Raw genomic sequence first — 69,371 nt, 5'->3', positions numbered from 1 at the left:
ATATAGTACGTGAACGCCAGTGAGCTTACTTCGGTGCTATCGAGGGCATTTTTAGTCGAAATGTGTTTCGTATACACGTGTAACATTTGAGCACACGCGGAACATTTAACTAGCAGTCCAATGGTGGTTTATTGGGAATGAGAGCAGCCGCCATCCTCAATATGGCAGTTAAAACGCACTGCAGCGTTAGCTTTTAAACGTCCAATACTGAAAGGAAATCTTGGAACATCTATTCCTTACTCTTTGCCTCTTGGTGGCCACCAAGCACAGAAAATATGGCTATGTTGTTAGGGAACAAATATTTTGAGACACACTCGTGATTTATTCCTTAGTGTCGCAACTTATTCATTTGACAGTAACTTCGCACTTCACTTTCACTTCAGTTATTTGGGCCATAAGGGCTTGCTCCAAAGCGTTACATAAGCACTGATTTGCTTTAAGAAACTTTGTGAAGCGGGAGCGTAGTACGAATGAACAACGCACAACCTTAAAAGAAGTTTATATTGTAATCACATGGCCAGTACCAGGGCTCTGGCACTTGCTCGACGAGCGCGGGAACAGACGAAGAAGGGCAGAATAGAACTGCCAGCTGGCCCATAGAACGGATGCCGTGGATAAGTCATCTGCCGTACACACCGGCTGCAGATTGCTTTCCGCGGTGCATGTCGTGCTCAGTCACAAGATCCGACACAGGACCACGACTGTCCGAGGTCCATACCACTTTCCATCTGTGGCACTCGGAGAAGCAACCCCCAGTTCAGCATCACACGGGCACGCAGATAGCACGGCTTCACTCGTACTTGACGCGCTCTCATATCAGAAACTTGACCTGTCCGCGGACCCTAGGAAGAAGACGCTTCCTGGCCCGTCGAAGCAACATCCTCAAGTGCCAGTTCAACCACTTGCGGAGACATTCACCTTCTGTCGAGCAAAGTCCCGTTCATTAAACCAAGGCCAATGACCTCATTATCATGCGAAACCTGCCATGCAGCTCAAGTGTCCTTCCAATTGCATGGTTGCTGGCCAGGGTGGTTCTGCTGCACGCGTCCCTTGGTCATGACCCGCCGGCTCTAGCTCTCCGAGGAAGCCGATTGGGACAACGCCTACAAGGCTGCAGAAACACGAGTTGGGTCGCACACCAACACGGAGGCTCGTCCCGTTGTCGCAGAACGTCAACGCGACCACGTTCGCTTGTCACCTCTTCCACGCCGCCTGCACTGCGGACATCGCGTGGGAATTTGTCACTGTCACTCTGGAGGGCTACCCGGACGGTTTTGGTATTGTCGCTGGTCCGCCTGATGCTTGTATCGTCGTGGCTGATGAAGCGATGTAGTAAATTATTGGAAAGCGGTTGACAGCACTGATGTCCAGTGGCAACAGCGAAGCCGTCTGCTGAGTGGTCGGGTTCGTCTCCACAGAGATGCATCCGACTTATGTGTGGTCACGGCCGGTCTGGAGAGACGCGCTGGAGTTCCTTTAAGAAAGAACATTCGCCGGCGCGCCTCTCCAGTCCGGTCATGGTGTGGTCAATGATGGCCTTGTTTCCTCGTGGCCTTACCCCTGTCACACGGGCACCCGTCAACTCCGTTTAACTCCCTCGTCTTTTCCTCGAGGGAGATGGGGTTCATGTCACACGGTCGCCATTTCGCTGAGGAAGTTAAATGGAGCTTTTGGTGGAGGGAGTTCGGTTATGCCCATTTCGGCTCGATGGAGTACTCTCGTTCCCAGCCAGCTCCCGCTACGCTGAAAACCGCACTAGAAAAATCGTCCTAATGAGCTCAATTATAATTTTAAAAACTATGCTATTTTTTGCGTAGCATTTCACGCCCCGTAGTGTAAGCTTTAGTTGTATTTTTTCGGACATCAGCGCTTGTACTCTCCACACCAACGCCTCGCCAAGCCGCCGCTGTGAAGCGTCGCGCGATATTTGTTTCTGCACGTGTGAGGCGCACGCACAAGCACTGTGACAGCAATGGTGATTCCGAGCACTTCATCAACACACAAAAAAACGTTTTTGTTGCTTTAAAGGCGACTGCACAGGCAAAAAATTTGAGGTTTCGACGAGCGCAGCAGCGCTGTTTCTGCCCCATGCGGCAACCATCGAAAGCTTGCACCGAGCCGTGTAGCACGGCAGCAACTCCATTCTCGTAATGCTCCATCAGGGAGTTAAATGCCGAACGGAGTGAAATGGAGATCGGTGGTGGCCGTGTAACAGATACGCAGCTTTACACGAAAAGTAGCAGCAATATGGGGGTTAGAGGGTGCGGTGGTGCGAGCGGTCACTGCGCTAGCAGAGAGAGAACATTTCTCCGTTTCATGATATGGCTGAGAAAACTGTGGTGACGCTTCCGCTCCCACTTCGATGCTCCGTGTTCCGGCTGACGTGCGCTCTTTAACGCTACACCGTGTTTCTTCCTTCGAGTGTGCCTCAATCGGCACGTCTTTTTTTTTTTTTTTGTCATCCTAGACGGATTGTGCGCGAAATGCGCACAATCCGTCTATATATGCGAGATGAGAACTATATGCGAAATGAAAGACAAACAGCTGATATTAAAACTGAGACGTGTGTTGTTATTAAGTACTCATTACACTCAATTTTCTGTTTCTCGATCAAGTGGCACTGCATGCAGATGTACTTATGCAGGTTTACTATGTGTGTGTTCAGGCTGCCTGCTTTAATTTTTTGTGTTCGAAATTGTGAATCAATGTTGCTTGAATTACATTACGACAAACTTAACGTTAAGTGCGAAACATAACCTCACTTGTGTTTATCCATGCTCCGTGAAAAACAAGTTACTCGTTAGCCCATTGAAAAGAAAACTCATGGCATTGTTTACACTGTCAATGTTTATTGTTTAACGTGTATAAAAGTATACTTCACAGTGCAAGTATGTAATTAATTATTTTTACATTCTTTTTTTCTTGTTTGTTTTTTATTCTATAATGCCTATCTTCATTGCTTGCTTGACAGGATGTGAACCAGTTTTGTTTTATCGGAGTTGCTTTCGTTTTCTTGGGCTATGTCTACGCGAGTGCGTGACGAAAACCTCAAGAACGAAATTAACTCCGATCAAACAACAGTTCTTGACATCGTGCGAAAACAAGCAATGAGGGCAGGCGATGCCTCACGAAGACAGACCCTTTTGTCGAAGAGTTGGCTCTACTTTCTCCTTCCTAATTGTGCCAATCGTGATATATTAGTGAAACAGTGAACACGTGCTATTTATCCACAACCGCCTACCTCTTTTCCCTGAAAAGGCTACCCAGCAGGCCCGTGAGTGGGAAGGCGCCTCCGCTGCCGAAGAGCGCCAGCAACGCCGGCAGCACGGTCAGCCCGTACAGTATGCCGCCGAGTCCCAGAGTAGCCGGTAGGGCTGTCGCCATGAGCGCCGCCCTGTTGGCCGGCTGTTGCGTCATGGGGCCACCGCCCAGAAGGGTGCGGTTGCCGTACGACGATGCTGCGGTGCCTCCTTCTTCCGCCGTCATGGCTTCCGCACGCGACGACGGCGGCAACGAGGCGAGCAGCACGGCGCATGCCACGGCCACCGGAGCTGCAACGGACCTTGCCGACGGACCGGGACGCATCGCTGACTCCTCGCGTCCTGCAGACGAGACGCAAACAAAGCGCGCCAGATGTCATAACTGGGCGACGAGGGAGACCTGTCTGGGAACACGACACCCGGTCACCTTTCGATGTGCGTGGCGTCTGATTGTTCATTGTCAGCGTCGCGAGTCTTTGGGGGTCAACAGGCACGTCGATTAGTTCACGAGATGGGGGTTGCAAATCCACTCCCTCCCTTTCGTCCCCATCATAGATATACCGTATCTTCTCTGCATTACTCCAGTTGAACTATCTGATCAGACGAACAAACGTTATTGACAAGGCAACTTCAGCACCGCACTGAACATTGCACATTGTTGAAAATTCTTTATTTGCAGGAAGACTACAAGATTTCCGTGCGGGAAGCAAAGACTAAGGGCAAAAATGCTAACGAAGTCTTGACTTTGTGATGGCTAATACAGCCTGCATCAGTTGACATAACATATTATAGATTTCATTGGGCACGATGTATTTGCTTGGTTTCACATCTTGTCACATTCATATTTCTTCATACATTATACATTCGGAATGATCTCTACATTTAACACACATTGACTAATTAAATTAGTTACGAGTACTATAATTAGAATTTATAGACCCTAGGACACATGTTTACATAGGAAGGTTAAAGAGAGTTGTCCCGAAAATGTTGGCGTTACAAGCAAAATTTACGAATAGAATATAAATATACCACAAAAAGGTGACCCTTCTAATAGGGCTCGGTTCGTCGCTGCGCATTTTGCAAAGGCAGAGCGCTTTGAGGTTATTTCATTTCTTTATAGGCAACCACAGCCACCCAAGAACCGATGGTAATCTTCGACGTGCAAGGGGACAGAAAATCTGTAATTATCTTAGTGGACGTGCACCAGAATTTTGATGGAAGCGTCAGAGAATAAGATTTCACCAAGCAACGGTCTGTCATCGCTGAACGTGGCACTCCCAAAATACACCATTGTGATAACTCATAACAACTTGTATTACGTGCGCACGAAGCGAATGTACTCGAGCAGTTTGACTGGTCCTTAGTGGAGGCTAAAATGTCGTACAGTTCACGTTTGCTGTGGATGCAGCAATCTTAGCCAGATGCTGCGTGCCGTTACCTCCTGCACCCTTCGTGAACTGACACTTTCAAAAGAATAATTTCAACTCATTGCAAACGCTCACTATGGCTTGGCACAATTTAAGCTGTCCTTAGATAAAGACTCAGTACGTCAATATGTCGACATCGCCATACGGAAAAGATATATTTACTTCGTTCCGCCAGTAGTTTACCATGTCTTAAGCGATCGGAGCATAAAGCAATTCCAAGCGGAACCAAACTAGCGATGGAACTGAATAGGATAGCGCTATCGATAAACAGATCCGAAAAAAATACTGGGGATGCTTAGTACTTTCTGAGAACGCGAAGGCGAAAGCGCACTTGGACCTTCTGTTGATCTGGCGTTAAACTTTCTGCTGATGGCATCAAACTGATGGCGTTAAACTTTCTGCTGATGTGCTGTTGAAGTTTATGTTCAACTTAGTGCTGCAGCCCTGTCGAACTTTGTGGCGGCATTCCTGTCATGCTTTATACTTAAATTTGGTTAAACTTTCTGTTAGGCTTCCAAGAACTTCCTATTCACGATCCTATATGCATTCTGCTGACATTTAAAAATTGTTAAATTGATGTTTGTAGAACTTTCAAGTACCGTTGTCAGGATCGTATGGAACCGATGGTGTACCACGATCGCGTACATTAAGGTGTGTGAAGGTAGGTAAGCTCTCTAACTACTTTCTCCTTATTAAGTTGCAATGAAATCAGTACACGCCAACTGCACTGTCTAATTGCATCTTTTATTCACACCCTATGAGATCCAACTCTCCTACTGCACACATCAATCATTACTGCCTAAGGGTCCGAGTATATACCCTTTCGCTTTCACATTCTTAGAGGGTTCCAAGCTTCTCCTGAATTATTCCTTTCTTAGTTACGCGAACACCGAAAAGACGAAGTGAACGAAGTACACGCGCAGCTGGCATGCTCACTGCTTTTTATGGACCATATGTTTCGCACTTCACTCTACCTTGCAACGTAGACGTCGAAGGCTTTCCCCTTAAAATCCAAATGGCTTCATACGCACCTTTATTAATAATTCCCTCCACATTTGCGAGAATACGCTTGATAAACCCGAAAAACCACAGAGATAAGTGACGGGCCGTTACACCCGTTCTTGACATCATGGATCCTTACACGGCCAACTTGGTCCGACTCAAATGTTTATCGGACAAGAGTAACTGTATGCCGCACTCTGAAAAAGCAAGAGGCTGTATTTCAAAACTTTCAAGTATATTTACTGAGCCGCAACGGCCAGAATGCAAAATATACTTTGCTATCCGTGACGTCACCATGCAGTGCCGGTTCTGAGGGTCCAGCGCGCAATTTAAAAAATTGGCGAAGCTTGCACTAAGTCGCGAAAGGCTTGAAACGGCCAAACTGAACGATTATTAAGTCTAATGTGGTTGCTTCCAGGTTTCTGCTAGGCCTTAGCTAGGTTACTCGAGTCACGACACGGATGTCCAAACTCCAGAATCGAGCGTTCGCACCTCTCGTAGAACGACCTTTTCTTTATCTTTGCTTTTTTCTCTCTTTCTTTCTCTTCATTTCTCTCACGACCCTTTCTTCACCTCTGCCGCTGCTTTTTTTCTCTCTGTTTCTTTCTCTTTATTTTTGTCTTGATCTTCCTTTCTTTTTTCTATCTCTCTTTCTCTCTTTCTGTGTTTCCCTTTTGGTTCCTTTCTCTTTGTTTCTATATCTTTCTTTGTCTCTTTATCTTTTTATGTCTTTTTTCCCATTATTGTTCTCAATTTTTCTCTCTCTTTCTTTCTATAGCTTCTCTCTCTCTCTCTTAGTGAACCAGTGGTGAGTAGCGAGATTTGCCCAATTTCTGTGGCGCATATAGCCGTCATGATAACCATTTCTTGAGCTAACTGCTGCCTTCTTCATTTTTAGTGCACCAGTGGTGAGTAGTGGGATTTGACCAATTTATGTGGCGCATACCCGTTCATGATGATGATAGTTTTTCGATAGGCCGCACAAATTACGGCTAGCTTAAACAGCTTCGCTGTTAAAAATGGTATTTGGCAAATCAGCTCCGTGAAAGTCCGCAAGATGGAGTAAGCGCTGTGAAAAGCAACGTAGCCTCCGACCCGTTTGTAGTACGAAGCTAAGTGGAAATCTGCATGGGTTTCTCAGAAAAAAAAAATCTTGTTATACAGATAAGGAAAAAATTTTGGCGAAAGTTTCCTTTTTACGGATAGGGATACATTTTTAGTCAGCTAAGAAGTTCTTCTTTCCTGGGAAACCCATGTGGATTTCCTCGTAGTCGCGTGCTACAGGCGAGCGGATAACTATTTATTTTCTCTAAAAAGAGTGATTTTACCCTCGTTATGTTTTCTGGATATGTTAACCATGAAATTAACTAAAGTACAGAGCCCTTCAAAACTAACTAACCAGTTTAAACCAATCTGGCATTCCTTTTAGGGGTCGCGTTAAGAGCCCGCGAGATAGAAGCAGCCATAAGAAATAGTAGTCCAGGCTTCTGCGAATTGGCACATAGCTAAACTTGATTGATTGATTGATTGATTGATTGATTGATTGATTGATTGATTGATTGATTGATTGATTGATTGATTGATTGATTGATTGATTGATTGATTGATTGATTGATTGATTGATTGATTGATTGATTGATTGGTCGCCGCCGGACTGTGGTGGAGCATGTTCCATATCTTTAGAACACAAAGGCATGCTACGGTCCCACCTTGGCAGTATTGAAATTGCAGTAATGGAACTTAATTTTTTAGCCAGGCAAGGTGAAGCAAGCTTTGCGACATGTTGGAGAGACGCGTCATTACAGCAGCGACAAGTTGTCGCCGCGACGCTTCAGCTGCTAATCCCCAAAAAGAAGGATCGCGCCAACTTTTGCTAATGTAATTTCAAAGTAATTTCATTTGATTTCAGAAGTAATGATAATTGCGTGTCATTGTGTCGGCCAGCTGTAATTTGTAATGCAGTTTAATTTCATTTAAGATTTTTTAGAAGTAATTAGTAATATAAATAGTAATTAGTAATATAATTAGTAAGATAATAATATAATTATACTGCATTTGGGGGGTAACTGTCCCGTCTCTGCTGCGGTCACACGAAAGCGAAAGGTCTATAATGGCAATTTCAGAGCGGTTTGGGTCTTCCTAAGCCCAGCGTGAGTAACCATGTCGGTAGCAAATACACTGAGAATTTTTTATGTTTTAAACATGTTTTTGTAATCGCGTGTCGACAATAATTCTGCATAAGTGTACGTACGATAGGCCAGTGGCTATCCTGACAATGTGAGATCACTAGTTTCGTGCGCAACGTACATTCAACTCTACAAAGTTTATCGCAGCCGAACATTCCCACGCAATTTAGTCTAAAGTTAAACCACGTAAGCCAAAATCACGGCACGGCACGTACTTAGACACGCAACTTGAACCCAGTATTTTATTCAGAAAGCGCATTTATGCGCAGCATGAGGCATGAGGCGAGATGATTCAGACATATAGAGGGTCATCGTCGGTTACCGTGCACTCATATGAGTGAGCATGCACAAAGGAATATATACTGTTAACGATTTCCTGGCACAACCTTATGATACCCCCGCTGCAGCGCATTTATTTTGAACCGCTGAATTCCAGGTGACCCTTCCGGCCACGGGAAAACGTCATTAGGGGGAGTGCTCCCATCAGATGCGAGATCTCGTTCATGATTATCGCTGCCACTCCACTTTTGTTTTCAGCGGCTAGAATGTCACGTGAAGCTGCCGAGGCCGCATCGAAGTGGCGTAAGTTGGTGTCTCGGCTCCACTAATGCATTGTTTCGATTTTCGAGTTAAAATAACGATACAGAATGCGAAGGAACGCTTTGAGAAAGAAACAGTAACGTTGGAAGCTTCATGACCTATAGAAGACAGCCGTTTTGACATTCTTATCCCTTGCTTTAAAGGGGCCATGAACCACCCCTCGCGCTTGGTGAGAAAACACATCCTGCGGATGGTAGACGATGCTGTGAATACATCAGCCAAATGCTGCAGTCCTGCGCGGCAAGAGAGTTTCCAAGCGGAGTGCGAAGTTGCCATTTTCTCGGGCGCCCCATTTTCCTACAGAGACCTGTGCTCACTCTCTTCGGAGCTGCAGGCGCCTCCTTTTGACGTCGAACAGCAGACAGCGTGCTATTGGCCGATAGCTGACATAACTCAATAGCGGCGTTTGGCTTAGATGCGCTTCTTACCCGGCGCCGCGCTCCATCGTCTGCTAACATTACACAGGGAGCCACACTCGCGCACAGGAATCGAAAAGGGAGAGAGTGATCGCGTTTCATCACTGGCGCTCAAGGTCACGGCACGGGCTGACGCGACTTCTTTTCCCCGTGCCATCCTTCCCTATGTAGCTTCCAGCGCTCTCATCACGCAAACGTTGCACAAACGTTGCCTTGTGCAACTACGAAGTAAGCGAGGAGCCCACCCAACCGGTGTAGCTGTACCCCACTTTCCTACAACCATCGTCAAACTTAACCCGAACCATTTCGACGCATCTTAACTGCTTAGCTTCAAGTGCGATTCGTAAGAGGCCAACATCGGATATCGAATATCGTAGGTAGAGCGCAACAACAGTATTAAGGAACAACACAGACAGGAAAGTGTTCCTTCCCACTGTTGTTGCGCTGTACCTATGATATTCAGCATGAACCAACTCGCCCAAATCAAGCTCTTCTTGCAACATCGGATGCATTGGAAAGGAGGGAGGCGAAATGGGCTATTTCATTGAAGGCCCCTCTACAGGAAATATCTCAGCAACTTCCTCGGGAAACAAAAGGATGCATAAAGCTTATTCGGGTTAAGTACGGCTGTGACTTAACGTTTCCGTCCCTACAATGGGCGTCGGCAAGGGGGTCCAAAAGGGCACTTGCCTCCTCCCCCCCCTTCGAGTCACAACAAAACTTGCCCCCTACCCAAGCTACACAAGTGCTCTCCCCCCCCCCTCCTGCACAATAATGCAACATGGGTTCACGCCTACCCCTCCCCAGGCAAAATCCTGCCGACCCTCATGGTCCTTGCCATCGCATATGCCATCAGTCTTTACAATGGAACACGCGCATGCATCTTATCGGTCAGCGCGAGGAAACTCCTCTATATTTGTTGCGAGACTCAGCACCCAGCATGCCATACCGCCATCACATAATTTCGCACTGCCCCAGCTATGAGCATTCCATCATAGACATCCATGTATGAAATAACCGTACGTGTAAAACCTTTGTGAAAAGTATACGGCCCACAGCCCACGAGATTAGTGTGCTGAGTCTGTTTCTATGGCATGTTCGTATGCCATAGAAACCTATGGCATGTTGAAGCTTACAACACCCTCTTATGGCATGCTCCTATGGCATGTTGAAACTTACAACGCCCTCGATATCCGAACCTACTCTCGTACTCTTTCAGAGGCCTCCACGGAGTGTCGAGAGCATCACAAGAAACGAAGCACAAAACCCACCCAGTGAAGCCGCGGGCTATTCCCTGTACACATTTAAAACAGACCTGTAGATACCTTTGCCTTGCTCAGCCTTCACGTACAACTTGCGTCCTCCGCTATCGTCCTCGCGTTCTCTAATTCCGAGCACCGACTGAATCCAGAACCACAACCGAAACCGGCGGCTTCTCGAGACCGAGCGACACAGCTCCTCCAGGAACTCCTTCGCCCACACACGTCCTAGAGGTCGGTGTCTTCTTCAGAAGCGACCGTGAAACCTTCCCGCCGGGCCAAGTCCTCGTCCTTTATATAAGTTCGCCGGCGTGTAGTCGCCAGACTAGATTGTGCATGTCCCTCGTTGGCGGCGTCTTGGGACGCGCTCGGTCAGCGGCGCCTGTCCGTTCCGGGCCGCCTGGCCCCGGTGACATCCCTCACGGCGCGCGCTCCGCCAGCTGCGACCGCCACGTGCACGCGGCCGCGTCGCGCGCACATATCCATGGCACGCAGGCGTTCTCGTGCACTCGCGTCACGCGTTCGTATGTTTGTGTATACGAGTGACACGAAACCCGATAGCGCGCGCGCCGCGACGGATGCTTCGAGCGCACGAATTCGTGCGTGGCTGTGAATATATATATGCAAGAATACTAGCTTTACATGTACAGTACGAGACATGCAAAGAGGGCTTTCAGGGCTGCAATAAGAATCACGATGTCAGCGTCGGCATTGAGGTCGGAAGAACTCCACCCCTTACTAAAATCTGCCTTCCTAATCGATGGCCATAATTATATGTGGTATATATGTACATACCGTACACGTTATTTGTTCCTCGCGTACATGCCGCTGTTGTATTTGTAAATATTTTACTACTAATAAGTTCAGTGATCTTATTAGGGTGTTATCTGTACTCAGCACAATGAAAAGTTTATTTATTTATTTATTTATTTATTTATTTATTTATTTATTTATTTATTTATTTATTTATTTATTTATTTATTTATTTATAACGCAGTTAATCGTGGTCTCTGTAGTTGTCCCTTCTATATGATGCTCATAGGTAATGTCGGTCAAATAGAAAAAAGAAAAAAAGAAACACACAGCTATAAGCTTATACAGTACATCCACAGCTGTGGAGCAGCACGATGTGAGTGCACAGCGATAGCTTTCCTGCTTCAAGGAGCGAGATGAGATTCCAGTTACTCAATAACGCGTTTTATGTGAAGATTAATCTTGATCATTGCTTCAGCCAAAAATTCCTTGGTCGTATGACTTGGGTCATGTGAACGGATCCATATGCAATCGGAGCTGCTTAAGCAGTCATTAACAAGGGGTCTTGGAGCCTCTGGCACGATTCTTTATAATTACGTAGGTTTACGATGATGCACTTATTTCGATCCCTGAAAGCTAATTCACGAACCAGGAGGCTTAACTTATAACCATGTCCAGATCGATGGGGAATTTCCTGGTGTATCCATGTTTAAACTACGCCTGTAGCGTGGAGTTTATGTGACTGTATGCCGAGGAGTTCACTGTGTATGTCCAAACTGTGTATGTGTATGTCCATGTGTATGTGTATGTCCACTGTGTATGTTGAACATCTCCAAATGTTCATGGAACACGAGGTCTTCACTCTCAGTGCGTACGCGCTTCAGTCTTGTGCATGTCTTCGCCTGTTGTGCGATATCACTAACACTCTTCGCGAAGATTTCATTTCGAGGAATTTCTGTCTGCGCAGCTACGCTATCACGTTTTCTGCGAAACCGCGTTCGTTCAAGACGAGCCAAGTGACACAGATCCTGGCATTCCAATGGTGGCGCATATGCTTTTCATTATAAAGGTTAGCATTGCTGGTGGCCTCGTCGACTTTCTTATTATTAGCTATCCGCCAAAAAAAAAAAAAAGACAGCAGTTCAAATGAAAGATGGAGGCTTGAAGTGAAGAGAAATCCAGATTACAAGAGCTGAAATTTGGGCAAGTTTGTAGGCGTTCATATTTGAACAAGGAGCGCAATAAAACAACGACGCTAGACGTAACAAGAAGACCAGCCGAGCGCTAACTTCAAATGAAGTTTATTCCAGGTTTATTGCACTTCGTGTTCAAGCATGAAGAGAAATAATCGAACAGGAAATGCTGTTCAAGCCGACGTTTCGGCTCCACTAGACAAAATATTTTCCTTGGCGGGGTTTTTGCTTAGGCGTATGCCGACTCACCTGCCCCATAAATAAGGCAGAAGAATAAGTTCGCGCGTAGGAGCCCTCACGAAGATTAGTCTCCCTGTCCGAAACGTCGGCTCCCGCGATATTACTTGTTCAACGGTTTCTTTCTCCCCATTTATAGGTGGTATAGTAAGAAACTCGATAGTGTCACGTAAACAGTCCCACTTGTAGTCCTAAAGCCGTGAATAGCGGTCAGGCCGACAACCTAGCCATTCGTCCCTGTCGCGGTAGAGCACGCGCGCACCATTTGACGGAGGTGTCTTTCAACGGGTTGGGAAGCCTCTGGCAGAGAGATTACCTCGCGGATACGCCGTTCCTTCAGGCAAGAAAGCCAACGTTCCAGCACGAATCCGCAGACGCTCCTCAAGCCGCGTGAAGAATGTGAGAAAAAGGGAACGCGGGCACTCTTTTAACCCGACTCAAAAGGAACGGACAAGCGAGTTTCAAGAAAAGGCAAAGAAAACAGCGCGGGGCTAAATGCTCGCGCTCGCATTGAGGCGAGCTCTCCACAATGTTATCTGAAACCCAAGAAGGGAGCAGCGGCGAACATATTAACCCGGTTTGTGTGCTCTGAAAACTCTCCGAAACAGCCGAAAAGTGAGAGAGGAGGGGGAAAGGGGGAGAGAAGGAACGAGTGGGACGAAGGAGGGTTCACGTGCAAAACGAGAAAACGACGAGAGGAGAAAATAGCGGCGCGAGGATGCCTTATATATTCGCATATAAGGATCGCCCGTTCGAATGCGCGCTGAGAGTCTGGCACTGAGCAGTTTAGCGGGGGAGTGGGGGGAATTGGCGGATCCCACAAACTCCAGGAATCGATGTAATGTGATTCAGTCAGCGTGGAGCTCAATACACTACACTGTCCGGCTTTGAGACAAATTAAGGCATTCCTGTAATCACATTTCGTTTACTATCGCATGCCTGTCATGAATGCCTGCATGTTCTACATTCTGGTATACACCATGCTAATCAAACCCATATTCTGGTATATATTATGAATTATCTGCCATTTTCGTTCGTGATATTCATATTTGTGATACCGTTTCTTAATGTTTTTAACTTAATGCTTGTCATACCTTTTCGTTCACTTTATGTTTGTGATAGTTAAGCATTTTTGTTATTTTTTCTACTTGGTCAGTGACCGCAATTTTCGTTATGTGCAACAGGCTAACTGACCAGACGAGCTTTCGTCGAACTATTGACAATGCGCGTTAACTCAATGTATACCAAAATTGGTATTGCAAGACATGAGTGTATGAAGAACATAAATGACAGGTAATATCATGCAATCATGACATGCATGTCATGTATATCATGCTTTGCATGGCACTGTCATTGTGCTCTCGCGGCCATTACATTAACTTGATATATACCAAAGTTGATAGGGCATGACATTAATGTATGACAAACGTAAATGACAGGTCGTAACACGAACATCATATCATGCATGTCATGTACGTCATGGTTTAGATGACATGGTATTGGGGCTCTTGTGGCCGTTTAATTAATTTGGTATATACCAATATGGGTATGCTATGACGTGAATATATGAGGAACATAAATGACAGGTAACATGAAAATCATGTCATGCATGTCATGTACGTCATGATTTGCTTGATACGATCTTAGTGCTCTCGCAGCCATTTCATCAACTTTACGTACACCAAATTGACATGCCATGAGTATGAAAAGCATGAATGACACTTCATGCATGGTATACAGGGTATTTCAAGAAATGTGTCCGAAAAACCTCCAATATAAGGAAAATGAGATATAATCACGCTGCCTTCATAATTACTTATTATTTGGTGACAAGCATCTTAAAATGAGTAGGTGCATCAATTGCGACAGTAATTAATAACTTAACATTTTTCATTAGTGGAGACAGGCGGTAGGGTCAAATAGTAAAGTTGCAGCCCTTACTGCGAAGAGCCTGTTGCCGCTTTCAGATTTCGCTAAAGCAACCGCTGGCAATTATTAGCGAGTAATGAAATCTGTCCAATTTCGCCAACGGAACCGATACTCGGAAGAGCGCAGCTGCCACACTCTTCCGAGACGTCCACAATGAGCGAGCGTCGTTGTACAAACCATCGAGCGGCTTCGCTTCGTGGTTGTGCGAGTTTCGCTTGCGATTAGAGCACGTATGGCGCACGTACGTTAACGAACGCATAATCCCACTGCAATCGCCGTCGTGAACAGTGACGTCATTCTGGTCTTCTGCTAGTTGCACTCATCGTAGCTTCAGTTTCGGTTTGGCCGGTGAACTTGGTTGAATTTCATTGCTCCGCAATAATTACCAGAGGCCGATTTTTCAAAATCGCAAAGCGTCAATGGCCTCTTCGCATCAATTCTCCAATTTGACCCGACTGCCTGTCTCCGCTCATTAAAAAACTAATTAATTTAGTTTATTGTATAGCTGCCATAATTGCTGTGTGTGGTCATCTTAAGATGCCTCCCATCCCAGAAAAGGTCATTATGAAGGCTGCGAGCAAATATTCCCTTTCCTTTATTTTTGATGATTTTCGGACGCATATCTTGAAACACCCTGTATATCAGAATATACGTTTCATTAGCATGGCACATACCAAAATATGCATGCATGCATGCATGACTGACATACTATCATCATCATCAGCATCAGCAGCAGCAGCAGCAGCAGCAGCAGCAGCAGCAGCAGACTGACTGAGCCCACTGCAGGTCAAAGGCCTCTCCCATGTTCCGCCAATCAACCCAATCATGTGCTTACTGCGACTACGTTATCCCCGCAAACTTCTTGAGCTCATCTGCCCACCTAACTTTCTGTATCCGCCTCGCGCGTTTGCCTTCTCTTGGAATCCAGTCAGTTACTCTTAATGACCAGCGTTTATCTTGCCTACGCGCTAAATGCCCTGCCCATGTCTATTTCTTCTTCTTTATTTTGACTAAGATGTCCTTAACACCCGTTTGTCCCCTGACCCACTCTGCTCTCTTTTTGTCCCTTAAAGGGAAGCTGAAGAGGTTTTAGAATTCGATAAAACTTCGTGGTTAGCAAGGACCGACATTATTGTCGACGATGTCGTAATTTTTTTCGCGGTTGTTGCAGCAGGTGCTTTAGAATACGCGAAGGAAAGGTTTGTCTTGCTCCGCCCACGCCAGCGCGACGAAAGTGTGGGCGTGGAAATCTACGCCATCTTCGGTTCTTTTGGCGTATCCGTGCTGCACTCCGATGGAAGGTTCCCGCCTCTCATTGATCCGAACTACGAGAGCGCTGTTTATGTGACTAAGGCTCAAGTAAGTATAGCAGAGCTGAAAGTTCTGCAGCTGAATTTTTTTGCCAAAAAATTGCTATTTGCGTTCGCATTTGGGAACTCTCACATTGTTTTCCGAATTCAGCAGGAATCAAGCTGTCCTTACACGCTCCGAAGTCAATTTAAGTTGAACCCTCTTTGTAAGCCTCCAGGTTCCTGCTCCGTAGGTAAGTAACAGTAAGATGCAGCTGTCATATGCCTTCCTCTTGAGCGTATGAAAGAAGGCGAATTTGAAGAGCTCGTTTTTCTTTGTCATACACAGCATAATGAGAACTAACAGACAATCAAGCCTAGGAAAGTGTAGGGGGCGTTACATGTAGTAATTGTGACATAGATGTGCAGAAATTTAAGTGCACAAAAGATAACTTGCCGCCACAGGGACCGAACCTGCAATCTTCGAATGACGTGTCCGATGCTCTACCAAGTGAGCCACGGCGGCGGTCATCATCCCGTTCCTTTCATCAGCGCCGCTCGTGGAACACTCTTTTCCCGCCTGCTGGCATCACGTAGCACGTGATCTTCCTACAAACTGGCAACTGACCAATAATACCTTCAAGTAGTACGGGAGCGATTATTGGTCAGCTGCCAGCTCACAAAAAGATCACGTGCTACGCTCAAGTAACATAGCAGTAACATTAACAGTAATTCTATCAACGTTGCAGCTACGTGCCCTCCAGCTGTGCTGTGACACAGCCTTGCGCGACTTAGTGCAGGCTGCGCTAGCTTCGTTATTAATATTGGAAAGTTTGAGAATTGGTAACCCAAGACGCTGGGCCCCCAAGCTTCATTATTATTATTATTATTGCATAACTCATTATTATAGCATAAGCTTTATATAATTAAAAATAAAACCCGTATTTATGAAAAAGAAATTGCCCGCCATGGCAAGATGTGTGTCCCCCCTTTCGATATTCCTGGATTTACGCCACTGCGCTACACTGAACGTAACACCTGTAGCGAGCACGAAACTCGCCGCCATTGGGCGTGAGCTTCTGTATGCAGGAAGGCTTCCCTGGAGTCTTCGCTACTCGTCTTAGATGAGCAGCCGAGGTGAAGACCGGAGAGAAGGACGGCTCTCTCGGTCGTCGACGATATGGCGTAAAGGCCACCGGGCCCTCGCAGTGTCACGCACAAGGGACTCCGCATTTCGGTACGACCGCAGAAAAGTCAGATGCTTTATAATAATAATAAGTGGGGTCTAACGTCCCAAACCACGATATGCTTATGAGGGACGCCGTAGTGGAGGGCTCCGGAAATTTCGACCACCTGGTGTTCTTTAACCTGCACCTAAATCTAAGTGCACGGGCCTCAAACATTTTCGCCTCCATCGAAAATGCAGCCGCCGCGGCCGGGATAGACGTGCGCAGGGTTCCCCATTAAGGGACGAAGTCTCACCATAAAGCCCTCCCCCCTAATGGTCGAGATCGAAGGAAAAGCTTCGCAGTGTGGAGGCAAAAATGAAAATGAAGCGATGACATGTTTTCCACAACGGCCTGCCTTTGCTCCCAAGGTTTCCGGTTGGTAAAAATGAGAAGTAAACAGGCCTTGGACTACAACATGAGTGACCCTCGGCCGCCATTATCGTCAAAGACCTGCATGTCCATAACCTTGCACTTTAAGCAATGACGGGACATGTCCGACTGAGTTAAGGTATGGGACAGACTTTGCGCCCCCCTCAGATTATTAGGGGGGGGGGGGGGCGCCACCCCCCCTCTCCCCCTCGAGCGATCGCCTACGCTCAGTTGTACTTCTTGCACGTTCCCGTTCCCCGTGGAGCTGTTTAAAGTCGAGGTTTATCCCTGCAGCATGCGGAGCGTAACGCAGCCCCTGTCGGGTATGTTGGGCAAGCCCGACTACTCACCTACGGTCCACTAAACGTTATGAATGTGACATTTGAAGCAGCTTTACTGACTTAACGTCGAGAACATAGGCGTGCGCAGGGTTCCCCATTAGGGGGGGGGGCGAAGGTTCATCGCAGCGCCCCCCCCCACCCTACTAAGTCAATGTATGGGGCAGATTTTGCGCCCCCCCCCTCTTAGGTGACTAGAAGGGACAATGTACAGGCCAGATATTGCGCCCCCCTCTTGAGTGATTAGGGGGGGGCGGCCGCCCCCCCTGTGCGCACGCCTATGGTCGAGAAGACTGCTTAGACAGTGCAGATGGTGTCGAATTTAGTATAGAGCAAATTCAAACAATGAAATAGAAATATCATGCCACCAGCTCCGCCGTTTAACCAGTCTTCGCGACGATAAGCGAGTAAAAAGGTGCTTCAACCTTTTCTTTTCCATGCTTCGAGGATCCTAATCTTTTAGCAGTTATCGTCATCTTAAGTTTCTCTTTGTTTAAAGTAGCTTAATTGACGCGACGAGAACCGCCGTTGCCGGCCTGCGTCGACGGCGGTTGCAAACGTGCCGCTGCGTTGGCCTTCGCCATAGATGCTGAGCCAACGAAGTCCAGCAGCAGCCAGATTTGGGTATAGCACCAGAATAAAAGCGACGGGAAAATGGATGGGTTGTAACTCGGGCTTCGTGAATCTTCCGACAAGATTACAGCAACAAATCCGCGTGTTCGCCTACGGCGCCCAAGCTTCGCAGTATATTCCCACCTGTGGAGGAGAAGGCGCAATATTTACTTAGAACATGAAGCGCTTGCGAGTGAATAGCTCCTTCAATGATGTCAGAGCACAAAAGCAGAATAGCAATGGTGAATATATGTAGTACGTATGTATACCGTTGTCCACGGACAACGCATATTCCGCTGTTCGAGCTGGTTAGGCCGCGACGGGAACCAATTGAACTATAGTTGGGTACAACTTTAGAAGTCCGCGGCATTTCCTGCTCAAAGGCGGATGCGTACAAGCCCACACCAATGGGCGCGCACTCCAGACTGACGTCATGAGCCGGACAGCCGGTGGCCCCGCCTTCGGAGAGCATCGCCGAGCGCATGAGAGGGACTATTTCTTTAGTCGCAGAAGCAATCGGCTGCCACGCTTCGGTCGTCTGGGCGGGCATCTCCGGACTTAAGTTGTATACGACTATAAATAGCTTCTCCAGCTTTGGCCATGTTCTAATAGCCGATTGTGCAACAAACAATACAACATGTATTACTGGAAAGCACAAAGAAGAAAAAAATTCACAGCATATCCACGGGTGAATTATGAAGAGCTTGGGCGAAGCTCCTGAAGCAATCATGGTTACACCATCAAATCTTCAGTGGTTTCGCCCAGCAGTAATGAAAGCGATAGCCCAGTACATCATCAAAGACGTGACAAACGCTGTATATATTTATACAAGAAGTTTTATTAATCGTAAGTGGTAGCTAGACGTGGCTTCCGTTCCCCCTTCATTATAACGGCTTTATGGTCGGTGAAGTGATGGATCGGGGATGGATCGTAGTGGGATGTTTGCAAAGACGAAGTAGTTGGCAGTTTGCAAAGGATCGGTGATGGGCCGGTTACGCCTTACGTCGGACGCGTGACAAGGTTAGACTAAGAGGAGCTTCGCCCCTAAAATGTAGATTGAGTATTGAGGCCAAGAGCATCAAATAAGCTTGTCATTATTACATTATCATTGCCTCTATATTACTGGCCACGAAAGAGTACGAGTTCATGCGTAAAATGCTTGCGTGACACACATGTGTGTGTCACGCATATGTGCTCAATCCGTGCGACATGTGAGTGAGTGAGTGAGTGAGTGAGTGAGTGAGTGAGTGAGTGAGTGAGTGAGTGAGTGAGTGAGTGAGTGAGTGAGTGAGTGAGTGAGTGAGTGAGTGAGTGAACTGCAACAGGATCCGGCTGGCCAGTGGCGTACCCAAGGGGGGGGGGGCACACCGGGCCCGTGCCCCCCCCCCCCCCCCCGAAATTTTTTTGTGCCATGGTATGCAGAGCACAAAATGACACTCGACCACACCTGCCCGGAACCCATGTCGGATCTAGGGCATGCCCCAACCCCCACCCCCCCCCCCCAGAAAAAATGTCTGCCTACCCCACTGGTCCGGGCTAGACCACACAGGTGATTTTTTTTCCTTCTTTTTTCCCGGGAATGAAAGCAGTTCCAACTAGCCCATCGTTCCGCCATAAGAATTTCGACTTATTTCTACGAGGCTCGGCAGCGCATAACACCACAGACGAAGAAATATAATCAAGCAACGCAGTCACCGTCCGGTCCCTTAGCCAGCTCATTTTTCGTCTTCTTCTTTTTGTAAAACTGAAGGGATTAAAGGGGCCAGTTGGGCGCGAGCAAATATGGCACGTTGCACGCCTGCGAGGCGCATATTCGCAGCACGTGCACACATTTGTGCGCTTGCTTGCTCCTGTGTAGATAGAGATGCTGCACGCGGGAACTATACGTCGCCGCGAGATCGCCAGAGCATGTCGAAGGAGACGTTGATCCTGTAACCGCATGCGTGCACTCCGCGAGCGGTCCGGAATGCGCGGATGTGTCGCCGTCGAAGTCGGCCGCGTGGTCGCTTCTCCGTGACGATCTCTAGGCGAGACAACCGCAGACAGGTGTCGCTGCGGAAGCGAAATGGAGCACTCGGGCAAGGCTAGTCACGTGACGATCCGTTCGTAGTCACGGCGGCACGTGTATATTGCGTGCGCTTTTATCTTAACCTCATTTAAAGATAACGAAACCAGACAGAAGTTCAGGGGAAAACGGAGGATCGCAGTGATGAAAAATCGTTGGACAAGGAATGTCGCCGGAGTCAACGTTTTGGCAAGTGGTTTTCTCTACGTGAGGGCAGCCGCTGTCTTCCTTAGCTGTGTTTTTATGTACAGGGGTGGTGAAAAGCCCCCAGACCGCTATCCCATGCAATCCTATGGCAGCGTGACCTGGGAACTCTTGAGCATCCCTGTGCATCTTGCCCCCTCTTTCACAATCTCAAAAATAATTGTGAAATCATTTCCCGTCTTCCCTCTTCCCGTCCTCCAATTCTGAAGTTGGAGGAGAGCGAGGGAGCCAACCCATGATGATGATGACGATGCTCCTGGGATGATTGGCACCTACCCACTCAGGAGGATCGGCCAACAGTCGGGCGGATCATATAGTCTACAAAGGGCTCAGCCATAATTCTTCATTGTCATCAGCCGTCGCATCAACAAAGTGCGCATAATGCCTTACAGATGGTACCTCACTTCTCCGCCAAATGACGAATAATGGCGTAGTGGGTGCTTCCCAACATCACAAAAATTATGATTTCTGGCGTAGTGGGTACGTTGTTAGTGTATTTGTCCCAAGTGGGTTTATAATGGGCTCTAGAAATGCCGCTCTTCCAGCTTTCGCTGTGACTGTGCTGCGCTTTCCGCGCAGGCCTGGCGTTTTTTTCTAATCGGGAGAGCTACCCGGGCCTGACGCCGGGTTTTGTGGGTACCCATTTCTTGAGAGGCTGGCCTCTTCTTTCCTCTGTCTTCTTTCCTTCAACTTTTTCCCTTCCCCAACGATGCTGAGCAATGCTCCCTCGTGGATTTCAGAAATGCGCGTTTTTGTCTTATCCTCGAACCACATCTACTCCTTGCTGCCCTGACAAAGTCCTCTTGTAGAAACGATGACTGCAGCGACATTCCCTGTTCAACGATATTTTTACTGTCGTATCAAAATTAGACTGTGTGTCCGCCTTTGGATTACACAGTGCAGAGAACTGCTTTGATTTCGTATTTTTCTTGAGCAGTCAATCATATAGTGCTCGTAATCGAAGAGGAAGCAGAAAGACAAGGGGAGATTACGGCCGCCTAAAACAACGCATAAGCAAGAAACGAAGACAGAAGAGATATTCAGTATATCTTTTATGTTCATTGCTTGTTCATATGAGCTAGTTTAGCTGATCATAGATGATCACGCAACTATAGCTTGAATGTCCGCCCTACTGAGAGAAACATGACGTCAGGCAGCGAGCTTTTCGTCTTCTTGCGTCACCCTTTCCCTTCTTCGGAATTTATGTTCAAAGCGTGGGAACGCTAAACTTTTACTTTTGTTTGTTTGTTCTTGGTGACTCACCTAGTGATACGCTCGTCATGATCATAGCCCTCACCAACATGCAGGAATGGAAAACAACATTATTGCCAAAAACAGTCGAAGGTGATTGTCAAAGTTGCTTGGTTGGGTCAATCGGTTAGGTGAGCTGCGGAAATCAATCGGGCGCACAAGTAATTTTTTCGTATTGGTGACGTCGACAACGGTGTTTTCTGATAGTTGCGCTAATTGTCGTCGACGTGCTTTGTTGTATCGCATGCTGTCGTGGCGACATCATATGACAACGACATGGTGTTGGTAGCGTGACCAAGGCAGCGTACTGCGCTATCACGGCAGCGTGACTACAATGATATACGGCAAAGGTGGCGCGCCTCCTTCACCGCCTCGTTTACCCCACGGAATCCACATAGTTCTTTGGCATACAATTCGCTTCAGCATCTTGCAGACCCGGCACACCAGACAGGAAATCTTCCTCGTCGTCGTACTCCTTACGACGCCCACTCCTGACAATTGTTATAGCGCGGACTCAGAACAAAGACAAAAGGTACACGAACTAGCCCAAGCCGCAATCCTCACACGTCCAGGCGAGATACCCGGCCCCCGCCATACTGCAATCCTGATGACCTGAATAAGCCACTCTATGACGTGAGTTAGCCTCGAAAAGGCAATCAGCTCTGACGCCGCTCTCTCTTTCCTTCGGGGGTTTAACTCCGCGTTGCCTCTTGGGTTGCTGACTGTGGTGTTTATTTTTGAAATGTGGTGGAAATTTTCCGAATGTACAATGCAATATGCATCTAGTCGCTAAGTGTAACCGATTTTCTTACAGATACTATGTTAATATTCACGTGAGACGATATTGTATTGCGATAGGAGACATAACGTGCCTATTCGCCGCGAGATCGACCTATCGGAGGCAGCACCGTCGCCGCGTTGGTGTGGACAGGCGGTCGGCGGCGCGTATACAAATGCACACAGCGGCGCTTCGTTGTGTGCTGTTCGAGCCGACTGTCGGCGAATAAAATGCGTTGATTGCAGCTTACTGGAAATATATACGCTCTTCATTGTTGAATCGATGCACGAAGGTCATACAACGTTACTATTACTAGTGAGAGAAGCGCAATCTGCCGATGAAAGGTATGCTCGCCCTGGGTGACAGTCTGCGCTTACGCACTATACGACGTTTTTTGTTGTTTTCTCTGTACGTGTTTACCTTGTGTTCTGTGTACTACGCACTGCTGTAGCACACCTGAACTACTTAATGTTTACTTCTTCATTTGTATACCAGCCCATATTCCTGTGCAATATGAGTTCAATAGTACTGTACGCGCGAGTACGCATACGCATGGAAGAGTGTTTAGCACAGAGTTTTCATCCATTGATTACGTGCTAGACAGTGATGCAACAAAGGTCCGGTTATTTTATGGAATAAAGGTTTTTTTTTTTTTTTCTTGAACTTATGTCCGCTGCTTTCCATCAATTTATAACAACTCCACACAAACGCTCAAGATAATGTAAAAAAAGGATGAGGTTTCGCGTGACATTATACGACAAAAATGTAAGGCACGCCGTCGGGATTAATTTTAGACATCTGGGTTCTTCAAAGCGTACCTAAATCTAAGCACACGGGTGTTTCTGCATAAATTTCGCCGCAAGTTCAAATTGCGCGCGGCAACACCGTTTTATCACTGCCGTGTCATTCCATTGTCTGTTTTCTTTAGGGACAGTTTGAGTACCGACGTCTCAGGCTTCACTCGATAGAAATATTTCGCTGCAGCGGGACCACGACAGTAAAATAAAAGGACATCTTAAGCGCAACTAAAGCTCATCATGAACTACGGTGCCGCAGGTATACACCTAACAACGTGAAAGTGCATAATCCGCCTCGTTTTTGTTTACCACGTAGTCGCTAAAACGCTGCATTAACACACAGTTTAATGCTCCTCATGTTTGGGACTATTACAAGCGCACTTTACGATGTGCTTGAACCAGAAAGCGGCATCACCACTGAAATGATTCTGGCGAACGAAGGGTACGACACCAATACACAGCCCTCTCGAAAGTCGCACTCACTGATCTTATTACAATGCGCATGCAGCCGAGCAAGCCCATTTGCTTCTGCACACAATGTTAGGTATACGTACGAGCAGTTAAAATCACGCTAACATAACAGAACAAGCCGCCCTTCGAGAATGTGCAGGACGTATGCGCACATACAAACACGACGTGGCTAGCAGACGACGCAGGGAGCAATCCACACGAGGTGCGCTTCAGCCAGTAGCCGCCAGGCGGCGACTCCGCTCGATCTCGCGGCCAATATAGTGAACACCTTCAGGCTGCACGTCACTGCTTTTTGCCTGGGGGAACCCCAACAAATGTTTTCGAAAATAAGCACATTTTATGACGTTGTGATTCTCGGATATTTCAAAGCGATCGAGCTACCTTAGCGATCCCCATCCCGCATCCTCCTGGTCGTACAATTGCTGCTGGCCTGCCGGAGAGTCATGTGTCTTACGTATTGGCCTCGAGGAGTTACGGAGTCGCCCTCTATCGGACGCGCCTCGATTGCGTGCTAGGCAGGATACCGCCGGCGCGCTCCCCATAGGTTTTGCTGTCGGCGCTCTACAAAAACATCTCGCGGAAGCCCTCCAGGGCATTTCTGTAAGTACTTTCGAAATGAACTGTGTTCTTTAATGTCAAAATAATCATTTTCGACGAACTAAAAGCACAAGATAGTCTACAGTCGCTGTCTCTTTGCAGAAAACCGAGCACCCGCTTCACGCTGTCACCGCGTTGCAGACCCCTGAACCGGCTTCTTGCGTGAAAGGTAGTCACTCGCTGAGTGCAAACTATGTGAAATATCTCGTCAGAGTAGACTGCCTGTATAACCAAACGGAGCATAACAGAAAGAAGCCCCAAGCCAGCGATCGCACGGGTTCGCGACGACTGACGGTGCTTCTGCATGTATGAGCGTCTGCATGTATGTTCGTACTGATGGTTTCGCTTTTGCTACGAGCGCATTTTGGCACCGCGCTGTGAACTTTAGGCCGCAAAATATGAGAATTTGTGAGTAAACAAACAACTACTGTTGCGCGGACGCTATCAGAGCAGTTCAAAAACAATTTCCTTACAACTGCGCCTTCGGTGCGCATGGCAACTTTGTGATCTGCCGTCCCGACGATTCAGTGTCTTTTCTTTTTCTTTTTCGGTCTAAATTCGGGTACGTTTCAATGTCATTTGACAAGTTGTCTCGCAATGCGTATTTATCGGTCTTTTCAGCGCGCAAATGCCGCTGCTTATGTTTCTTTATTCCGCGCATTCGTTTCGTTTGGTGCCCACACAAAACATGAGCAAATGCGACGCCTTTTTTTAATGCTCCTTAATTATCGTTCCGTTTGCATTCCAGTGAACTTGCCGCTCTCTGTCATCAACAAATTCATAGACCAAAGCTTCACCACTTCGAGATTGCTGGTGGAAGGAGAAGTAGTCTACGAGACCGAGCATGTAGCATGCAACGCCTAGGAAAAGAAAGAAAATACAGTAACGTTTGCGGACTTGTTCTGCAAACGTCGGCTGTGAACTAGGACCCACATGAACTTGAAATAGCGGCGAATAAAATAGAAGTTATTGCAGCAACCAACAGCCGCAAAACAGGATAGTAATTATTTGGCACGTACCCCAGCAATTTTGGCAGCAGTGTCGTGTCTAACGCAAACAGGGTGGCATCTTTCCCACGTAAATAAATGAGACTCCAAGAAAATACATGGGGTTGGCCGGTGGGCCGATCACGGAGGCAATGCAAAATTTATGTAGCTTATGAAGCAATGCATGCCTCATCAAATAGGAAGGTTGCCCGTCGGCGTCCCGCGTCGGCGGCGTCAACACGAGTGATGCAAAAAATAATCGTCACGTGATGGTGTCACCATATGACGTCATCACGACGTCACAGATCGCCAAAATATGTAGCGTCATTATGACGTCGCATGATGACGTATTCACACGTCATGGTCGCTTTGCATTGCCTCCGTGATCGGTCACGGAGGCCGTGCAAAACCGCGTTAGGCGCAGAACGCTTTTGGAGGGGGGCGCGGGAGAATCAGTACATCGACTGACAAGAAGAAGATGGCTTTCGCCTTCTAGTCATCTTTAACGAATGCATAAGGGACCCTGTGCGTTTTTCAATTTAACGTAGCTAAACAATGAGTTGCGCATCTGCAGCCGATTTTGTGGACGCTGAGCACGGGGCTGACGATCAAGAGGTCGCATTGAAGGGTTCTGAGATGGCATCGCACGTGGTAAAAGGTAGCGCTTTTAGCATCCTGTGGCAGATAAGCATCATTTGCCGGCGGGAAGCGCGCGCGAGCCATCGTCTCAGTGCGCGCTGTCTGCTACTCACCGAACATCGCAGGCCCGAAGCAGTAACAAAAGTCTTCGTCGCGGAAGTGCTTGTTGCACACAAGACTCGTAGCGGATGGCTACTTGTCGGTTCTTAGCTTTACAACCGATGCTTCACGCTGTTTCTTGTCCCGCGGCTGACACTGGGCTCCTTTGCGTAAGCGCGAAACTGCGGCACCGAGCGGTAGAGCCCCATGTTCGTCGCCTTCAGAAGCAGCCACTCTATTACAATGGTTTCAATTGAGTAGAAAATGAGAGAAAACTTCCGAATTTGAACAGACAGCAGCGCATGTGGGACTTGAAACTCGTTTTCAAAGCACGCGGCAGTGCGCCACAAGCAGCCGATGCGGCCGCTGAGACCACGTGATCCTGCCAAGCACGTCACGCCGACGGTGGCGCCGGCGTTTCCAGTGGTGGGCCTCGAGGCCAATACCGGAGTGCGTGCGTGGAGAGAGCACGCGTGCTCGAGAGCATGGTGCATTTGTTCCCCCTCTAGTATTCGCTTGGTGAACAAGGCAACAACGCAACGGCAAAAATGACAGTCACCATTACAACCTCTCTCTCTCTCTCTCAGCGTAAAGTGTTTCGTCACCCATACTCCCCACCTCTACAAAAATCACATTCGTTCTCACCGCCATGGGCGCCTCAACAAAGTGTCGGCATGAACATGGCGGCACATATATAGTTGTGATCCCTATGATGCAGAAAGGTGAACATATTTATTTATTTATTTATTTATTTATTTATTTATTTATTTATTTATTTATTTATTTATTGGCTTATTTGTTTGTTTGATTGATTGACTATTCATTTATTTATTTCATTATTTATTTATTTATTTACTCATTTATTTATAATATAAACCTCTTGGACTCTAGCAGGAATATGCAAGTGCAAAACGCTGAATCGTAACTGAAGCAGCACGGTGCGCAACGTTAACACGAAAATAAAGAAAATGTGCAAGGCCAGAGAACAAGCTTTCCCTACAGTGAAACAATAAATTAGTTTAGACTGATAAATTATACTATGAAAACTCTACTGTCCTTAATTTCAACACCAGAGCTTTATTAACAGACGAGAACAACAATGACAAAAAATTCCCTTTTAAATTTCCCGCCGAAATCTGCGACCCTGACGTCGCGGATTTCGAAGTGTTCTTTCGTATTTTGGCCACATTGGCTCAACTAAATTTCTTGAAACTTAGGATGTTAAGTTTCTGGCTCCCTCAGAAGACAACGTAATTACTCCATTTTCACTGATTAGGAACTACGTAGGACCTAGTAGACGCCGTCAAAATCTCTGATGTCAAGGCTCCTGGGGCTGGAACTCAATGTGGCGTCGCCACCCGCATTTTCTTTTTGTGCATTTCGGCTGTGACTGCCTAAGTGTGCGTGGTGAACGCTGACATGTGTGAGCGAGTATCACTGGTACCCTCTTTCTTCCTTGCTTTCTCCATTCTTCCGCTTCCCCCTCCCCCCGTGTAGGGTAGAAAACCGGGTGCAACCTCGGTACCTTTCCTTTGCCTCTCTCTCTCATCTCGCTTACCAAGCGCCATCTCGGAGCAAGCTCGGTGTTTTTTTTTTTTGGTATCGTGAAAAAGTGATTTATAATATGAGACACGTGGTTTTTCACTTTAGTGCCCCTTGAAGCGATGACAATGTCATACGTAATCGTATATTCTTATGGATAGCTTTAAAATTGTCACGTGATGCCACCGTCTAGTATGCTCCTTTCCTCTATCGCAAGAGTACAGTGAAATGGTTGAACATAACATCGCGAGATGGCGCCACTAACTGTGCGAGCGAATCAACGAGGAAAAACCAAAATCGGTATAACGGTCTTGCCTTTTTGCGTGTGGTCTCCAACGTCAGATGTAATATTTATAAATTTAAAAAGAAAACGTATTGTAATTTAATTGTAAAAGACAAAAAAAATTATAGCAGAGCGTGGTTTCGATCCACGGACCTCTGGGTTATGGGCCCAGCACGCTTCCACTGCGCCACTCTGCTGAACTGCTTGGTGAGCGAATACTGTGCGAGGTAAAGCATCTGCTCGCTCTGATTGCTGTTTTTGCGCAATTGTTTAGTGAATGACTCTAGAAGAAAACTTGTACACCTGTTGCAATCGTTTTGTCAGCAGGAAATGGCTGCACCTCAGCGTAAAAAAATGTAGGGAGGGGGAAGAGGACAGCAAGGAGAAAGGACAGCGCTTATCCGGTCCTTTTTTTTTCCTGTTCTCGCTTACCATATAAGTTCTCAGTTTTTGTTTTCTTTTTTTTTTGCGTTTAGCAACTATTTCTTTTTGTTGTGTTTGACCAAACTTGACCAATTTTTCGTGGTTCTAAATGTTTACTACAGGGTGTCGAACTGAACCCGAACCGTAAACCATGCTTGCGCCAGAAATTTTAGTGGGAACTGTACCCGTGCCAATGTTTTCGGAACCGAACTACACATCATCGGTTTGGGATGTGTCCAGATAAGATATCGAACACGAGATCCCGGTCGCCATTCCCGATTTTGATGAAATTTACTGTAGGTCTAGTCATTACACCAGGGGCGTAGCCAAGGGGGGGGGGGGGGGGGTTCAACCCCCCCCCCCCGAAATTTTTCAATTTTGCTTGCGTGTATAGGCACGCACACATACAAGCGTACGTACGAACATAAAGTATGGTTGAACCCCCCCCCCCCCCCCGAAAAAAATTTCTGGCTACGCCCCTGCATTACACCCAGAACAATGGCTTCGCAGTTAGTTCCGCGAAAAAAAAGGTTGTTCACCTGAAAAAAAAATATACAAATTTTGGCCGCAAAAAACACTTTTCCACCAATTTCGCGATTTCTGAATTCTGAGCGCACCTAGGGAAAAAATAGTGCACTTCTTCGTCACAATATTATGAGTCGATTATTTTTCTTGCTTGTAGAAGCACTTTTGAAGAAAAAAAATCACAAACTTGGCAAATCGCACAATATACCTGTATTTCGGGAATTACGTTATTGCTGCGTTCAAGTAAGACTTCGCCTGACTTGTTAGTTTTCCAGTCTGCAGCCGAGAATAACCACTGTCAAAAGTGGGAGGGCTCGAGCCCCCCCCCCCCCCCCGCCCCAACTATTCTTAGTGGGAGGGGGGTGGGGGGCTAGCGCCCCTCTTGCCTCCCCGGTAGATATGTGTTCAGCTTGTGAAACGCGATCGCTCTCTCCTGGTGGGATTGTGATGTGCGCTGGTGCTGCTACTGTGTAATTTTGTCAGCGTTCGTCCGCATACAGACAAGCGCCAAAGCATATGCGCTGGGCATGAGCTCATTGGAAGAAGCAAAAAGGAAAACTATTATTAGTGGTATGAATTTTTGTATGGAGTTTTGGTTTCAGATGCACGATCAGAGACAGGGGGCGCCGCGATGAGCATTTGCTCACATAATGACTGGCGTACTTTAGACACTGCAGGAGGTAAAGTTGAAAATTCAGGAGCCATTTCCTTATCGGGAAAATGGGTACAAGCGAGCTTGGCGTGTTTCGTCATGCGTTCATATCCAGGCAACAACGAAATATGTGGCAACGAGAAATTACAAGCGGCATCGATAAAAGATCAGATTGCCGTATCCAGGCCCGTAACTAGGGGGGGGGTTGAGGGGGTTCTGACCCCCCCCGAAATTTTTTTGATGCTTTAACTTTTCGGGTGATACTAAAATATTTACACGCCTTCACAGCGACCCCCAGCTGCCAAAGTTACACTGCAACTTTCCTGGCATTGCTTCCCTCTTCTTCCTTTCTTCAAACCTACCAGAACACCTCAGCGCTCCCTCCCCCGCACGCGCACCTGCCCTATTTGTACAGCTTTGCACTTCGCCCTCGCGTTCCTTCGAGTCTTTTCTTTTTCGTCTTTCACTCCGTAGCAGCTCCTTTATTGATTCCAGATGCTTTCCTTGTGCATTGCCGCTGGAGAAGTTATCCGTCTGTGCGGACCGCACGTGTCGGCTTTGGGTTTCTACGAAAAGCGCGTCTCCTTCTGTGAAAGTAAACAGTTCGACAGCAACGGCAACACCAACACGACGTGCGCAAATTTGCCAGGGAACGAAACCCCTAAGCGGAAAAACTCAGCGGCGCATTCCGAGGACGCAGGCTGCAGGGTAAACTTTTCTCAAACTGTAGTCTTCGCCACCGAAACGAATAATCGAAGATGACAGCTACTGAAAGACTGGCATATCCGAGCAACTTCGAACAACCTTAACCACACGCAAGGAAATCTACCTCTTCTGTACACACAAGGTATATGCGCCTCCCTACAAAGCACACAAAGCGAGGATACAGCCGGCACACAATCCGGCACCAGCGGTCAACTTTCACAGGAGAGAAAAAACGCCGCCAAGCTGGGCTGCGCGCGGGAGTACAGAGGCTGACGTCACAGCCTACAAAGTGCATTTTTGGGGGGTCACGGCTATTTAATTAGCGCAGCCCAGAGAGAATTATGCAGGCGCCCAGGGAGCCGTCTGTGAAAAGGTGACTTTTTCACAGGAACGGAGCAACACCTGCTTTCTGGACTGTACCACGGGAGTGCAAATGTCTCGGCAGTGCATTCTTGGGGGGTTCACGTATATTAAGGGGAGTATGGAGTGCCCATGGAGTCTTCTGTGAAAAGGTCTTTAAGTAGCGTTAATCCAGTTTGCTGCAGCGGGAGTACAATAATGGTCCTGCATGCACACCAGCTGTAGCGGCGTTCAGAAAACACATGCGCCACGCGGGAGCCGGCGCGTTCATCACACTTCTACATTCTCGCCACTGTAAAGTGGATAAGAGAGGAAGAAAACATCGCCCGCCGTTCACGCCAGGCAGTCGAAGCAGTCGCAAACGTCTTTTTGGAGCCACTGGCCACTTCTGTGTGCGTGCGCAGGATTGCGGCAGCAAAATGAAAAGACACTCTGCAACAACGAAGCAAAGGAGTCTTGCGTCTTACTTCAAGAAAGTTCGAACCGATGAAGCGGACGGAGAAGAACCGTCTCCTTCGAAGGATAAAACTTCGCCCTCCTCAGCACTGGTGGAAAGCCAAGCGCGTCGGAACTTCTGTAGCGACTCAGGAGAATGCACCGGTTTATGTGAATCACCTGAGAACGAACACAAGCAGGACACCCATGCGCCGCCGGAAAATGATGGTGGCCGCAGTGCAACTCCAAGTGACCTTTGTTCTACAGTCAACGCTGGGCAAAGTGACGCCTTTACCACTGGGCAATGCCCAAGGAAGGTGAGTGGCATGGCACCTACACATTCTGGTTCGCCTCCCCTCTGTGCGACGAGTGCGAATATTTTGGACTTGGGACTGTTTGTCTCGAAAAGCAATAATGTAAATGATCCAGAGACGACGGAGAGAAGCTGCTGCTCAATCCGTGGACCCCTCCGGCTAACTATGATTATCCAGCCACAGGGAAAAGGAATCTGAAGTTCCAACCTCACTGGGTAGATCGTTACCCATGGCTTGTTTATTCAGAGAAGCTTCAAGGAGCATTATGCAAATATTGCGTAGTCTTCGCAAGCGAGTGTGCAGGAAAAGGGGAGCACCAGCGCTTGGGCTGTTTTGTAACTAAGGAGTTCACCAATTACAAGAAAGCCATGGACGCCTTTAAGAGCCACGCATCCAGCAGTTATCACGCCATGTCAACAACGCTATCGGAGAACTTTTTAGCAGTCCGGTCCCGCTCACAGCATGACATCTTAACACAACTTGACCACGGTCTTAAAAAGCAGGCGGAAGAAAACCGCAAGAACTTGCTGCCAATAATAGAAACAATCCTTTTCTGTGGCAGGCAAGAAGTACCGCTTCGCGGCACAGACGACTCTGGTCCGATAAATATGTCTGAAGTGCTGCCATTGAAAAATGATGGAAATTTCCGCGCACTGCTTAGGATGAGAGCAAAATGTGGAGATGCCGCCTTGAGAGCTCACATGGAAACATCTCCGGCGAATGCGCTGTACACGAGCCCAAAAATTCAAATGAGTTGATCACCCTCTGTGGTAAAATCATACAAAGAAAGATAGTTGAAAACGTCAACTCAGGTTCGTGTTTTTCAGTTCTAGCTGACGAGGCCACTGATATATCTCGCACCGCCCACATTTCCCTATGTGTAAGGTACGTTGGACACGACACGTCGGGAGTGCCCATACTTAAAGAAGATTTTGTAGATTTCGTTCCCGTGTACGATCTCACTGGCAAGGCGCTGGCGAGCACAATCCTGAACAGCCTTAGAGGTCGTGGCTTTGACCTGAACCTACTTTGCGGGCAAGGATACGACGGCGCGGCATCAATGAGCGGCCACCTTAACGGTGTTCAAGCCTTCATTCGTCAAACAGCGCCCAAAGCGTTGTACGTGCATTGTAGCGCCCACTCGTTGAACCTTGCTCTGCTTCACGCATGCAAACTCCCCAGCATCCGCAACTGTTTGGGAACTGTATCCTCAACCTGTACGTTTGTGAGAGCTTCGCCACAGAGGACGAACCAACTGCGAGACAAAGTAGAAGATTTAACACAAGAAAAAAGAAAATCAGTTCTCTCCTTTTGCCAAACAAGGTGGGTAGAGAGTCACGATGCACTTCAGCGTTTCCTTGAACTGTACGTGCCTATTGTACAATTCCTCGAATATTTGGAAGAAGAGGCCGCGTCATCTGATACTTCATCAAAAGCTTCTCAACTGCTCAATGCCATTACGAAGCCCGAGTTTGTCGTTTCGCTTCAGATCTGTAGCGACCTCTTCTCTTTGACACTGCCACTTTGCAAGTTTCTTCAAAAAATTGACTGTGACTTGGCTCAAGCGTGCGATCACGTAAAGAATGTTATAGACGTTCTTTCCACAAAAAGGGCTAGTGCGGAAACGGAATTTAATAAGATTTTTCTGAAGTCGCTCTCTTTGCTGAAGATCACAAATGTTGAGATGGCCCTACCACGCATCACTGGAAGGCAGATGCAAAGAAGCAACGTACCTTCTGCTACTCCCGAAGAGTACTACCGGAGGAATGTGTATTTGCCTTTGCTGGCTGACTTCGAAAATCAATTAAGAGACCGGTTCGATGCCCATAAGAAGGTCGTGGTTGGCCTTAACATGCTGCTGCCGAAATTCTGCGCATCGGCTAGCCTTTCTGATATTGATGATGCAGTGCAGTTTTACCTTGGCGACATTCCTTCCGCTAATGTCATCGAAGCAGAGTTCACACTGTGGGTGAACAAATGCTGCCAGATCGAAGAAAAGAATCGCCCAGCTTGTGCTTTACAGGCCTTAGAGATGTGCAACCGCGACTTTTTTCCGAACATCCACAGCCTACTTTCTATCCTGGCGACTTTACCCGTGTCGACGTCGACCCCGGAACGGACTTTTTCCACACTGAGAAGGCTGAAGAGCTACCTTCGAAATCATATGAACAACGACACATTGACCGGACTAGCACTGCTCAGCATCCATCGAGAACTTCAAGTGACCCCAGAACAAGTCCTCACAGAATTTTGCAAGTTGCCGAGAAGGAAAAACTTCCTCGTTTAAACTTCCCTGTATGTTTCAAGAGTCGATTAAAAGCTAAACCCAGCTAGCCCAAGCTTCAACCCTTCTATTCTTTCGCAATTACGAGGAAACTATCCAGCAAGCAGAATGTGCGAACGGTAACAAGAAGATCGGAATGTCGGGCGACTTGTTTGTTTGCTTGCATACATACTGTCACGGACTGCCATTTTTGCGACCCGGCGTAACGGCAAATTAACGGGCGCCGCACTCCCCCGCTGACCGGTGGAACCGTTCGCTCATGAAAAGACTGGTCTTTAGTGCAGGGAAGTACTGAATGGGGTGTTCTTCTTCAAACGTTAGTCGCCGATGTTTGATCCTTTGTACCTACGGCGGCGTCGGCAGGGTCGTCAAAGGCCGCGATGCACCCCGAACCAGCTGTAGACTGCAAGACGCACCGGCTGAAACCAAGGAAACTGACCATTCCCACGGGCAAAACTGCTTGTGGACAAGCCGTATGAGAGAACCCCAACAGGTTGTCACTCTCGCTCAGTTGAGGACCCTCTCCTAATTAAAAAGGGACGCGGTCAATATATTTTTAGGGTGGAGTTTCTAACAATGAAACGTGCATGATTGGACCCATGTAGAGGTCTCTTTTCCCCCAGGACGAGAATGAGGGGACATGGAGGTCGATTTAAGCGCAGGATTTCGCCTTGCTAAGCAGTCTAGTTGCTGACCAACATGGTGTAGAAGGAGATCAAGAAGTATCCCTTAAGTGGTTGTGGCTCCGTATCGGCTGGCCACCTAAACTTAGCCATTCGTCTAGTTGTGACGCGAAATTAACGTCTGTAACGTAGGCATCGGTACTTGAATCTCGAGTAAGTTCAACCTGCCCGAGATCGGCTTCAAGCACTAGCCTACCGGAAACACCAGCGCTGCAACACCGCCGACATCGCAGTTGTGCCAGAACTCTCTCTGACTTCTTGCATCCGATCGTCGTGGACTCAACGCTGCCGGTCATCACAGGTATCCCTTCACCTGTTTATACCTTCGGACTTTCTCATCTGTAGTTTTATTGTTGGTTAGTTTTGTGTAGTTTGTAATACTTCTCTCTTGTAAGCTGATTTATTGATTTTATATGTATTTTGTTAGTTGGTATTAAGTGTTGTACTAGATTCCTCGTGCTGCAATATCACTAGAGTTTTGTTTTTCCCCACACACGTCTCTGATCTCTTCACTGTCTCTGCTTACGTACGGAACGACCTAACCTGCTGCCATTCCCGTCGCCGACTTCGCGCTGGCGACGCTAGAGTGGCAGCTTGTAACACATACATACCGTTTTTGTACCGTGGTTACATTGTGTTACTTCATCAGGAGCCGTTGGTCGCGGTGTCCCCGGCTTTGGTGGTGCTATTGTCCAAACTTATTTCTTGCTTTAACCAGAATTTGAGGTTGACATACCAATTTCTTTATTTGGGTACAAATAATTGAAAAGTACCATCGAATTATTACAAGTAAGCGATGTACTTGATTTATTCACAAAAATAAGCCAGTATAAATCTTAAAAAATGGCAGCCGTTCTACACGCAAACCCCCCCGAAAAAAATTCGTGGGTACGGCCCTGGCCGTATCAGAAACGGCTGATCGCCCACAACGACAAGCCCACGTCTCAAACAAATACGCATGAGGCCAGCGCACTTTCAAGGGCTGCATTTTTCGGCTCTGCGCCGGGTTTTTCGCGTACGACAACGCCGCCACTGAAATCTGCAACTCATAACAAGCATCGCTTGTATTGTTTCCTTGTTATATAGCGTTCTTGATCCCCGTGTTCTTGATGGTGGTACCAGTGGTACTCGACTTTGAGAAACACAGGAACAAGAACGAAAGCATGTTTCCAAGTGTACGAGGAATGGTCATCGACACCGTGAAATAAAGATGGTGGCTTCCACGGGCAAGAAAGTCGGCAAGAGCGACCTGAAACAAGAAGATATACTCCAAGCTGTCGTGACTGCCGATAACTTTAATGACAGGTTTGCGCCTATCACCAAGGATCATCCATGGGTAAGGTTTCCTTCGGTCCTGTGCACTCCGATCGTCTTCGGAGCATCGCTCGTGTGGTGTCCCGCGCCGCTTGCATCGGTTTAGTGCCGCACGAATCGCGGCGTCAACAATTCGTGTGCCGCGCTCTAGCTACAAAAGTTTCTGGTTAGGTTGGCGGTCATCAAACCGTTAACGTGCATTTCCCTTCTCCAGCACGCCATAAGGAGCCGCGATCTCGTTGCGGCTTTTGTGCACGAAACGTTGAAATCCATATGTTTACAACGAGTTACACGAATTGAGTTCACCTAAAACGTGACAGCCGTGTGCAGAATGCTCATTCAGACCGCTTGATTTACAATGGCTGGCTGCGGTATTCCTCTGAGTTTACAGTTCTCTTGCCTGTTTATTTTCATTCAGTTCATCTCGGGAAGAATGACATCTATTTAACGCTGCCGGTATAGCTTACGCAATGTTTTCCTTTTGGGAACATTAGAGGCGAAACCAGACATTCACAAGAACGAGAGGCACAGGACGGGCGCTAACCAGTTAAATTGAGACGTAGCATTTCCGTTGAGACGTAACTTGAGCCGCTGCTGTTGAATATGTCTATTTGAGTCACATTCAAAGGTAATTGTCTATGTGACAGCTAACATTAAAAAAAAAAAATTCTGGGGTCTTGCATGCCGAAAACTACAATATGATCACGACGCACGCTTTAGTAGGGGACTCCGGATGAATTTCGGACGTCCTGGTGTCTCTAAAGTGCACCTAAATCTCTGTACGCAGCTGTTTTTTAACTTCATCCCCATCTAATAAGGCCGCCGTGGTCGGGAATCGAACCCGCGCCCTAGCAGCGCAACGCCTCAGCTGCTAAGCCGCCACAGTGTCGTGACATCTTTCTTGTCGTCTATTATTTTCGATCTCTCCAGGTGCTTATGCCACTGGTCCATCGGCCGCTCATCGACTACACGCTGCAATATCTCAGCAACGAGGGTGTCCAGGAGACCTTCGTGTTTTGTCACTCGCATGCAGACAAGATCAGGGACTACATCAAGTAAGTGGCACATTCGCGATCATTTCAGTTTTCTTTTGAACCCTGTCATCTCGGTGGCTTGCACGCTCATGTATTTTAATGCTACTCAAAGTCATGCCTTGCGAGTAACGTCCGTTGCTTTGTAAATAATCATTTACTTCCATGGCTTTTCTGGCGCTTCACAGAGGTATGATGTAATAGCGGGGGGTTCAATTTAGCATCTTAGTGTAATGCAAGCCTTAGCATATGCTAACTGCTGGAAGTACAAAAAGACCTAAACTGGTTTACAGTAAAATGCGAGCAGGGTTTGGGGTGTTAAGCTAAGTAGCATCTTTGTGTCATGCGAAGGGGCTAAATCTAAACCTCGTAATTATTTCATGCCTTGACTTGAACTTAAAATGGATCTCTGGGTCATTCGTAGTTGAAATACCATGTAAACACTCCTGGTCATTAAGAGTGACTGGATTCCAAGAGGAGACAAATGCACAAGGGGAAGACAGAAAGTTACGTGGGCAGATGTTATTGAGAAGTTTGCAGGTATAATGTGGCCGCAGCAAGCACAGTACCGGGTTGATTGGCGCAATATGGGAGAGGCCTTTGCTCTGCAGTGGGCGCAGCCTGGCTGATGATGATGATGATGATGATGATGTAAACGTCTTTGATTATAGATACTGTTATGGCAGCTCGAAATGTAGGAAGGTAAAATCAGTGTAGAAATAGCACTTCAGTTGTGAAGTCATAGTGACCAGTTGCTGTGCAACTACATTGCAAAAATAGAGTGACACTATAGGAATTGATTGCATCAACTCACCAGCAAATTTTGAAAGAGAAATGATCCTTCTGTTTTCTTGTGGTTACATTTCATTCTGCTGTTTGAGAACCTCAAGGAACACAGGTTCATCCATAGCCATCTGCTGTGGTGTCTTTCATAGCCCAAGGGCTTTAACCGCAAAACATTCCAGTGGAAACAATCTCGGGATGGCTGTTGGTGTTAATGCAATTAGCAGCAAAGCGATGTGGTATCCCACAATATTGCCGTCCCTGAAATGCATTTTGTACTGTGTATCTACTGCAGCCAGACTTGCACTTTTCTCTGGACCCAGGGCACGTTTTGCAGCAGCACTGTGAAATCCACACATGTTATGTATGATGTACAAGTTTAGTTTGATGTGAAAGAGTTAAAAAGAAACACACATACTACCACACACTGAGTGAACGATCTTTCTATGGACAGAGCACTGTATTGCCTTGTTGACTCTTGTTGCCTAAAATTAGCGTTTCCTGGTAGGGCGACGTAGTGGCCCTCTCGCAAGTGTGCTTTTCACCTTTCAGGGAGTCCAAATGGTCGGATGCGGACAGCAAGATGAGCGTAAGTGTGTTGTCCTCGGAGGACTACCTGTCGGTGGGTGACATGATTCGTGACCTGGACGCCAAAGCTCTCATCCGCTCGGACTTTGTCCTGCTGGACGGAGCTACAGTGGCAAACGTGCCGCTGCGACCCATCATTGAGGAACATAGGTGAGCGCTTCTAGTGAAACTTATATAGAGATGAATGGCCAGCTTTTGAGTTGCGCAACATTTATGCTAAGTGGCCAACACAAACAAAGAATTTAGCCACCGAAGAGGCCTTTTAACAGCATTACTTAAGGTACTTTGTAATGCACAGAGGGCAAGTGTTCATGTACCATATTGTGCCTTCAATTATGAGATTATTATTATTGCTACACATTTATTATAATAACAAATAATTTATGCTGTGCTTTCCTTTAGCAATAAGTGTTTCTTCTTATCCACAGTGAGGCAGTGCTCATAGGACTCAGTGCATGACTACCACATGCTACAATATTGTATTCTGTAGCTTGCTGTTCTATTCCACTCTAATTCTGACATTCTCAGAGCTCATTGATTTACATAACATTGCAGCCTCTATTTTAACACTCATGAAGCAATCAATTCAATAATGGACATTTTCTTTTCTGTTCTGATATCAGTCACCCAAATGATCAAACCTTGTGAAAACAGCAGCAGCGCTGTGTACATTACAGAAAGATGTTGCCATGTGTGCGTGCCATTGAACCCCCATACGAGCATACACTTGAAAACCAAGCTCTGCTCTGCTGTTTGAGTACAGTGCCACCCTTTAACCGAAGACACTATGCTTCTTAATAATTGTCACCAAGTGTTAGTATCACAGTGACCACTTCTGTCAACAGATGACGCTGCCATCTGCTTTGTTGACTATATTTGTCACTGTCCCAAATCACAGGTGATGCTAATAAAGGTAAACATCACTGAGCAAATGTAAAGGGTTCTGAGATGTGTTCTTAATATTTGAGGCTAGGTACAGGAAAACCTTGCTGATGTGATCCTGTTCGTTTATGTCTTCCCAGCTCCTACACTCTGAGATGTCAGCCCTGTTTATTTCTCGTATGATCATGTGTATAAGTTTCCTACTTTTTACTTTTCCCCACCAAACTGCGTCATCCAAAAACTATGATGTTGGCTACATCGACTGCTACACATCACCGTTGGAAATGGTCACAGCATCTTTCGTGTGGCGCTGTGTGTAAGGGGTACAGCAAAATTTTCAGTAGTGCGTTAATGGCGCTTAGCCAGGTGGCTAGCTGATGACTGGTAGCAAACATGTGTGCACTTGTCAGGTTCCTAAAAGAAGCATATGACAGTGTCATTGTACCCGTGTGACCACTTACCCTATACAGTAAACTCTCACTTGTACGAACGTCGGTTTAACGAATATTTCAGAATAAGGAACTTTTAGAAAATCCCCAGCGATTTTCTTATACATTCTATGCAAAAATCTTTCAGTTGAACGAATTTCAGAATAGTGAATTTTTCAGTTGAACGAACTTGATCCGCGGACCCAGGCTCATTTTTTAAATCAATTCAACGAAGTTTTGTGCACTGCAGCACTGGCATAGCCGATGCGAGCCGCCACTAAATCGCCCATCCATCGGCGGCGGCGCGACATCGCTTGTGCATGCGGCGCCGCCGAGGTAAAGCGGCCGTGCAGGTGAGGAAAACGAGCCACGTGCACATCAGCTCGCCCCTTCTTTTCTTGTCTGTCTCATCGGCATCATCGGTATTGTGCGGCCATCTTCATTTCGGGAAACAACAGCGCATTTCACGCGCCGTGCGCCCTTGTAACATCAACCAGAAGAAAAAATTGGCCGCGTATCTGCGTGCTTCACTGCAAATGTCGTGTAAAGACGATAGAAGAGGCGCTGCGTGAGATATGAACGCCATCTGGCAATACGTCGGGAAACGTGAATGCTGTGTTGCGGGCTGGTAGTCCCGGCGCAGCAGCAGGCAAGACCGGCGGTGACCAACGCGACCGGCGGGGACGCCAGCCAGCCCGAACACGCGGTTTGGCGCGAAGCGCCGAAGCAGAAGAAACGTCCGCACTCAACGAGTACTCTCCACACACTCTTTTATATTCACGTCGCCTGGGTAAAGCAGGAATGCCAGAGCGGCGCCCCATGGCACTCGTACAGTGCAATACTGAAATGAAACCGAAACACAACAATGAGCTCGCGCAGAGGGCACGGTGGAAGCCAAGTTTCGGCGCAGTCGCATTTTCAGCGCAGCTTAAGAAACTAGGGTCTCTAGAATTACGTATCTATGTATTTTCTATTAAAGGAACACACCACCTAATACTCATCTAGTGATGTTGCGCCTCAGACATGCGTAATGTTTGCTTTTTGATCAACCATGTAGACAAGTATGAACCTAGTGAGCCGTTCACGATGGCTGGCCCTTGGGCAAGTGGTTCAACTTTGGCCGAGTGGCTGAATCGAGGGACGTGCCGACAAACAGAAAGACAGACAGACCAAAATTTCTGCGTTTAAGTTCCCCAAGAAAGACTATCGTCTTTAAAAGAGTGCGACGAGGAAGTCGTAACGGCTGAGGCAGGTTCAAATCCCGTAACTCTAGCCGAGGCGGTAGAGTATGTTAGAAAGTTGCGAGACTTCGTGTTTTAGCAACAAGCTGGGCCAGAGGCAGTGCACAGAAACGTAGACTCTGAAAAGTTTTGTCTCTTCTTGCGCTTTAAGGGTACCAGTCCAAATGAAAATTACAGATTTCTTTTCAAAATAAATTGCATTTCACACTTTTGACTCTAATGTCTGCTGTGCCCAATGCTGTTCCATATTCTAGTGAATATTCAGTTTAGTGAACTTTCAGTTAAGTGAACTATTTCCTTAGATCCCTTGAAGTTCACTCAATTGAGAGTTCACTGTATTCCTTTCATTTGTCCGATAAGCCAATGGTTGTCATAGTGTGCAGTTCGGGTTAAAAAAATTTTTCTCGGATGTTACGTTTGCCCGGATCACGCATTCTTTTTTGGGGGTTCTCTACACAACGTATGAGAGGGGTTGTGCTGTATTCCAATGTGATCACCTTAGCTCTGTTGAAGGGGGCACTGATTTGCTTAATAACACCCATTCTCCCATAGAACTTTGATAACTCATAGGCTGGCTCTTTGATTTATGGGTTTTGTGTACCTGGTGTTCTTCATTGTGCACTGACATCACTCACTACATGAGCTTCTGTTTCGCTTCCATTGAAATGCGACCGCCATTGCTGCCTACGTCTTTTGCGCTCATCAGACCAGCATGACAACCACCGAGCCACACGGTGGCTGATAACCCTTAGGTGACTGGTGGAAATGCTGAGGGCTGGTGTTCCTAGGATATAGCAACCCTTAGTGGATGCATTTGATGCATGCTTGCATCCTGCCTGCATCCTGTGTCCTTGCAGAAAGACAGTCGCCAGGGACAAGGGTGCCCTGATGACCCTGATCTATCGGCGGCTGCCCCCGTGGCATCGGCGCCGGTGCCAAGAGGATGACAGCGCGGTGGCCCTGAATCCAGAGACGGGCAAGCTCCTGCACCACATCAAGACCAGCGTGACCAACAAGTGCGACTTCCCATTGGTCGGTTGACAATTGTTTTTCCGAAATAACAAATGTCATCGTGTTGCATTACGTTTTTTTGACAGAATAGTCGTAAAGCATGGGGGACATTATTTATAGATCTCAACTGTAGCGTGGTAATTATGACACAAATGGAAAGGAATTAAAGTGGACGAAGAAACACCCTTGCGTCAGTGGAGCCTGAACCCACAACCTTTGAAATGCGTGTCTGGTGCTGTACAAATTTCCAGGGAACAGCAAAATAACAAGGCATGCAACTGCCTCCATAACAGGCATAGCTAATCCCAGTGCTTTTAAAGATGCTCTGTCTAACCTGCCCTAAGAATACTGCACTATTACAAGTTTAATCTACTTTGAATGTATAGCCACTGTGTGTATTTCACTTGTATGTTTAATTTTTCCATATGTGCTTCTATTTCCTGTGTTTTTCTTTTCATTCCTTTTTGCATTGTAGGCCCCCTCCCCTCTATAACGTTTTTTTATTCCCTGTGGGTACTCCAAGGAAATAAATAAAAAATAAACCCTCGCATGTTACCTAAAGGCATCAAGCCTGCTGGGACGAAATCCTCGCTATAAATGAGCAAAAGGAGGGGAAGAGATTGACGAGCCCATTTTAACATGATAGCGTTAAAAAGCTCGTGTAACAGAAATGCCATTGTCGATGTTGCCAGTGTTGCTTGTGAGTGAAAAATCGTGATTGATTCAAATAATAAAAGTGATGGGTTCGAGCTCGAATCAAACCCAGGCCTTCTGCGTGGCATTCAGGTGATCCACCACAGAGCCACGCCTGTTCTTGAAACCGCTTAGGGAAAAAAGCCTATACTGGCATCATGGGGTGTGAGGAGCCGGGTTAACACGTAATATTGCGTGGCCGAAGTGTAATATAGCACCAGGCATTGCACCATGTGAATTCCGCAACAAGCGCATGGTTTAAAGGCTGATGCAATACAAAGTGCTCGGGCCTAGTAATTGATCTCTAGAGGCCGGCTTTCTAGGCATTAAGAAAGCGCGCTTTAGACGCCAAAAATGGGCAGGCAAAACAATGTTTTAGTCCTCCAACGTCGTAAATATAGACACAGTAGATTTTCACATAAATACGAATAACTTCAAAACGGACGTGCGCCTCATCTATCTACAACAGGAAAGCATGAAATGTTATTGTTTATGATGGCACAAAGGCGCCAGCAATTGAACATAGCTGTGCATTTGTCCTTTTTCCCGTAGGGTTCGCAGAACACAGTCTCTCATTTTTATTCTGCAGCATGATGAGTTGAGTGTCTACTGTCTTGTGAGCGAGTGAATAAATTTTGCTTCCCTTTTTAAGAAAGCGGAGTGGCTGGAGGGGATAGCGGGAGGTCTTTGATCCAGTCCCAGCAGGCGTCCGTCACCACTTCGTGTGGCATAATGTCAGTCTACCAGTCTTGGTAGGGCGCCACTACCTCCTCAGCCCACCTCAGCACTGTCGAATCAACATACTCCTGGGTCGGTATAGTTGGGAAGGGCAGAGCAGGAGCAGGTAGCCAGGTCTCTAAAAGACCAGAATGGAGGAATGCCTTGTATTGGCCGGGTCAAATTGCATAGGGACGACTTGTCGCCTGTCAGTGAACTCCTTAAAAAGTAAATTACAAACAAAACAAAAACTGTGTGCACGCCACATTTTTCTTTCTCTCATTGCTTTCTGTGGTTCTGCATTCGCGAACCGCTCGCGCCAAGTAAGCACGGTGGCGTATGCTGGCCGGTGCTTCCCATTTCACTGCTGCCAGCGGTTGTTTTCCGGAAGCTGGCTGAACTAGAGGACTAGGTTGAACCCCATAGAGTTCCAAACAGTCGTTGTTGCCCGGTGACATGAACAACGGTCTCAAACAGCACTTTAAAGTGAAACCTGAGGCTAAATAGTGTTCATATAGGCCTCGATTTTGAAAATAGGCATTTATAGGCACTTGTAGACATTTAGGCATGAACGCCAGAAATAGGCATTTATAGGCACTATAAAAGCCCTCATTATCCTCTAATTCATGCTTATATATCAAAATGGGGCGATAGGAACGCAAGGAACAAACTAGGCATTTGCCTAAAATCCGGTCTCTAGTGATCACCATCAGCCACAGCATCATGAAAATGTACAGCTATGTAGGTGCATATATTGCCTTAGAGGCACATAGCGTGTACTTTGGTACTTCTCAAAATAGTGATTTATGTCGTAGTGGGTACTTCAGAACTGTGCTTTCATTAGGCGCCCTCGGAGAGTTTACAACTGCCAGCATCATGCACACAGACATTCCCTCCCTCATGGCACAGTTGAGGTGTCCGCTGAGATGTGAAGCATGGCAAGCGAATGAGAAGGAGATTTGAATGGGGCCCAAGACATCATTGCATTTCCACTCTCAAAGACGAAGCTTAAGCGTCTTCCAGGCTTTTTGTGTTTGGCTCATCTACAGTGCTGCGAGACGGGCATAACGGTGGTATGGTGAAATAGAGAAGAGGGAAAAAAAGTTGCGTAGTGAACAAGCAATACACAGTGTGCCGACTTCCCCTCTAAATCACAAGATGTTGGCTAATGAAGCCGCTGTACCGGCTTGGCTTGATCAGCTTGGCTGGTAAAACCTCACTTGGCTGGCTGGCTTGTGGCTGTAAAGGCTGTTCTGATGCCACTGCGATCTTGGAAGCCACATCTAGCCCCATCAGCCGTTTAGTAGTGTTCACGGGTGGTTGTTGTGTGGGAAGTGGAGGCGCCAGTTGCTTTTCCACCTGTGCACTCAAGCAATGGCTCGCCATCACACTCATCTCTCGACTGCTGGGCAACCTGCTATTGAGCCCCATTCACACAGAAAGATTTTCAACCAGTGATGACATCGGCAACGTGTCGCGTGACAGAAATTGCCGTCATCTGAGAACCGACCGAGTTTGCTGCCAGGGGAAAAGCATCGCTTGTTACAAGCATTCCCTGCCTTTCTCTCGTAATGCACACGTCTAAAAAGGGAACTTTTTGCCTGTTGTATGCCATTGCCAAAAATTTACACCAGCAGCAAACAAGAATACTTTTGGTTGCTGCAGTAACGGTTCTGTGTTTACTTGTGTTTGCCTGGTTGATGTCTGTAACACAAAGGGGTGCCACTGATCTGGCTGCTCAAGCTCATGCTTCCGTTAACAAATTAATATGCAGATGTTGAGAAGTTTGTGGACAAGCCAAGCCCTCTAGTAACAGTGTCATCTGATACTGAATTCTGCACGTTCAAGGTACAGTTGCTAGTGAAACTGCTTTTTTCAAGTGTGCGTGTCAGCTCGAGTGTGGTATGTGCGGTTCTTTCACAAGTAACTGCAGTAACCACGGATCGTTTCTCTCCTCCCCTATCGTGACAGAGCATCTTCCAGGAGCATTCGCGGGTGTCCCTTCACCACGACCTGCAGGACTGCCGCTTGGCCGTGTGCTCACCGCACGTGCCACCCATCTTCGCCGACAACTTCGACTACCAGACGCGCCTCGACTTTGTACGTGGCATCCTCGAACACGAAGAGGTCAGTCGAGAGATCACCAATTTCTTGGCCAATCGCTGCACGAGGCTTTTAACAGAAGCAAACAAATTTCATCTTGTTAGTCTGTTTGTGCAGACATGTAGCTCAGTGGACGAGAAGTTTCATGACCAAGCATAAAATTGCACAATCAAATCCCAGCGGCAGGGGTCTAAATTTTGATAACAGTTGAATTTAGAAACACTTGTGTGCGCTAGGTTATATTAATGGTGCACACAGCTGATCACTTCTGAGCTCTCCTGTGAAGTTTGAGGCGTCGCTTGACGAAGTAACTGAGATTTGTTGTGGTGGTACTCATGCACCTTGTAGTGTCAGTGAACCTCGTATTACACCAATGAAGTATTTTGAGCTTGTACTAATACAGCTTCGTTGTTTTTTACGCGACCATCAGAACACTCTTCAGAAGTGACATTGAACACTCTAGATGTAGACCCAGCTGGTTGCGATTAGTCTAAAACGCTTCACAGCAGCATCCTTTGTGACCTATGGTTTATACTAGAACATTTTATACTGCACTTTACTTCCCTTGGCATCCTTTCGGTTACTCTAATAGACAACCCGTTATCTTACTTTGTGCACATGCTCAACCAATATAAAGTATCTTTCCTTGCACATCATCTGTTATGTTTGCGCATGCTGCAGTGTTTGTGATAGTGTTTTGTACAACCACCCTCTTGTGGCATTGTGACTGCACAGATCAATGATGCCTTACAGTACCGAGGCTCCGTAATGTCTGACACGTGTAGTTTCGTGCATTCAGAACCGTTCAGTAGGAAACGTTGTGCTCCACTTATTGTGGCTTCCACATGTCATGGTGCATCTTTATTCTTCACATTGCACTGTTCCAGATTATGGGCAACTCTATTTACACGCACATCAGTGACAGTTGCTACGCGGCCTCCGCTTGCAACCTGGTCATGTATGACGCTGTCAGGTGAGTTTAAGCAATGTCCCCAGTAGTTTACTGCACTGTGACTCGAGGACCTTTGTGTGCAACAGTGTGTGAGGAACCGGTTTAAAAGTATGTCGAGGAGTGTGCTCTTTTTGGTTTGCGACAGTTTGCAGCTTCAGAGAGCAATTCAGAGAAGACGAAATTGATAGGGTCAGCCGTAACATATTTGAGAGTTTGAGGAGTGCAAAGAGGTGCATGTACTATTGCGATGGAAAGAAGCAGCGAACGGTGCGGCATCTATGCGCTCCACTGTTCGCGTTTCTTTTCAAGCGGTCGTAACTTGGCTAGTAATAAAAAGACACCAGAGGCATCCATGATATATTCAAGGACAAATCTAGCATATTTTCATTGTCACCAAGATAAGAGCGCGATGATAACAAATGCGAACAGTGAAGCACTAGTGAACCACGCTGTTTGCGTTTCTTTCCATTGCCCCTGCACATGCATGGTTGTTGCAATGAAATGGGAAAAACTTGCACGCTTGGGAAAGCACAATTCTGTGGAAGCTAGTGCTCATTAATTTGAATTTGAAGGAGGCCGGAAATTTGTCTGAATAAAACGGTGTTTGAACTAAAGGGAGTTCCTTTAAATATGGCATCTGATGGCCTGAGCCACATCAGATGTGTGAAACTCTGCTGGGACCAATCGTACTGTCCAATTTATCTTTCAGTTTGAATGAAAATATTTCGAAATATAGACATTCTACTGTATGATATACATGAGGTAGGTAAATCACAGAGCTTGCGCGTGGCTCGGTACAGGACAGGAAAGCAAACAAATTTTGAAGATTGAAGCATGTGCATATATTTGTCAAGTACGTTTATGCGTTATGTATGCTTTTGCAAAAGCCCTATGGGGAAGAGACACTGGTGTCAGTTTCATGGAAGCCATTGGGTGGGTTCGTTTGTGGGATCCACAGCATTGCTGCCATACTTGTGGGACTAAAATAAACAAACGGGAGCAGTCTTCGTCGGCGCATTTCATAGGATTTCAGCGCTATAGTTCTGTTGTCCACTTATCCCATGCCCTAACTTTGCATCCACTGCGCATGCCAAAGTAAGCCAATTGCAAAACCTCGTGCTTTCCAGCCAGGACGTGCTGCAGAGGTGGAGCCATCCACTCGTGCCCGACCAGTTTGTCGAGGAGAACGGCCCATCGTGTGTCTACCACCGGCACAACATTTACAAGCCCACCACGGGACTGCAGCTCTCTAGGTACCTTTTATAATCTGTATTTTTCAACCAACTCAGTCGTTTCACTGCTCTCCCTTGAAGACTTCTCATTATCAACGTCGTTTTAATACGTCTTCCTAACAAGAGCTCAGAAGAGACTCCGAAAACATCAAAACTTCTATTTCGTCTAAAATTCTTTCATTTCTGAACGTCACACCATCAGTGTTGCAGTGATGTTGTGAATATGAATAAGTATGGATATATAAGTAAATAAATAAACATACATAACATTGTTTAATGGTCAGATTTGAACGAATTTCTTCTTAAAAGTAGATCCCGTTGTTGCTGTTACAAATGCATTTGTTCTACGCTGCTGGTGGATCAAAAACTGTGGGCATTCACACATTAGAAAAATAAAGTTAGCTCAGACACAAGCACAAGTGCAGCAAAGCAGGCAACACAAACACCCCTTGCTTTTGTCTGTGCCTGCATGCCTAGCGTTTTTCTAATGGGAATATACCTCTTAAGCAGCTTGCCTTTCTGTTCTAAGAATTTTCACATTTTAAATGTTAACCCACAGGAGCTGTATCCTGCAGCCCAGCACATTTGTCGGTTCTGGCACCAGGATAGGGGACAACACCGTTGTGGCGAATTCGGTGATTGGCCGCAACTGCACCATCGGTGAGTCGGTGACGCTTTCTTCTGTCTCAGGGGGTGGCAAAACAGTGCGTTAATTAGCAATGCGTATAACATGGGATAATTGGTACACCTTTTCAAAGAGCAGGTTATTGAACAGTGCAAACAGACATGTCTTGTCAAACAACAGAACCTTGAACAGCACTGACACGGGACAGGAACAAATGGCCACAGGAGAGGGCACTCTGTCCTGTAGTTCTTTTGTTCCTGTCCTGTGTTAGTGCTGTTCAATGTTCTTCCATTTCATATTGCATGTTACCCGCCACCGTGGTCTATTGGTTATGGTGCTTGACTGCTGACCCGAAGGTCATGGGATCGAATCCTGGCCATGGTAGCTGCATTTCGATGGAGATGAAATGCTCAGATTTAAGTGCACGTTAAAGAACCCCAGGTGGTCAAAATTTCTGGAGCCCTCTGCCACGGCATCCCTCATGGTCATATCGTGCTTTTGGGACGTAAAACCCCAACAGTTTATATCGGAGGCTTTTGGTGTAGCGTGAAAGGAAACACGGACACGAGAAGGCACATAGGGACACCACACAGCGCTACTAGCAACAACATCTCTCATGCGTTGTTGTTGCTACAGTCGAGCCCGACTATATCGAACCCGTTTATATAAAATTATCCCGTATATCGAACAATTTCTAAACACGGTATATTTACATTGAGAATATATAGCAAAAGTTACTGTTACATCGAACGAAAATAGCAACGACAACCGATATATCAAACTCCATGTGCCTCAAAAGTGCCCCAGCAAGTTGGCTTTCCCTCGCGGTGGGGGGGAAAACTGCCGGCGCCACCCTAGAAAAAGTGGTTTAGACCCGGCTATGCACAGGCGAACACCCCCCTGCAAAAAATGATCCTGGCCTGCTTGCAGTGCTTACAGCCAATCAGAGGCCGTCGTGCTTTCTCCGAGGCGCGGAGGCGGTACAAGTGAGCGCCATTTTTTCTTTATGCTTGCGTGCCTGCTGCTGCCTCTTTTCCTCGAGTCCTCATTCAGCGTGGTCCATGCTGGTGGTGTTGCCTGTCAGCGCTCTGTGAACTTTCTTGGCGCGCTGTCGTCATGGCTTCTGCAAAGAGGCAGACTTTGCCGTTCGCCGCGAAACTCAAAATCATAAATCGAGTTGAGCGCGGTGAGAAGTCTGACGTCGCCGCCACGTACGGATCAACATTCGACGAGTTCGTCAGTGCGGACGATGATGTCGCCATCATGGGCCAGCTACAAGATGACTACGTTGCAGACGTCGTGCCGACCACGAGCCAAAGCGACAGCAATAAGGAAATTGACGATGGCCCGTTGCCTACATCCTCCGAAGTGATTAGTGCACTTGCGTTGGTCCGGCGCTATTGCGTGAATATGGAAGGCTGCTCCGACTCGTTGGACAACGTGGAGGCGTGCGTGCTGTCGCAGGCAGCGAAGTCGTTGAAACAGAAGAAAATCCAGGACTATCCATCAAATTCTACAGCGGGCCTATATCGAATTATGCCATATATCGAACTAAGAAACGTTTTTTGGCGAGTTCGATATACCCGGGTTCGACTGTAGTAGCGCTGTGTGGTGTTCGTGTGTGCCTTCTCGTGTCCGTGTTTCATTTCGCGCTACACCAAAAGCCTCTCATATGAGTAACCAACAAGCCCACGTTGCAACCCTCATCGACTATAGTTAATATCGCATGTGTTTTGTGAAACAGCTCTCGGTAGCGTTTTATTGCAGAATTGTAGCCGGCAAAACATGCACTGAATTCTGTGGAGTTCCAGAACGTAGGCAAGGCTGGCTCTAAAAGTGTTCGTAGCACAATATTGTTGCGTGTTGTTCTGTTTGGCCGCGAATGTTCTGGTGAATCAATGTAACGCATTAACAAACTTTAAAATCAAGTCCCGCATATTGCAATTGTATTGTTGGAAATTGCCCGAATTGTTTTTCTAGATATTGGTACAGATGTTAGGATGTGCTAATTATACTAATAGGCTGATTATACTCTTCAAGTAACATGGCCGTTTCATTACTGTCATGCTTGTAAGACATCTCATTGTAAACATCGTTTTAATATGTCTTAACAAGTTCCTGATACCTTAAAGCTTCTATTTCGTCCAAAGTTCTTTAATTTCTTATTAAGTCGCACTGTTACTGTTGCTATGACGTCCCAGTTATATGTAACTATGCTGTACGTAAGTAAATAAGTAAACATGCTGTACATAAGAAAACTTAACAGCCAGATTTAAGCAGTTCTATCATCAAGAGTAGTTCGCCTGCATTCATTGTTTACTCCAGCCACTACCATGCACCTAGACAATTTTTTTTCAGGGAGCACCGGACGTATGTACTCCAGACATGTCTAACTGCACGATTGGTGCTGGTCTATTACAAGTGCAGCACTTTTTTTCACCTTCAGTCTTCAGATGCGCTTTTCAAGCTGATCTCTTCCTGCTGGGCTGCGCTCAGTGAACTCTCCAGGGCCTGTTTTCCAACCACCACACATGCTCGCTCACTTACAAAATATATATATATATATACACACATACAAACAGCATATGTTCCCCCGCTCCTCAGTAAGGAGAAAAGGACTTGGACAGGGTTGACTTGGATGACACTCCCTTTCGGCAACGCCGCCAGCGTTCCCTGCTACTGCGGCCAGTGGCCACCCAATATGCCCGCTTGGGACCCAGTTTCCGCTTTTGGTTCTTAGCAGCTACATGGCCTGGACAGTGGCGGCCTGCGGGATGGCCACCCTGTTTTGAGGTTCCGCCACGACGGCTCGCTTCTCCGAAACCCACTCTCCATGTAATGTTTAAAAGAATGCCACCACAGCTTTCAATTTACAGAACCTCATTCACTACGAATGAAGAGATCGAAAAACATGGCGAGCCATAGCCCGCTCATACGCCTTCAGGCTGACTCCGTGGAACGTTTATAGAAGGAATGCCGTTTTCTTACAGCTCCACCGATCTTTAACGGAACGGTGGCGTTCCTCCATTCCTCCAAAAAGGAACTAGTTCCAGGAATGTTGTTCGTTGGAACCCCATTCCATACAACAGTGGTACCAACCAAAAATTTGAAATTGCTTTGAATTATTGCAAGCCTACTGTATAGTCTGGCTGAGGAAGCAGGAATGTTACAACCTGGGCTGCAACTCAACGAACATCAGAAAATAAAAACAGTGTAAAAATGTGCCAAATGATGATAAAGAAATCAGCCCCAGTGGTCTGATGATGTGTTACTCTCCTTGTACTGTGTTTGCAGGCCGCAATGTGCACTTACGCAATGCCTACCTGTGGGACAATGTGGTCGTGGAGGACGACTGCCATCTGCAGCAGTGCCTGCTGGCCAGTGATGTGGTCATAAAGCGCAACGTCACTGTGACACCCGGGTGTGTGCTGTCCTTTAAGGTGAGTGTGTGCTAATCCTGGTGGCACAGTTTGAAATCTGAGTGCATGTGTTCCCTGTGGTCCACAGCTGCAAAGTCTCGTAAAGCTGAATACTGGTGTTTGAATTAAGCATAGTGCTTTGGGTCAAGTGTGGCCACCACTTCATGAGGTGGCTACCACACTTGAGCCTCGTTATGACAATGTTGAAGGGAGAGCCAAAACTACTTCATTATATCCATTACTTCGTTACACACATTATTGTCCTTTATGAGACTAGATACCTGTGGTTCTCAGCTATGGATGTTTCGGGGACCCCTTGTGGACTGGAGAAAGTAGACCCCTTGCATTGAGAGAAAGGGGGGGGGAGGCATAAATTAACACAACATGCAGCTTGAAAAAGCTGCCTTTTATTTCTCCCTGGCAAAGAATGGTCAAACTAAAGTGTCACGCCAGATTAATCTCAACAGCTTGTCAATAAGTTCTGCAATCTGCAGCCACATTCAACCTGTTTCTAGCTATGTTTGCTCTTCAAATATGCAAGTCTAGAAAAAGTATGCTTGCATTCTTATGTCGAAGAAAACTGCAACAAAAGTTTTACAGCCATCTCATGGAGAAGGGGAAACATAAGTGAGCTCCGCCGCAATGCGAAGGTGTTATGCGGCGAAGCATGCCTAAAATCAGGAGGGGCCACTGTTACGGGACATGCTGTGCCTCCAAAAAATGCGTTTGGCAGATGCCCAAAAATGGCTTTGCAGACCACCATTTGAGAACCACTGCCAAATACAGTAAGTTGACACTTCTGTATAATAGACTCTCATTAAATGGAACCTGAAAGGGGCTAGGAACTTATGTTCCATTTAACAGGAGTTCCATTTAGTAAGAGATGAACAGGAATGCAGAATACTACAAGTACGAAACCAGTCATATTGGTTGCAGTTGTTCCATCTAAGCAGCAGTTGTGTTTAAGAGATTTCCATTTACTGAGAGTCTAATGTATATGTATGCGTAATAAGGTGTCAAACTTGAACATACACAGGATGTGGTGTTGCAGCTTGCAGTAATGCTACATAGCCATGTATGCATGGTTGAATTTGATTAAAGCAGTAAAAGAATATTTAGCAACGGCACTGTGTGGCTTGTTTCTACATGGCATGTCAGCCTTTATGATTGCTTGTGAAATGGCGCAACTAAAGGACACGCAACACTGACAATGAAGAAGACGCAAAGACACATTGCGCCGTTTCATAATCATGAACCCTTACCAACTCGGCCAACTATCAGTGCTACTTTATGATTGCCCCGGATGTCATATTTCTTCTAATCTGTTTTGAATCGCCACGGTGGTGTAGTGGTTATGAGGCTCTACTGCTGACCAGCAGGTCGCGGGATCAAATTCCGGCCGCAGTAGCCACATTTTTGATGGAGGCGAAAATGCTTGAGGCCCGTGTGCTTAGATTTAGGTGCACGTTAACCCCTTAAATGTTTCATTTTAAAGACGATAGTCTTTCTTGGGAAACTTAAACGCAGAAATTTTGGTCTGTCTTTCTGTCTGTCTTTCTGTTTGTCGGCACGTCCCTCGATTCAGCCACTTGGCCAAAGTTGAACCACTTGCCCAAGGGCCAGCCGTCTTGAACTGGTGCGGCTGTTCATACTTGTGTACATTGTTGATCAAAAAGCAAACATTACGCATATCTCAGGCGCAACATCACTAGGTAAGTATTAGGTGGTGTGTTCCTTTAATAGAAAATACACAGATACGTAATTCTAGAGACCCTAGTTTCTTAAGCTGCGCTGAAAATGCGACTGCGCCGAAACTTGGCTTCCTCCGTGCCCTCTGCACGAGCTCATTGTTGTGTTTCGGTTTCGGTTCAGTATTGCACTGTACGAATGCCATGGGGCGCCGCTCTGGCATTCCTGCTTTACCCAGGCGACGTGAATATAAAAGAGTGTGTGGAGAGTACTCGTTGAGTGCGGACGTTTCTTCTGCTTCGGCGCTTCGCGCCAAACCGCGTGTTCGGGCTGGCTGGCGTCCCCGCCGGTCGCGTTGGTCACCGCCGGTCTTCGCCTGCTGCTGCGCCGGGACTACCAGCCCGCAACACAGCATTCACGTTTCACGACGTATTGCCAGATGGCGTTCATATCTCACGCAGCGCCTCTTCTATCGTCTTTAGACGACATTTGCAGCGAAGCACGCAGATACGCGGCCAATTTTTTTTTGAAAATTTTCCAACCAAAGTTGCAATATTTTTCATTGCTGATTTCAAATCTGATTGTACTAAAAAGTAGCTAGTTGCTGTTGAAAAAATATTTGTACTACATACTTAGTCAAATCAACACAATAAAGTTTATTTCTAGACAATACATAGGAAACCAGCTGCCTGCTTTGCGATTGGTTTTGTCTACCACTAGTGATATGAGTGCATCGTCCAGAAACTGCTGAATATATTCCATAAGGTTATCTGGCGATGACAAGTTGAAAGTCTCGCCTGGAATGGCCAAGAATGGAAAGTGAGGAGGCTTCACAGGAGGATTGTCCACATCAAGCAATACCCACTGGCGAGCACTCGTGATGTTCGCTTCCGAGCTGTCTTCATCATCACCGGAGGGGCTGCTGAATTCACCGCCATCGCTGTCTTCACTTCCGGACACAAGATAAACATCTGTATCCGAATCATCATCACTCGAAGAAGATGACGAAAATGAAAAGCTTCTTTTTCGTGTTTACGAGCCAGCTATGCATGGGTCGCCACCACTGCAAACCATCTTTGCAGACAAAAACCGCGCTCTTTCCACAGGAGAAAAATAAATTGTCAAGTAAATGCTGCCATCTGCTGGATTACACGCAATCTAAGCTGTAGACGAGCACTTCTCGTCCTAAACGCTAGAGGAGAGTACCTATTCCGCTAGGACATGCAGAGCACTTCGGGGACAGTTTGGGCAGGATGAGCTCTGCTCGTCCAAAGCACTTAAGGGGTTAAAGAACCGCAGGTGGTCTAAATTTCCGGAGCCCTTCACTACAGCGTCCCTCATAATCACATCGTGGTTTTGGGACATTAAACCTCAACAATTATTACCGTATACAGCATAGACCGCTTATAACGTAAGTCGCCGGAGTCGCGAATATCCGCACTATAAGCGGTACCGCACTATAACCAAAACAACATTTTTGAAAGGTTGCACGTGTACAAAACATGACCAACAGGCAGGCGCGCGATTCCGACTATCGCGGCATGCGACTGGGGCGTAAGTTTGCATCTGCTTACATTTGAAAATGTTGAACTGTTAGCGTCCGCGGACCTGCGGTGCCGACATAACGAACGCGGAAAAAATGCGCCGTCACGGGAAGTCGCCGCGGTAACACACTGCGCGTCCGCGATGTCGAAAACGGTGGCGACCACAAAACACCACTCGAGTGTTTCACACGCACGCCCGCGTTTTCGTAAAAGATGTAAGTCACCCCTTCTAAATGCAACAATTGCAAAATTTTTCATTGACTCGGCACCAAACCGCAACTTCTGTAGTCCGCGGCCGCCGACATGGCAGCAAGCGCTCGTTAGGCCTAGCGTGCGCGTTGCAACTTGGCATGCCACCGCGAGAAGCTTGCCCTAGGCAACACGGAGATCGGGAGTAGAAGAGATCGCACTCGCGAGCTAAACCGAGGGCATCACGCGTGAAACGAAGTTTCGGTTCGCGATCGGGAGAACAGCCGCGGCAACTATCCTGAAAAAGTCTTTCAAGCTTGTAAGTCCGCCTGTTGGTGGCAAAGGCGAAAGCTCAATCGCGTCTCAAAGCATTGTTACTTGCGGGGGAATCGAGGTTGCACGCGCGATATCTGCGCTCTACGACGAAGCAACGACGAAGCGCGCATGTCAAGCGGCCGAAGGGGGCAAAGGCTTCTCCGTCGGCCGCGCAACCGATCCCCCTCCTCACACCACGCACCTGCGCCGGGCTGCTGTCCCCCACAGCCATCCCTTTTTTTTTTTCTCCCCCCGCTCCTTGTTCGTTCGTTCCGCGACCCCTCCTCCTTTGTAATGCCGTCGCCGCTCTCTCCCCCGCTGGCGCATCTCCGCTGAGAAGCGATCAGCCCTTGCGGCCCTACTCGCTTTTCTCGAGGATGCCGGCCTAGTCGAACGAATTTTCTAGCCGCTCACCACGGTGACCCGGACGCCCGTTCTCCTGCCCCCCCCCCCCCCACCTCCTCACTGTTTTTTTCCCACTCATACCTTTCTTTTTCTTCTTTTACCATACTCTATTCACTCTCACTGTCCCTTTAATCCCCAATCCCCCGTGAGTGTATCGGTTGAGGTGTCCTCACTTGAGAGACAGTTATCGTGCACTCCACACCCAATTTCCATTTTCATTTCCTTGTTCCTTTTAAGAATCACCTCCCCCCCCCCACGCTCGCACCCACGCATCTCTGAGAATGTTCCAGCAGCCGCACTATAACCGGTCTTTCATCTCGGGGGTCTGCACAATAAGCGGTATGGGTATACATGGAGTTCTATGGGAGAGTAAACAGGAGTCAGAAAAAAACCGCATTATAGCCGGTACTGCACTGTAAGCGGTTACGTTATAAGTGGTCTGAGCTGTATTGCCGATTATAAGTCGACGTTTTTTTCATAAAATGACCTTCCAAAGTTCGGGGGTCGATCTATAATCGGAGTCGACCTATATGCGGAATTGTAAAGTCGGTTTATCTGTGGGGTTTAATGAAAGGTCGTCGTCCTCGGATTTCCTGCTATACGACGCATCGATAACATCAGCCGCAGAGGCAGCAGTGTCGCGGCAACATCTATCTACCAACGTGCGCGCGGCTTCCAGAGCCAGACATTTTTGCGATCTGCCGCGACAATCGTGAAACTATAGCGAAACCACGCGAGGTGAAACTACGGAGCGCATTTAAAAATCACCGCCGCGCGGCATTAATACGAACTGCTTGGGAAACACGGTCTCAAAAGCAGCATTTAAAACCTTTGATAGAGGGCGAACGATGCTCTATGAATAAAGAGGAATTTACCTTGCGATGCGCCATGCAGTTTTGTTTTCTTATAATAGAAACGATTGGTTGACAAACCATCGGCGTTCCACAGAAAAGCTGGCAGCGCCGTGTGGGCTGGCAACACTTCGCGGGGAACTAAACCACATGACCAGTCACATGCGCCCACAAGCGTCTTCGCGTCTTTTTGCACTCACGCCTGTTCGCCATTTCTTCATTTCACTTCGCTTGCGAGCAGTGGTGTGCACGATTTGCGACGCTGCCAAACGGACGCGAAGATGCCACCGCTACTCCGGCAACAGTACAGCGCTGCTTTCAAGAGGCAAGCGATCTTCTACGCAGAGTCGGAAAGCAACGTTGTGAAGCAGGGCACAAGTTTGATGTGTTGGAAAAGTGCGTAAGGGAATGGAGAAAACAAAGGACCAAGATCTTCACATGCACTGCTACACGCCGTTCCTTTCGTGAACCGAAGTCTGGACGATACCCTGCTGCTGAGGAGGTGGTTCGAGATTGGGTTCACGACCACCGGCACCCGTTCCGACGGCGAGCAGCAGCAGTGGCTCACACGATATCAGTGACCGTGACTGCATCCTTCTCTCAAGCGACGACGAGTCGTAAGCAATGTTTCACGGGCAAATAAATGTTTCTTTGCATCACTCCCTCTTCTGAAGAACTTATTGGTGAGCTATGGCCGCAGCATGAGGCTGTGTTCAGAGTCGACATTTTTTTCCCCTAGAAGGGGTTGCAAGTTTGGGGATCGATTTATAATCGGCAAAATATGGTAATTATTATTATCTATTCTACGTTGCTGCAAGACTGGTGAAACTGCTACTCAGTTGAACAGAGACATGAGTGAAAAAATGTCCATCATGACGTGCAGCACACGACAGATAACCCAGTGCGCCGTCATTGTCACTGATCTAGCCTGATCCGTTGTATGAACAACGCACACGAGGCATTGGCCAAAGAGCTTTGCCACACCAGCATGGCTTGGCTGGCCCACAAGGTCACTCTTTTGCCGATGCCATCTCAGTTGCCACACTTGGCCGCATGAGTGTTCACTGGCTTTCACAGGCCACCATAGTGACACAAATTGATGCACAAGTCATTTCTCACCGCGGCACACATGCAACGGCTCACCATCGCACCCGTCTCTCTCTGCTGCTGGGTGTTGCACATTGCTGTAAGTAGTCATGACCTCCAACATGTCCTGACCATGCCTAGCTGCTGTAACCTCTGAGGCCACACCATGAATACATCTAGCTGTGCCAGCCTGTGCGACACATCACAGCAAAACAGATAGGAGGGCACAACTGCAACTGCAGTAAGCATGAAGGAAGAGTGAGCCACTGCTTGCTCACACCAGTAACTGGGACATAGGAGTTTTGCATTGCTGCACCTAGCAGCCACTGAACACTGTGGAAAACGATACGTTCGGCACAAAAGCAAAATTTAGTTTGTCATGTCCACTGCCAGGTCACATTATTCTATAAAAACTAGGTTTCCAATACCTGCGTTTCTATGGGAATTTGGAGGGCAATTTTGTTTACCTCATTATATCCGTCTACTTTGTTGTATATCTTGTTTTGCCATAACGTAAGTTTGAGTGTAGTTTGACCACCGTGGTGTTAATACAGCCGCCTAGTTACGAGCACTACTTACATGTAATCGTGTTACAGTAACAAAAGTTGCACCTCAGTGCAGGCGTGCATTTGCACGTGGATATAAACATAGTAGTAGTTTGTGAGAAATGGTTCATGCGAATGCAAGAGCCTACATTGAATGCTTATTGGAGTTCAGAAGTCTAGTGTCTGTTAATCTGACCGTAATGCCCGATCTTTTAACCTTGCATTTAGTGCTATGCGTCCTGCACGCACATTCATGAACTGACCATTACTGTCGTAGTATTACAACAGCTCCCAGTGTGCACAATTTGACCTATGCGTGCCCTGCTCAGGTTGTGGTGGGACCCGACATCAAGTTAAAGGAAGGCACTTTGCTCCAGCCCACACCAGACACGGACGGCTTTGAAGACGAGCCGGGACATGTCGAAGGCAAGTAGTCTCTCATCTGATTGCTCTGGCAAAATGACAGAAAAAAATCCTACAACACCAGATGCATTGTAGGAAGTGTGGTTAAAGTAGTGCTTCATTTGAGGCTTCATTAACGAAACAAACTGGAGTGGAGGAAGTATTTTTAGTGAACTTGTCAATCTGTGAACCTCAAACTAACTGCAGTAGGGAATGCGTTTGGGCTGGTTGGTTTATGTTTACGAGTAGATAAACAGCGCTAAAATGACAGGGTGAAGAGAGGACACCTTTCTTTGTCCTGTCGTTTCAGCGTTATTTTTCTACTCGTAACCTCATGCTAAGCTTCTTTTATCCCGCCCAGTGTCTGGGCTGGCCCCGTGCCATCACTCTGCAAACTACTATTGTGAATTTGATACTTCTGCACAATGCACAATGTATGTAGAATCTGCATTCAGTTTTTTGTTTGGGACAGCAGCAGAAAGAGAATTACATTTTCTGAGTTATTTTTGATTTTCATCTACCTATCTTGAAACAGCATTTGAAACATTAATAACCAAAATGTATGATAACTACTCCTTGTAAATGTACTAGTGTGTGTGTCTGTGTGTGTGCAAATGCATTTTCATCTTTTTTTTAGCGTGATTACCATTTGATGTGTATTGACATTTTGTTTTGTCTCTTGTTTTCTATTGCTGTTATAATTTTCTGTAACCATACCCCTTCTGTCACGTCTTTTTATTATCATGCTACATTAAATAAATAAAGAAATAAATATGGCTGAATCATTCTGTACCCAGCAAAGTCTAGCTCTCTATGCAATATAGCCCTGGTACCCATTATGATAGCTTAGAAATAGGGTGTCGTGTTGTTAAGCTTGAGGGTGCAGGTTCGATTCCTGGGCACGGTGGAAGCATTTTAACGGTGGTGAAATGCAAAGAACACCTTTGTGCTTAGATTTAGGTGCACATTAAAGAAACCCAGGTGGTTGATAGCTAATTCAAAGTCCTCCGCTATCGCATGCCTCACAATCACATACAGTTTTTTGCACATAAACCCCCAGCAGTTATTATTATTAATGTAGCCCTGCTTCACTACGTGTGCTCACATGCTTTATGCCTTTGCTGTGGCCGTGGCGATGAAATTTACCGTACTTCTGCACTCTGCACCACTTTCATGTTTATTTGGACATTTTCATCTTTCATTTCTTCATTATTTCAACAATACAAGGCATTGCCTGCGGTCAGGACGAAATGAGGTGGTTAGCCTTCTTACGTGGTCCTGCTCGCGCTAGGCGTAACAGCAGCAGTGCTTACTTAGCTATTCATAATTGAAATACAAGACACAGTTGACATTTTCAAATACTATTCCTGAGCTATTCCAAAACTACCATCTGTGTGTACGAACAGCAGTTAGTCAATTCGAACACCAAATCCAATAGGACAGTATTAGGTTCAGTACTTCAAGTCTTCCAATATTTGCACACCCTTGGCAGTGCTGTTATCTTGATCAAACAGAATCTGAGCTCTCACATTCGTGGTGTCTCCATTGGGCAGAGTGTGACCCGTCTCTGGTGGGCAAGGAAGGCCATGGCTTCCTCTGTCGCCCAGAGGATGAGGACGACGATGAGGAGGACGACGAGGCCCTACCCGAGGACGTCTGGGGAAGACCACCGCCATCTCTGGAGGACGAGGACAGCGGGCCCGAGGAGGACGACCTCTCCTCGGACGGCACGGCATCGCCCGTGGACGATACAAAACGTCAGTGTGCTTCTTTTTGCATCCCTCTTGGGGCAGGTTTTTTCAAGGGAGCTACCCTGTCCTTGAAGGCCTTTTGTTTTTTGTTACATGAATGAATCGATGCAACATCTTTATTACGGGGCATGTACGAATATTCAAATGAAAATTACAGTATTCGAATTTGCTTTGACACGAATTTAAGTTATTTGAAATTTCAAAGCATTCAAAATGAATGAATAGGCGCATATTAGACCACGTGTAACCCCCTCTGTAAAGGTGGTTTCATTGCAGCACAGAAGTGCTATACCGTGAAAACACCAATCCAGAAAAAATCCGCACTGCCGCGAAGCCCCACTTCAAGGTTAAATGAACATATTAGCCTCCCATCGATTAATTATTTTTTAAATTTAAAAGGTTGTTATATGGGCTTATACGAGCTGAGTATAGTAAATTTTAAAACATAACATATTTTACCAAAATTCAGATCCTGCTACTATTCAAAGTTGCTTCCACTTCACTATCAACCAAAGAAGCGACATTCGCACATGCCTTGTTCCAATCTCTAAAAATTTTTTTGTGCAGGTTAGTTGGGTTATTACAAATATGCTCTCTTTTCTTTATATTATGTGATGTATCATATATACTATTCAAACTATTCGATTAGAAATTATTTGACAAAATCATTATTCGCTTCGAACATCAAATTTATTCACACATCCTTATTTATTACGAATGTGATGGCTCTGCGGCATAGTAGGAGGTCTTCTCAAGGGAAGGAGACCCTTTGCAGCAATGGATGCCCACATTGCATGTAATCTCCCCGAGGACCAATCTAAAAGCCATAGAGGAGAACACCAGTTCCATATGCACCCGAGTAGCCATGCTATGAGGTGGTGCCACTGCTAGGACACTCGCGTCGCATCTCGCCATACTGCACCTGTGCTGATCCTCAGCATGGCCCATGTGTAAGGGAAGGCCAGATTGTGGGACACACGAGAGTCGTGCGGAAAAGCCAACTTCAGGGGACGCATAACATTTGCGCATGCTGTCAAAGTGAATCATGCTAGTAATGCAGCGGCTTCTGCATTTTGTACACTTTCCCCATCACTGTCGATGGATGTGTTAGGCTGGCGTCTCCTTTGCGTCTGCCATTCAGGGAGGAGGTCCTCTGTCAGTGAAGCTCCAGTTTGGACTTTACATCATCAGAAGATTTGGTGAAACTTAGACTTTAAACATTATTTTTAATTTTAAGCTACCATTGATTCAGTCCCAACCAAAAATATCAGCCAGGACACGTACAGCCTTGCTTGCCTAGACTATTACCTTTTAATGGTAAAATTGTTCCTTACTTGATTGTGGATTCAAATCTAACTGGTCAGTGTGCATACGTGGCCCCAATGGCAACCCCTTTAGCGATCCTAACTCGCTGAAAAATCTGTCTTGGTTTTGAATGTACTATTAAAGGCATGCCACCCCTTGCAGAAAGTGCCGATTATAAGCCTGATGTTATTCTTGCATGTAGTCTACAATTTCAGAACTTAGCAAAACTTGTTGATGAATTTTTACTAGAGCTGTGCGAATAGCAAAATTTTGGGTGCGAAGCGAATTCGAATAATAAAGATGGAGTGCGAATCGAATCGAATAATTTCGAATAATTTTCGAATATTTCTCAAACTTTTTTCGAATAATTCGAAGTGAAATTACAGAAAAAGTTGCAGAGAATCCCTAAGTATGTTCTTGCGAGATCGCAACATGAAAGTGTTTCTTTTCGCTAGGTTGATGAAGCGCTGGTGGGGTCATATTTCATAGTTGTCTTTCTTATCAAGAGTGAGGCAATGTAGAGGCCGAATTGTATTTATGTACATGATTTGGTGCAACCAAAGTGTTGCCGACAACACTTTACACGTGATAGGCAGAGATGCCATTTCCTCAGCCTCTCCTCCTCTTTCAACTGCTGTGGAAGGCCAACTGATGTGGCGGACAAGGGTGTGCTCCCTTCAAGTCCAGAGTTCCAAATCTGCCTCGTAGACGTCAATATATAAGAGCATCTGAAATTTTGGATGCTAAAAAGCTTCGGCGTCCGATTTTTCGGACTTCTTGCCCAAATTTCAGGTCCAAAACAGCATTAATTGAGCCCCCAACTCTGCCACATCTTTCATCTCCATATTGGAACCAGCGTTTTCTTGAGTTAATACATTTGCGACCGTAGCGGAGCTTGAAAGGCAGCTTTGCCGCAATACGGGGATGTGATGAGGTGAAGCATATTGAAAATCTAGGGACCACTTTCAAACGGGCGTTGACTGTCTCTTGGCTAAGTTCGACCGTAACGGACCTTGAAATGCAGCTTTGCCGCAATACGGGGGTGTGAGGAGGTGAAGCATATTGAAAATCTAGGGACCACTTTCAAGCAGACGTTGACTGTCTCTTGCCTAAGTTCGACCGTAACGGAGCTTGAAAGGCAGCTTTGCCGCAATACGAGAGTGTAATGAGGTGAAGCATATTGAAAATCTGTAGGGGTCACTTTCAACCGGACGTTGACTGCATTTGTCTTTGGGAAGTTCGAATAGTTCGAATAGTAAAATTTCAGTGCGAATCGAATCGAATAGCAAACACTATTCGAAAAATATTCGAAATTTCGAATATTCGCACACCCCTAATTTTTACAGCTTATTGTTTTTGCTCTTCAATAACCATTGCAGCATTTCCTTGAATATTTTTTGCTTTTTCAAGTCAACCAAGTTATTTATTTAGATTATTGGGTCGCAAAATCTTTGTTAAATTGAAGTTTAACCACAACTCTGATCATCTGTAGCTATGCAGAATGTGTGTATTGAACACCAGGGGCACAATCTTGTGCACGTTCTGTGATAAAACGTTCTGTCATGCCGCACAGAATTGGTCGAGGCTCGTCTGATGGTCAGACATGAGAACAGCAACTGGAAAAGGAAGTGCTGTCAATCATTTTATCGTCTGCTAAGCAAAGAATGGGCACAGAATGGACGGAGACACCATTCCGTTTGATAGAACAGTTATAGTATGGTCTTTGGACGACTTGGCTTGGATTGAAACGTAAGCGCTCGGGCCGGTGAATCAAATTAGCCTGCTTTGTGTTTTTCTTAATCCAATCCTGCGCTGACAGTTTGCAAAAATGGCAACCAGCGCCCCCACTGAAAGTCTTGTGAAATTGCAACACCACCTAGCGCCCAATCAAGACTGTACTACAAACAAATTGTTAAAGTCATCGCGCTCCTCAGTTTCTAGCTTCGAATAACAATGCCCCCAAATATTGATATTCAGTTATAATAATTCTGTATTTCTTCATGCACTGAAAACATTTCTGAATTCCCTCAGCAGGCGATCAAAACGTGGCACATTCTTCCGGGGCGCTTGCTCTTCATCTATTGGCTGTTTGCTCCCTCTTGTTGTCTCGTGACATGTTCCAATCTATCACAGAACATGTACAAGGTTGTGCCCCAGGAAAACTGTAGTAAGGCAGTGTCAGTGATAAATGTGCCACTTGTAGCATTTCTGAACTGTTGCTAAGAGTGCAGTTGCAATACAGGTTGCAGTTCAAGACAAAAGCCACTTTTTTATCGACGCAGTGTTCTACAACGAGGTTGTGGAGAGCCTGCAACGAGGTGTCGAAGAGAACGTCAAGTGCGACAATCTCATCCTCGAGATCAACTCATCGAGGTGAGGGCACAGCTGTGCCTAAATGTTTTTAAAGTCACTAAAAGACGAGTATGAGAAGCGCTAACACACATTTTCTTAATTCTGGGCACTATGCTGTGTACTTTTCAGTAGTTTTACATAGTTCAGTAGTTTTATATGCATAAAAGAGTCCCGTTTATTTGTATTTATTCATGACACCAAGATTAATTGGGAACATTACATGAGGGGTGGGTAAACGAAATGGCACAGTTAGGTGCGTCAGATGTGACATGAACCAGTGACATCTTCAAGAGCAGAATTGAAGTGCAAGGCACTGTTAAAGTGATGTGACTAGGCAGGTCATTCCTGTTGTGATAGGCATGTACGGAAAAGGGATGGCTGAAATGTGAAGGCGTTTGCATATGGTGGCGCCGTTTCGTTTGGGTTGCCAGTGTGTGGGGCAGGATTGCCATGACTAACAAGTGCACTAGAATGAAAAAAGAAATATATAAATAAATAACTGTGATAGAAGCATAGCCTAGCACTAGTATAATGGGAAGACGATTTTGTGATAAAGAAAGCTCAGATTTTATTGTCGTGGTGCCGGAATGGTAAGAGTAATGAACAAGAAGGGGTACATGGGGCTCAGCTTTGGTGAAGCCAACGGACTAATGAGAACCAAGCGAAGCATGGGGTAAAGCATTTAATTTTAGTTGGCTGAAATGAAGTTATTAAGAAATGAAATAAAAGTGGAAGAAAAAGACAACTGTCCACAGATGGGATATGAAACCACGTGTTGGCATTTCGCATGCTATGCTCCCACCACCGAGCAACTGTGGTGCCGTTTTCCCGTACATTTTCTTTGGTGTTTAGGTGTGCTTCGGTGTTTATGTGGAGTGTCAGCCAGTGCTACGACCGATGGTCAAAACAGTGGATCTAGGACATCTTGTCAGTCACAGGTGTCACTAGCTTCTTGGGGGAAGGCGAGTGACCAATAAGCCCTCATATTCTACCTAAAGGTGTCAGCTGATAAACAGTAGCCAGATATGATAAGCTGTACAGTTCAGTCGTGAACTCTTGTTTTAATTGGAAAGGGTGAGCAATATTGCTACGTACCAGTGGCATCGCGGTCAACACGACAAAGAAGAGGACGACAACAAGAAAGTCTGGCGCGAGCTGTTCCTATCATCAGCGCTGCTCGCTTAACCAGTTGGAAATACATCAGTTCCTATTCCTTTGAGTCTGTGTCTTTCCCGTAACAGTATCGTATACTTGGCTAGTGTGTAGGTTTGGAAAGAATTACGAGACACGGTGCGTGCTACCATGAACCTAAATGGCTGCCTGTGCTTCATGGTGGGCAGGTACGCATACAACATTGCCATGCGCGGAGTGATAGCGGTCGTGACAAGGGTGGTCTTGGAGATGCCCCTGCTACTCGTGAGCTCGGCCAGCGGCGGTGGCGGGGAGGCAGCGACTCAGCCGAGCGCGGCCGAGTATGGCGGCAAGCTGCGCAAGTGCCTCGCACAGTTTCGCGCCCTGCTGCGCAACTAGTTCGAGATCCCGAGTCCATGGCTGACTGCCTGCTGGGGCTCGAGGTGAGCTGGCAGACACAATGACGCTTCATTGATGTGTACCCGTAATGACAGTTAAAGGGTAGTAGTTGCAACAAATCCTCACAAGTCTTCATAGAGCCTAATCTATTCACTGGCCGCTTTAGTCACAGTGGCTTGTCCTATGCCGACCTGATGGTGCATGCAACAGTCACTTTTTGTTTCATAAAGGCGAACTGTGCCTTTTAACTCACCGTCGTGGAAAGCAGTGCAATAAACAGAGACAAGGAAAGGATCACACGTACACAGCGCAGTGGTTTTGTGCTGCTTTCTACCATGATGCAGTACCAAATCGCCGAGCAAGCCACTCTTGTGAATTTCGACTCGCATTGTGGCCGATGCCACTAGGTGCAGTGTAGGGTTTGCCTTTTCACTAAGTGCAGAGACTAGTCAACCAATAATTCTGACACCAATGTGAGCTTGGTGATGCATCATGCCTCTGGGCAGAAATGCACAGAGACATGATGGCGCACACTGCCGAACACACCAGTATGACTTATTACTGACTACCCTATCGCAGTAGTCAACTTCAGTTGGGCTCGGTAGCACACGTGTTGCTGTGTTGTAAACCGTACTGCACACTTCTACTAGATGCCATTTTAATCTTCTGTGCTACCATTCACTGTCGCTTCCTTGTGTGAGTCCGTAGTGGCGGCAGAGATGCGGAGTGTGTTCTTGCATTGTGTTCCATGTGGAGATAGGTTTGCGAGACGCTTACCCTACGAGGCGACCGGCAAGGGACGCGACGTTCTCCACTGCCGCAGCGAACAAAGACGCTACGGCCGGGTTCGTCGATTCTCCGGCACGGCGCAGAAAAGGCACTCGAGGCAGGATGTCAACAAACAACACGGGTTTATTAACCCAAGATGCAGCACAGTACGACAGTCACGGGCTTGCAGGCCGTAAAGGGAACTCCGCAAGACCGATCGAGTACGCTTGCCAGCGGCGCTACGACTATCACACAAAGGGCAGCAGTCGAGCACACGAACGAGAAGCCGCCCGCTAGAGCAGCGCGTCAACCTCTCATGCTAGCCTGAGAACATCTGACGCGGGCAAGCCCGCGCCAGACAGAAGCGAGCTCAACGGGGAAGGGGGTTGTCACTGGCGGCCAATGAGGACAGGCGTTGCTCAGTGACGTAAGCTAGCTTGGTGGCGTGAGCATGTGAGCACTGTCGAGGCATGCCCGGACGCGTGTCCGCGCGCCGGGAGGCTGACGCATGTCTTGCACCAGACAAAGAGGCCTGGCGCTGCCGCCGTGGTCTGCCGATTAACGGCGGTTCCCGGCGCTCGAGCCGCGCGGGGCCAACACGCGCGCTAGCTGGGGAACGAGGCGCCAAAGGGAAGGGCGCGCTCGATTCCCACATCCATTAACAACAAATCTAGTACCTCGCAAATGCAAGCAATGCAGTCAGCTGCACCTTGGCTTGTACGAACAAGGTATCGTGCCAGCTTCCAAGGAAGCGAGGCAGTAGCCAAGTACTGTGAGAGTGTTGAGCTGGAGACAACATGGGTTGTGTTCTTCGTGTCGTAAACTGCCAAGCAAACTGCATAGTATTGAAACAAATGATTTAGTATAATAAATGTATTCTTCTTTTATGCTTATTTAAGTTCCATTGTGCCTTTTATGATTAAAAGAAGAGTTGGTCAGAAAATGAGAGCGCAGAAAATTATACGGGACCCTGCATATAAGGAACAAAAACTGCTCCCCGGTGCATGTCTCTTATAAAGGAGTTAAACTGTATTGCATCATCGTGCGAGAGAACCACTCGGTTGTTTTCTGCACTTTCTCCAAGGAAATGAAAAGGCATTGTAGTGGGTACTTTAGGCAACACATGTTGTGTCATCACATTTATTTTTTTGTTAAAAGTGGTGGGACTTGTCAGGATTTCTACTTCGTACTTACCGTGTACTAGCTTTAGTGCCTGTTCCCAACGGGTTCTTATTAAAGAGGCTTTACTGCACTTTATAACAAACACATTGTTTATGTGTGTTGCCATCACGGAATATTCGCTAGGGAATACTAGTGGTGCTCGTAGTACTTTGAGAATGCTGGTTTCGGATATACATAATGTGAAAAAAGACGAAAAACTAGGACATAGAGTAGAGCATGTTAACACATGTTGCTCTGTCCTATCCTTTCTTTTGTTCCGCGTTACTGGGCACTACGTACTGGAAGTCAAAGTAGATATCAACTTCCACAAACTTGGGCGTTTCAACAAGTAGTACTTGGTTGTGACGCTCTGCCCGAGGACACAGTTTGATTTCTAACCTTGACGACAACATTTCGATGGGGGCAAAATTCAAGATAACTTAGATCTAATAACTTGGATTTAGCTGTACACTGAAGAACCCCAGGTGGTAAAATTTATTTCGGGGTAACATGCCTCGTAATCATATTGTAATTTTGGAATTTGTCTATGGCAAGTTTGAATTTTGCTAATCCAAATTTGTCCAAATCCAGATTTGCTTTGTTGATGGTAGGAATGCCTACATCAGCAGTGTGATAGCCACTGCTTTGTATAAACCCCATGTGCAGAGCTGTTCTGAGTGTTTTTTCGACTGTGCAGGAATTCGTTGCCCTGCACGAGCAGTACTCCACAGCCGTCGGGGGAATCCTCAAGTGGATGTACGACCAGGAGTTGCTCTCCGAAGAATCCATTGTCCGCTGGTTTCAGGAGCACAGCCTCGGCACCCCTGGTCCAGCTGGGCTGGTCAGGAAAGCGGTACGTTCGCACATTGCTTAGTTGTGGGGTTTTCAAGGGGTTTTTGTGCGTTTCCAATACTGATGGCTTTATATTAAACTTTCAAACCTCCTAAATCACTTTTGAAAAAAGCTCCCGAATTATCGAATTCTTTTTAGTGCTCTTTGGCAGGGGCATTCAAACTTCCTGGCCTTGGGGAACACTGGCAACTTTTCCAGAGTGTAGTCGAACCCCTAGCTTCCCTCTTTACATTGATCCAGTTTTTGCATCAGGAAAATGGGGATGGAGTTGGGGAGGGGGGGGGTGTTAGTGCCACAGCATTGACACCTGTTACTGTTGATCTCGAAGGTCATCACTGTTGACGTTAAACTCGTGATAATGGTATGTACCTTGTCTATGGGAAATGAAGGGCTGACATTATAGTGGCAACACCAGATGAAGATGTTAAACTTTCTCATTAAAAATGGGCCACTTGCTACCATTTCTGTATCTTAACAACATAAACCAACCCTCTGCAAGTTGTTCAGGTTTGTGCTGCATGATTCAATTTTCGCCATTGTTGTACACCAATTCTTGCACACTTTATGTGTATCCTACTCTAACCTCCTAACTTACTGAGAACTTACAGCAACTTGTAAATATTTGTTACATAAGAAAAACAAACACTCAATCGCACCGACACTGATTGCCGTCAAGGTGAGCTAGTACTGCTTGGCTACGTTCCCCTTTGTGCAAAACACCACCCACAGCATTCATTACTTACTGTACTGAACTGTACTGTACTGAACTGTACAGCCCGCTAGATACTGCAACCAGTTTTGACTTCTGTTTCTTCCTTCTTTCCAACGTAGGCTGCCAAATTCGTACAGTGGCTGCAGGAAGCCGAAGAAGAAAGTGACGAGAGCGAAGAAGAAAGCGATTAGTTCGAATAAATTAATAATGAAGCCTCCAGACATGATGCATTGGTGGTCTTGGCTTTACCTTTATCATTGGCAGAACAGGTGCATTTCAGCAAGGTGTGGGTTCGAGCTAGTTGCGAAAATATTTTTTAGATGACGAACGAAACAGACACAGACGGGGCGCGTCCGTGTCTGTTTCGTGCGTTGTCTAAAAATTTTTTCGCAAGAAGTGTTGATCAAGGTGCATTTCGCAGCAAATAGTAGTTATACCTAGGTGAGGAAATTGACTAATGTTACCATGTCCATTCTTCCTTAGTTTGGCATATACTGTATTTTTCTCACAATATAACCCACCCCTGCATATAACCCACATCCCCCCTTTGTAAGCACATAGTATTTCCATTTTTTGGTGCGGGTTATATGCAAGAAAATGCGGTATACTATATCAAAACAGATAATAGATGTAGTAGTTCTAGTTCTTCATATCAAAGCAACAATACCTTCGAAAGTTGGTTGGGGGACAAGTTGGTTCT

At 46.7% G+C, this 69,371-nt stretch overlaps 2 protein-coding genes across 3 annotated transcripts in view; one reads left to right on the top strand and one right to left on the bottom strand.

The window, feature by feature from the left end:
- LOC119384935 (uncharacterized) overlaps window positions 1-3,604 on the bottom strand; it is an 8,985-nt gene extending 5,381 nt beyond the window's left edge. For both annotated transcript variants that reach the window (XM_037652552.2, XM_049414345.1), the window contains exon 1: window positions 3,242-3,604. In XM_037652552.2, coding sequence (XP_037508480.1) covers window positions 3,242-3,585 — 344 coding nt within the window. In that variant the 5' untranslated portion in view covers window positions 3,586-3,604. The remainder of the gene's footprint in view (window positions 1-3,241) is intronic.
- A 31,768-nt stretch (window positions 3,605-35,372) lies between these two features.
- LOC119386659 (translation initiation factor eIF-2B subunit epsilon-like) lies at window positions 35,373-68,890 on the top strand. The gene is given in 16 exon segments (XM_037653944.2): window positions 35,373-35,531; window positions 36,440-36,564; window positions 37,876-38,061; window positions 41,320-41,494; window positions 44,855-45,010; window positions 45,874-45,959; window positions 47,066-47,191; window positions 47,730-47,830; window positions 51,090-51,235; window positions 58,168-58,264; window positions 59,794-59,997; window positions 63,579-63,669; window positions 64,989-65,173; window positions 65,176-65,222; window positions 67,805-67,960; window positions 68,791-68,890. Coding segments are annotated over 16 exon segments (2,079 nt in total). The 5' UTR covers window positions 35,373-35,405; the 3' UTR covers window positions 68,863-68,890.
- The last annotated feature ends 481 nt before the right edge of the window (window positions 68,891-69,371 follow it).

This window comes from Rhipicephalus sanguineus, chromosome 3 (assembly GCF_013339695.2).
Source record: "Rhipicephalus sanguineus isolate Rsan-2018 chromosome 3, BIME_Rsan_1.4, whole genome shotgun sequence".
Lineage (NCBI taxonomy): Eukaryota > Metazoa > Arthropoda > Arachnida > Ixodida > Ixodidae > Rhipicephalus > Rhipicephalus sanguineus.
This window is presented reverse-complemented; position numbering and strand designations above follow the sequence as displayed.